Here is a 70892-nt window from a genome sequence, read left to right as displayed (position 1 = left end):
ATGTGTGTGTGTGTGTATTTGATTGTGTACTTTTGTTATGTCCTTGAGTTTGGCCAGATCGGGATTGTGGATGACATCCAGTTTGAGACTAAACCGATTGGCCAACTGGACCAGACCAAAGCAAGCGATCTCAGCTCCCTCGCAGGGACTTTGGGAGAGGCCAAACAGATGTTGCCGCAGCCTTCTGGACGCCCCTTGCTAATGGTTGCCATGGTGACCAGCCTTGGCCAATAAGTGGATGGCATTCCGTCCGACTGGTGTTAATCAGCACTAACAGTCTTCACTCTTGACCAATCCAAAATGAGATTATCTGCAGAGGAAGCGCGATAGTGACTAGCCCATTCTCCATGTGGCGGATCCAACACTGCCAGCACTGGAGTGGATGTGTTTTTAGCTGAATGCAATTTGTACTGTGCGTGCGTGCGTACATACCATACGCGTTCGTGTACGCTTATAGAGGAATGTATGCTTAAATACCTCTTTGTGTGAGCCAACTACGAGTGAATAACGCCCCAGGCATATGCTTTCAAATGCATTCCAAGCCCCCAGCCAGGTATAATGTGGTGTCAATTAGCACTTGCTAACAAGAGGCGTGCATGCGTGTGTAATAAAGGTGTGCGTGGGATGATGGTTCAGGATGGTAGCGCGGTCCCTAAGGTGGGTGCAGTGCACTCACTTGTACCTGTCTTCTCTCCTCCTTCTCCTCTCCTCCTTCTCCTCTTCTCCTCTTTTCCTCTTATCCTCATTCTCTTCCTATATCCTTTGCCCTTACTCCAACATCCCACCACACACTCACCGGAACTTCCTAGGCTTTAACACTGGGTACAAGTCACTTCCTCGCTCTTTTACTTCATCACTCCATCATCTTCTTGCTCTCTCTCACTCTTGCACTCTCACTCTTGCTCTCTCTCACTCTTGTACTCTCTCACTCTTGCTCTCTCTCACTTTTGCTCTCTCTTTCACTCTTGCACTCTCTCACTCTTGCTCTCTCTCTCATTTTTTCACTCTCTCACTCTTGCTCTCTCTCTCACTGTTTGTCTGGGCCTCTGGTGGCTCCGTTTTCATTCTCTCTTGTTCTTCTCTGGCAAGACACACTCTCATCTTCTCCCTCCCTACGTTCTCCATTCTCCAGCTATTCCCACGTATGCCAACTCCTCCGTCACCTCACCCTCTCCCCTCCTCTGGATTTTCTCTTTCACCCCTTTTTTCTTACCCCCCCCCTCTGTGAGAGAGAGTAAGTACTGGGCTCCTTATCACCCTAGGCAGGTATGATAGCACGCTCTCAGCTTCACAGCCACACCATCAACCACAGGTATCAACTTACCATCATGTTATTACCCCAATGATGCATGTTATGGTATATATCATATAAAAAATATTTTAAAAAAATAAACAACAGTATCCAGACTCTCACTAAACAGTGCATTTCATTTACACATTTTCATGTAACTAGGGGTATCAGAGGAGATAGAAATGATTACAGTGCATTTCCTGGAAATTGTACACTTTTAGTGAAGTAGTCTCTCCATGTGTGTAATGACAATAATACTCATGAAAAGGAGATCCACTGTGCAATGCAATAATGGCTTCATTATGGGCAAATTGTCAGGCACAGTTGTGAATATGGTTGAAGGCTTTTCAGCTTCTGTCCTTTATGAAATCTCATTTGGTAATTTCCACATCTTGAGTTACGCCTTTTTTTACGTTCTTTTTACCTCTGTCATCTTCTCTCTCATCCATTATTACTACAGCATATTATTTCTGTTGAGCATTAACATGAATGTGAATCTCCCCTACAGTGGATGGAGCGATTCATCGTGGAGCCGGGCCACTGCTGAAGAAGGAATGTGCCACGCTGGGAGGCTGTGAAACAGGGGAGGCCAAGATCACCGGAGCATATGGCCTGCCAGCTAAACGTGAGTCACCTGCCTTGTTTATACCTTGGTTGCTCCCCCAAATAACTAAGATGATCTGCAGTGGTACAAAATTCATCAATAATATTTATCCAAAGTACTTACAAGTCAGAGAATCTGTTTTGCTGGAGCAGAAGGCCTCTATCCAGTGAAGAACTCTTGAGATAACGTGTAACCACTCATGTCAAATACATTTGAAAGGACGTTGGCAACGTTGGCATGGTTACCATATAGGAAGGAACTAAATCCTTTGCGGCCCACGTGACAAACACGATGTGCACAGCAGGTCACTAGTGTTTCATGGGAAAGATCACGTATATAGGAACAGACAGCTGATAGGGGTGTGGCCTGTCAGTCATCCGATGATGGCGTTCTTCCACAAACTAAACTGTCTCCTGACATGAATGATATATTACAAGGGAATAGGGAGCAGAGTACATCATGTACAAGCAGGGTTATTGTTATGGTAACAGGAAATGCAGATGATTTCTGTATTATGAGAAGATGCGGTACGTATATTCTATAACAGTCTGCTACAGTGCTCAGTGTGAACTCAAAATGATATTTCATATTGGCCCAGTTGTCCACCTGTGTAGAAAAACTGAATCGAAAGTTCAGTCTTCCTATTATTTCCTTGTTTTTTTGCATCCCAATATATACCCCAGTGTCCCATATGAAATGGCAGAGATATTTTTGAGAAGTAAATGAATGAGAGAGTTTTTGGACGGCTCAGGCACCATGTATTAGTGGTGTTTGTGTCCACAGTCCTGGAGGTGTTTTGGCTGACGGAGGTGCTGAACACCCCTGGTGAGCTTTGGATGGTGGCTGTCATCAAAGGAGGAAGACATGAGAGTGCTCAGAGCAGGGAGCTGAGGGTGGACAGCCTCACACTTCCGTGTGTGTGTGTGTGTGTGTGTTTGTGTGTTTCTGTGTGTGTTTGTGTGTGTGTGTGTGTGTGTGTGTCTGTGTGTGTGTGTGTGTGTCTGTCTTTTCTATCTGTGTGTGCGTGCGTGTGTGTGTGTGTGTTCTCCATTGCCCTCTCTTGACCTTGCAGGTGAGGTGGGCCTGGCTAATCTCCTGACAGGGATGTTGTGTGTTTATTCACAGCAAACTGGACTCTAGGCCACCCTGCAGCACTGACCGCAGGCCAGAGCTGAGCCATCAGCTTAGGCTTTCTCTCTCTCTCCCTCCCTCCCTCCTTCCCTCCATCTCTCCTTTCCTCTTTCTCTCTCTCTCTCTCTCTTCCCCCCTCCTTCTCTGTCTTAGTGGGAGTGTGCAGTAATTATGTAGTCAGACAGTGTTTACAGATGCAAGTGCACTTTAATTTATTCCCACACTTAGCAGTAATTTCCCTACCTAATTTATGACCCCTCCTTACCTTGCCCTGTCAAGCGAAAGGGAATGGGGGGGGGGGGGGGGGGGGGTTGGATGCACAGTATCGACTCTGTATCGATAATGCAATGGGACCAGTTAGTTCAGTCATTTGGGTCTCTTGTCCGCTTGGCTACTTGGCTGTTTATCTACAGTTGCTAGGCCAGGCCAGGACATCAAGGGGAGTCCTCAAAGGAATGATGGGTGCCATGCGTTATTTGGCAGATTATCACCTCACCTCTCATAATATTATGTCTGAGTTCTGTATGGTTAGTGAGTGTGTGTGTTGCATTAAATCTGAAAATCTGTTTTTTTTGTGGGTTTGTGTGCTGTTCTTGTGTAATGTCTTGTGCAATTGGAGGCACTATGCTCAGAAAAGTAGCTATTACTCTGAGATGTTTTTTTTATCTAACTTACAGTGTATATATTTCTGACTGAGTGTGTGCTTCTGTGCTGTGCCAGTGTGTGTGTGCATGTGTGTGCGTGTGTGTGTGTGTCATTAAGCAGCCGGTTGTGAAGAGGTGCTATTAGCCTCCCCACATATGTTCACTCTAGCTGTATCACGAGTGAAGAAGAGGATGAAACGCTGAGGAGAGTGAGAACACAAATGTCTCTCAAGCAACATGAGTCTCTATTTATCTCCAAGGTTATGCTCAAGCAACATGAGTCTCCATTTATCTCCAAGGTTATGCTCAAGCAACACGAGTCTCCATTTATCTCCAAGGTTATGCTCAAGCAACATGAGTCTCCATTTATCTCCAAGGTTATGCTCAAGCAACATGAGTCTCAATTTATCTCCAAGGTTATGCTCAAGCAACATGAGTCTCCATTTATCTCCAAGGTTATGCTCAAGCAACATGAGTCTCCATTTATCTCCAAGGTTATGCTCAAGCAACATGAGTCTCTATTTATCTCCAAGGTTATGCTCAAGCAACATGAGTCTCAATTTATCTCCAAGGTTATGCTCCGTCCCTCCTCGCTTCATTATGCCCAGGAATTATTTGCACATAAAAACAAATTCCTCCTAAAATTAAGTAATTAGCTCAGGCTTAGATAAGAGCAAAAAAATAAAAAATAAAAAAAAAATTATTTCCACGTGCTGATTGAGTCAGGGCTTGTTGCAACTTGTTAGTGCCTAACAAGGTGGTATTTTTAGCCACGGCAAGTCAAGTCTATTATGGTGCAGATAACATTTTTCGAAACAGTCACAAGAAAGCGCAGAGGAAGAGGGGGTTGCAGGGAGAAAGAGAGATATACAGAGCGAGCTTTGTGTTCCGAGAGGGATTTAAGATCAGGTAGGTGGCTTATCGACCCAAAGGGAATTAGTAGAGTGTGGTGTGTGAGAAAAAAGGAACAGAGACACAGCCACACACACATACACACACACACACACATACACACAGGCACAGCACCAACCCACTGTGGCAAGTCCCAAAGCCAACCTGTGTACCAATACAGACCTAACCGGAGGGGAAACAAGCAGACAAACAGCAACAATCGTTATGGAGGAGAGAGGGAGGGGGAGAAAACGAGGCAAGGAGAAAGCTTGTCAGCTTGGTGCTGTACACACACACACACACACACACACACACACACACACACACACACACACACACACACACAGACACAAACACACACATACACAAATGCTCCGAATGGTCTCATTTCCCTCAGTGACCAATTAACACTAATTAAAATCCGCCCAGGCCAAATGAACACCCACTCTCCTCCTTTCGTCAAAGACATAACTTATCCCTCTTTTGCTGTCTTTCTCCTGCCCTCTCTTTTACCGTCTCATCCCCTCTCAGCTAAGACAGCGTCTCGCTTAATACCCACCTCCAACTGCTTATGTACGACCTCTCAATAATTACCACTGTAGCATCATGGATATGGATATAGTGTTCATGAAAACGGAAAATATGTATTAAGTATGCCATCCTTGCTGAAAGAAATCATAACCCTCTGCTTTAGTTAGTCTGCAGTCGTGTGTGTGTGTGTGTGTGTGTGTGTGTGTGTGTGCACTTTGTAAAGGTCCGAGCCAAGACAAAGACAGACAGGAGGGGTCAAAACAGCCCTATCTTTGGGAGCTTTCAGATGGTAAGCGCTTGGGCCCCTTCTTCAGGACTCATTGTGATTCCCCGGGGGCCCCCTTTTAGTCTTTGTGCTTTGCCCGTCACATACTTTAAAAGTCATTTCACCTGCTCCTGCGCTCGGGTGGGGTGGGAGGGGAGGGGTGAGGCGAGGCGTGGTGTGGTGTGACTCCTCTAGGAGGCCCCTGTGTGTGTGTGTGCATGGATAGGGGCCCAGCACTGTATTTTGTGACATGTCCCGCTCCATTGAGCACGAAATGAAGGCTGGCACCAGAGGACCGGTCCAGCTTTTGGAACACCCCTCCCCTCCTCCCTTTTCTCTTTCTCTCTCTCTCTCTCTCCCTCTCTACTCTATGCCACTGAGAAAAAGACAGATAGGGGGAAGAGACGAACAGAGAGAGAAAGGGGAGAGAAAAAAGGCAGGCAGGCCCGGAAGTGTCAAGAGACAGACAATAGATGGAAAAAGAGCACAGAATGTATACATGAGTTATAAAACACAAAAAAGGGAAAAAAAGAAAAAAAAAAAACTTTCTTAGGTTAGGGGTATTGTTTGGAGGCAGGCAGAGGGAACGGGGAGGGTGGAAGAAGCCAGAAGGAATGTGTCAGAGAACGCGCCGCACAATAGGGAGCGAAGGAGAGAGGGAGAGAGAGAAACGGAGGTAGGAATAGTCAAAGAGTGAAAGAGGAAAATGCATCGGAAGAAAAGCAGCTCTTCAAAAAGTTTTCTGAGGTCAAGCTGTCATGGTAAATTGTAATGCTCTGGTTTGTGAAGAGAGAACCAGAATAGGCAAGTTTGCGTGGTGTGTGTGCTTATGTGTGGGCACATGAGATTTTCCTCCAAATGTTTAGTGGAAATGAGAAGCCCTCTGTTTCCATCATAAAAGAACTCTTCCAGCTGCTTGTTTTTAATGTGCTGATAATTTTTGTGGGATATATGTCAGGGTTTAATCTTTATTTATTTTATCTTCAATTATTTTACATGCCCAGCCATCCTATCAGCATACTAGAGGTTTATAATTTCAATTGCTTTCACAAGTTCTTAATATAAAAGCTGAGGAGACTATTTTGAAGTGGGAGAGACTGGATGGACTATGATAATATTTCTGTGGGGGATCTGATTTGCTGTCCTACAAGGTATTGCAACATACACTCTTGCAGTACTGACCATATAACTGTGTTGTGGCTCAAGGGGCTGCAGTCATTCTCTAATCCTTACCCAAACCTACACAAATGTACAAAAAAAACTGATGTGCAGACACACACGCAGACACACAAACACTCACACACTCACTCACACACTCTGGCCTACACGTGCACACAGATTTAAATGGAGCAGAGTAATGTCAGCATGAGTTCATTTGTACAGGCTTTATGGCCTCTGGCCCCTAGCCTTTAGCCAGCCGCAACCTTTAGCTGCACCTGTGTCAAAAGCCATTATGTCATTCGCCGTTTCTCTCTCTCTCTCCCTTTCCCACTCCGTCTCTGATTGGGACTCTTTCGTCAGGACTGTCCGTCTCACTAAATCTCTCTCTGCCTCTGCCCGAACCCTTTTTTTTATTTCCTTTGAGATATCCCCTCCTTTATATATGTTCTCCACAAAAAGCTTTATGAAGCATTTTTTTGCTTTATGAGCATAAAAAAAATCTTTATAAAAAGCTCCAAATAATAGGCTTTTAAGGATTTTAGTATTTCTGTGACTTTTCTCTCTCTGACTTCCTTTTCTCTCCGTCTCTCTCTCTCTCCCCTATGTAGTCTTTTATTTCCCAGCGCTTGTCTTCCACACTTTCAAGGGTTTTATCCCCTTTTATTCCTCATCATTTCACTCGCGTTCGTCTTTTCAAATCGGCCTTTCTTTTCTGTGCCGGGTGTTGTCCTCTGCTGGCTGCCCAGTGTGCATTGTTCCCTCGGCTTTTCTGTGCCGCCGAGTGTCATCACTCCCCATCGGAGGGCCGATCACACATCCTTACAGACTCCCTACCCTTTTGTCACTCTCGCTCCTTCCCTTTCTCTCTCTCTCTCTCTCTCTTTTTCTCTCTTGCTTGTTGTGACCTTTCTGGTTCCTCCTTTCACACCCCTCCTTCCTTGCCTTTTCCTGTCTTACTCCCTTAATCTCTTTTGAACTGTCTCTTCCCCTTTGCCTCACTCCTTATTCCATTCTTCCACTGTGTCACTGTCTCTCTCTCCCCTTCTCCCTCTCTCTGTCCCTCTCTCCCTCTTTCAGTCTCTCTCTCTCCATCTCTCTCACCTTCTATCTGTCTCTCTCTCCCTCTTTCAGCCTTTATCCATCTCTCTCTCTCTACCTCTATATCTCTCTCTCCCCCTCTATATCTCTCTCTCCCCCACACTCTCTTTTTCCCTCTCTCAGTCTTTCTCTTTTCCTCTCTCAGTCTTTCTCTCTCTCCCTCTTTCAGTCTCTCCCTCCCTCCGTCTGAGTAATGTGTGTGTGTGACTGGGCTGATGTATGGCCCCGGCGCCGGACTAAACAAACAGGGAGGCGATCGATGCTGTAAACACAGAGGAGAGGGGCAGTAAATAACCCGCCGACCGACAGGACGCGCCAGCTGAGGTGGCGAAGGAGAGGTTCTCCGAGGCGGAGAGGGAGAGAAAGGAGAAAGGGAGGAGGAGGAGGACAAGATGGGAGACAGGGGAACGAAGGAAAAGGCCAAAGAGCATCAGGCAGGCGCGAACAGGGAGGTCAGGGAGCGAATGAGCCGGACGCTGGGCGAGGAGAAGGAGGAGGGGGAGCAGGGAAGGGTCACACAGCCACGGGAAGAGGAGGAGGGCGCGAGGATCACGCTGGACATGAAGAGTGATGGACCAGGGGACTGCAGAGGACTGAGGTGTGGGAGGAAGGTGGACCGAGGGAGAGGAAAAAACGAGTGGTGAATAAGATGAATGGACAGAGCAGCACAGGGTTGTCCAGAGGTTACACAGAGTTTGTATAGACGTTGTAAGAGTGACAGGATTCAGGAACAGCGAAGGTGGCAGAATTGCCAGCGGAGGAGGATCAGAAGTCATTACAGGACTGACCAGATATGCGTGGAGGATAAATAGCCTATTGCTGACCTTGAGTTGTGATGTGACTGACAGGAAGAAGACAGCCTTTTTCCCCTTCTGAAATAATAGTGTCACTGTCACCCAGCAAGTCAACTTTAATATGTCGTTCTGCAAGGCCAGTCGAGCCGTTTAATAATTCCTGCTCCTCAGTGGCAACACTGAAGGAAACTTCAGAGACTAATTACACTTGCTCGATTTACATTTTCCTTCTCTTTTTTCATCACCTCTGAGACTCGAGATGATATATTTATCAAGCTCAGCAAAGTCATTCATTTCGCAGTTAATTTTCAAAAGTGAAATTTACATGGCCCCCCGAAACGCTCGCGCTAGCTCTTTTACATGGCAAGCAGCAAGCAGATAATTTAGCTGACTTTCTCCTGACAAGCATGAGCTTCTCCACATCAAATCGACACTTTCCTTGACAGATAGACACGCTTTCACATCAGATAATGTGACTGCTGAATCAGTTTCGATAACATGGATGTCGACCATGTTTTTTTGTGCTCCTTGCAGGCATCATGTTATAAGTTAATGGTGTTGCTTTCCTCAGCTAAAACCCCTGTGTTATTTTTAGGGGGAGGTTAGTGTTGCTCTCACCCTCCTCCCTTATCCACACAGATGTGATTCACACAGTGGGCCCCATAGCCTATGGTGGAGTGGGTGACAAGGAGAGAAACGCCCTGCGAGACTGCTACCTCAACAGCCTCGAGACAGCTGTGCAGAACCAGCTGAGGACAGTGGTGAGACCAAGGGAGCTGACACACACAAATACACACACACACACAAATACACACACACACACACACACAAATACACACACACATATACGCACACACATACACACGCACACACAAATGCACATGCGCACACACACACACACACACATATACACATACACACACACACACACACACAAATGCACATGCGCACACACACACACACACATATACACATACACACACACACACACACACAAATGCACATGCACACACACACACAAATGCACACACACACACATACACACGCACACACAAATACACACGCATACACACACACACACACACACAAATACACACACACACCCAAATACAGGTGGAGAAGTGTCTAGCAATGCTCTTCTCTGGGTGCATTCACTGGTATGTTAAATATACTCTGATACACTTGAGAAGTGAAGATAATCAATGAAGACTTTTTGGGCCATCCTATTGTTTTGAGTTGAACTACTTTACCTACGTGAGGCTTTATATGAGATGAATATACACTTGGGCACATAACTATTTCTTTGGAGGTTTTAATATATACATAGATGTATATATTACATGTACTGTATATGCCACACTGTTTCAGAACAGAGACCACAACATATGATCCAAGATGCTATTTGTGCACTTATTGCAAAATTCACTTAAAAAAAACAAGAAAGATAAGATAAAAGTTGCATTTATGTTTTCATGGCTACAGTCACTCTAGCCCAATAACCCGTCTCAGTTGACCTGTTAAGTGTCTTCAGAAATACGCCTTCATTGAAATGAAAAGGCTATCCTATTGTGTTAGTCACAAGGCTGCCTTTTAGAAAAACACTCAACCTTTCAGTCATATCTGATGCTTTGAAGTGCATCCTCTGATGATGTCCTCTTGTCCTCTATTGCTTTTCTTACACAGGCTTTCCCTTGCATCTCCACTGGAGTCTATGGTGAGTATGCAGACATAATCCCTGTGTTCTTTCACATAGTTGTTTTTAGCTCAGTTGCATCATTACACATAGCAACCATACATTGCTTACTATAAGAGGCGTAATGTGAGTGAACATTGCCGTGAGAGGGAGAGTGAGGAAGCGATAGAGGGAAGGTGATTGGCAGCCATTAACGGCACACGGGGGAATCTGAGGAATGGTGGAAGCGTCTGACACAGATCGTAGAGGCTGAAACAGAAGAACAAAAGGAGAGAGAGAGAGAGAGAGAGAGAGAGAGAGAGAGGGATTGAGATGGACCGTGGAAGTGAGAGAAGGAGTGAAACATGTTTGCTCCTCCACTGGTGCCTTTCACATGCTCAAGCCTCACTTATGCTTGAGTGTTTGCGCAGCCAGGGACGCGGGCAGATATCAGTCGCCACGGCGGCAGGGGTTTTTGTTAGATTAAGGGTGAGATTAGACAGCGCGATTAAAAGAGATTACAAGTGAGACCATGTCCCTCTGATTTCGTAATCCCCCTTTCTTAGCGCTTCGTGCGGTGATTAGAGTTGAGAAGGACTCCTGGAGCTGACAGTTTTTTTCGTCTTTGAAAAATTCTTTTCTAGAGATGGAGTCCGGACAGTAAGGCCCTGCCCTGGTACCACATAACTATAAAAGTCACTGTACAGCTCCTCGTAATGTGATTTATTTGCCATAATACCTTTTGGGATGACATCATATGGCATGCTCTCTGTACTGTGTGCAAAGCCACATGCCCATAAGCCAGATGATATCTTAAGTGGAAGAAACAGGTAAACCTGTAAAAGTCAGTGAAATAAATATGGAGGACTAATGTTACAGAAATAAAATAACCTTTATCCTTCATTCTTGAGCCCCATATGAGCTGCCCTTAGTGTGAATTCAGCACCACGGCCTGTTCTGTGTGCTTTATATCTGGTGGATTTGCTGTGGAGAGGTGAGTGGCCGTGTGTGGGGAGACCTTATTATTTCCTCGCTGGTGACTGAGATCCGGGCTGAGTGTCTAAATAAAACACTCTTCTAAACCGGTACGCGCCAAGCCTTTGTACAGCCTCCGTGCAGCCTGCCTTTATAATGTGCCGTCTGCAGCTCTCTCGCTCTCCTTTGTGTGGGACCGCAGCGCGTTCGGAACCCACCTCCGCTGGGCTCTGTTTACCCTGATGTGTGGCCGCCTCCATGACTCACTCCCCCTGTTGCATCATGGAGCTCTAGCGAGCACCTCTGTTGTATGAGCCACTGATTACAGGGACAAGTTGCAGCATTGCACATGTGTCGTACTGAGTTTTTATGCTTGAATGGAGGATCTGTCCTTTCAGAAATTCGTCCCTCTTGGATGTTGTGCTTGTATGAATTTTTTATGGGAAATGGTGTGTGTGTGTGTGTGTGTGTGTGTGTGTGTGTGTGTGTGTGTGTGTGTGTGTGTGTGTGTGTGTGTGTGTGTGACAAACATAATTTTGTGGCGCTGTGTGTTATGCGTGTATCTGCATGTGCATGTTTCCGTGTAGGGTATCCACCCGAGGATGCAGTGGAGGTGGCGTTGGCTACAGTGAGAGAATACCTGGATGAGCATCATGAACAGGTGTGTTCTTTCTCTCTCTTTCTTTCGCTCCCTCCCTCACTCTCACTCTTTTCTTCCTTCCCTCCCTCCCTTCTTCCTCTCTCTCACTCTTACCCCCCTCTCTCACTCTCTGTGTGTGTGTGTGTGTGAGAGAGAGAGAGAGAGAGAGAGAGAGAGAGAGAGAGAGAGAGAGAGAGTGAGTGAGTGAGTGAGTTTCATCATATTTTTTCTCTCTTTCTCTCATCCCTCTGTTCCGTCTAGGTGTGTGTTTTGTCACTGCTGCTGCTGGCATGGTTTTCCCATGAACACAAGGGAAGAGAGTAATCACTGTGGGACTGTGTTTTTCAAACAGCACAGTGTACAACACACACACACTCACACTCACACACACACACACACACACACACACACACACACACACACACACACACACACACAGTTTTACTGTACTTTTCATATGCCCATATAGGCCTACTGTAAACACGCAGAGCTTAGCTATATAATTGGATCATAACTGAGCTGCTGTCATAGTAGTAGAACTACACAAACACACATGTACAAGGAGAAGAACGCATGTGCACGCACACACACACACGTGCACGCACACACACACACACACACACCCACACACACACACACACACACACACACACACACACACACACACACACACACACACACACACACTAATCCCTTAGATGGGAATGGAAAGAATACCAGTGACCAGAAAAACTAAACTCCTTCCACATACTGGGTCTGATTCCTCTCTTTCCCTCTCTCTCTCTCTCTCTCTCTCTCTCTCTCTCTCTCTCTCTCTCTCTCTCTCACACTCTCTCTCTCTCTCTCCACCTTTCTCACTTGTCCCCCACAGCCCTTCTCCAACACCATTCCCATTCCTTTTTCTCTCATCACTTTCCCTCTCTTTCTTCCTTCAACAACACTCCTCCCTCCTCACCACTCTCTTCTCTCTCTCTCTCCTCCCTCTCTCTCTCTCCTCCACCCGTCCTCTACTCATCAGTGGCTTTTTTCGCTGAGCTGTTCGCGCCTCCTGAGCGCCACTGATGTGTGGTGTGACAAAGACAGCCTCATTAAGGCATCCTAATTAAACCCCTAGCTTCTCTCCTCCACCAGCCAGGCCTAATCCCCTCCCATCCGCACCCCATCCGCACCCCACAGGCCCCTTGAAGGAGACGAGGAAGGGTGGAGTTGGGTGGAGGGGGGGTTGGTGGGGTAGTGAGAGGCAGAGACAAGGAAAAGGGGGATAGTTGCAGCAGGGGAGGGGGGTGGAGGAGAGGAGAGGAGAGGGGGAGAGAGCCGTTTGATGGGGAATCAGCACGGGCACGTCCAGACAGCAAAGAGACAAACAAACAAATTGAAAATTCTAAACTTGGCAACAGGCTCTGTCACACGTTGTCAATTCAAGTCGTGCCAGTTTTGCTCCTTCATGCCCGCAGTCGGGGGGGCGGGGGGGGGGGGTTTGGAATGGACTTGGTGGAGACTGGCGAGTTTTGAGGGAGTGTGACACGCCAGTCAGGTGAAGGATGTAGAACGCATCCAAAATATACAAGGCCGTTGTTTTCAGCGAAGGTGAGCAGGCAGCTGCTGCTGTTTACTGGTAATGCCTTTAGTGCAGTCTATGCCTTGACCTCAAGCAGCGTGGCAAATCATTAGTGAATACCACTCATTACCTCTTCCATCATTGCTTTATATTAAGTGACCTGAATGGACCCTCAATGCAGCTACAGTGTAGTATAAAAAAACAGTATCCAACAAGCTATAGCAGCTCTTTGTTTGATCTGCAACACTGCCTTTATAGAACATTTGGTACAGACACAATGGAGTGTAATTGGGGTGGGGTGAGCTTAAGTGGAGGATACTTAACTGTGTTGGTAGTAGGATATTTCAGAAGATGGTTATTTAACCATTATACGCCAGAAACACAGGAAATGACAGCAATGACATAAAAGTGTGACCCTTGTAGAAAATGAATTTCATTGCTCCTCAGTCTTGCATCTATTGTATCTAAATGATTGTGCTCAAATGGACAAATCTGGACAGTTTGTGAGTCATCATCTCAATGTTGTTGTTTGCATTCAAAGCTGGACCGGGTCATCTTCTGCGTCTTTCTGAAGACAGATGAGGATCTCTACCAGCGCAATCTCCCTCTGTATTTCCCTCAGGGTGAGTATCACCAGAGCGAGCCACTCACACACTTAGCAATATCTGCAAACTCATACTGTAGCCCCTGGGAGAATCTCACAAAGCATTCACTGACAGCCAAGTTATGTCTGGCCGGTTAAGGATTTAGCAGCTGCAAAGCACAGTGTTGCACCCTTGTTAATTTATTCAGAGAGGTACTTGCGGAACAGTATGGGGTGACTCACGAGAGGTTTTCTCACCGCATGTCGGAGTACCTGATGCCTGTTAGGGTCACAGAGAGTAGGGCACTTCTTTTAATGTATGTCCAATGCACAACCATCTTACCACCAAGACAAACAGGGCTCCATAGAGATACACTGTAATTATCTTAGGCTCTTTTTGGTTTTGTCTTGCTGTCATTGTTGCCAACATCTGTCACAGTCAGCATCAACGTAATGCACAACCTGTAGCATCATTTACAGCCATTTCTAATAACAAATCACCCGCGGAAGTCATTTTTATTTCCTGAATGGCCTTTTCCAGAATAGCCGTCACGCTGAGTAATGTCATATAAAACCATGCATATCACATCACTACATGTGCTGGATTCTTTTGGACAATCTTTGCTTGTTTTCCCCCCAAAACCCCTCATGTCCATCCCTCCCCTTATCAGCTGAGTCTGCTGGCCAATCAGAGAGCCCCCCTGGTGGACAGGTAAAAGGCATGGCGTGCGCTAGTGCTTTGTGTTGTTTGTCCTTGTGTGTTTGAAAAGCGTAGTGCTCGTAGCTGGCTGTAGCTAACATGTGTTAGAACGACAGCACGTCGGCTGTCCATAACTATCTCTTATCTCCCTTCCTCTCCGTCTAACAAACTACCCCCTGTGTCAGTATATTAGCGCTGCAATACACTTTCTGTCTAATTACACTGAAAAACTGATTTGTGCACCTGCGAATGACAGACTAATCTTAGCAGTAAATGTAGACTAATAATTGTCATAATAGCACAGTCATTTTTATAATTTTTGCTGGAGTAATAGACATGTCCATTAAACAGTCCTCAGATGGCGTAGTAATCCTGATTCTCAAGGGGGGGAATGTCTAGGGAGGGTGGGGCACCTGCGCTTCTCACCTGAGCTGATGGTCGTAACGATAATGGTACTGACAGGGATGATAATTAGATGAAAAGAGTTTAATCTGCACGCTTTAAAATCCCTGTTCATCTTCTCTCGGCAGGATCCTCTGTGAAAAGCAAGCTATGATTGCCTGTCACCGTTGCCGTGGATACGCTACGCCACCCATCATGGTTTTGCCTGACCTCCTCCTCCTGCTCCTCGTCACCCACCCCCCCACCCCCATCACCCCATCTCTGCTCGCTTTTTTAAAATGTTGTTTTCTTCTCCCTCTGTAGAAAAATCTGACGAACATGTGTAATTACTGTGGTACTGCTGGGAAATGCTTAGAGATGGAGGGGCTTGGCTGGGGCACAACACCGCCCGACACCTTCCTAAACAAGACGTGCTCGCAAAATACCACATAGGGTCAATAACAGCAATTACGCTCACAGTGTCGAGTGTAGCACTTCAGGCTGTGGTTTTAAAGGAAAATTGGCAAAGTGAAGACCCATTGATTTAGTTTATACAATGTTAAGATGAACATTGTGCCTGGATGTTAGGTAGGAATGTTAGTATAGCCCTCACAGTATTAATGCAACTTGCGATTGTCACCTCAACGTTGGTGTTAATGAAGTGGGTATGAACCATTAAAATAGGTGGAATCTTTATGTTGACTTTCACACGCTTTTAACAAGTGTTACCTGATGTGGTTCGCACTACAAGGAGTCATCACTGACATTTCCATTACCGTAATTTCCCTATTAGCTGAGGTTTATACATTGATTTTGCAAAATTTCTTCAGCCATTGGGTTAATGCACGGGGGTAGTTAATATGGTATTAATATGATTTTGTTTTTTTAACTTGCATAAAACACTGTCCTGCAGCTAATACACAGGACATTACTGTAGATCTGTTTTCTACTGACCACCCTGTGTAAGTGCACAGTTTGTTTAATTCATGAGATTAATAATCTATCATATCCTTTAAGAGGGGTGATGTATTTGAGTGGATTTGAAGTGATGTTTGTAATATTAATAGCCAAAGATGTAATTTGTATTCTCTCATATGTGTCTACTTCAGCTAAATAAACACTTGGCAACATGTAGAGAGGGGATGCCTTATGGGCACATGTAAGTTATTGAACCTATTAGACCGGAGGAAATGGAGACATAGCTTAGCCTCTGTCCATGATCTCAACACTCACAAGCCTACAATTAAATAACTTTTCCCTCTCTGCTATTTCACTGTATGTCTGCGGGCTTGATGAAGGAGTCTCATTAAAGTCAATTCTTTTGGAAACGTAATGGCTCTGCTCTGCTCTTTTCTTACTGTACTAATTGCACTATGGGGGTAAAGGGGCTCTGGTCCTTAAGTGAGCCGCTTACAACGCCGCCGAAGATAAACTGTTTCGAGACCATACTGGATGTTGTTTCAAATTAAGTTATTACTGTCTTTATTCTTGGGTCGGTTTTTATTTCTGTCTGAAGGAATAGCACACACAATCACACACACACCCATATGCAGAGAAATCTCCAGTAAGTCTGTTAGTCTTTCCTCCCTGTTCTCTCCTGATGGGAGAAGAGAGAAGAGAGGGAGCTCTTGATGAACTCATTTGAAGTCATTTTCATTTTTTAATAAGCGGCGGACAGCCCAGATACTGCCATCACAGGAACCTCTACAAATAATGAGGAGGGAGAGACAGAGCAGAGAGGAGTGGGAGAACAGGAGGAAGAGAGGAGAGAAAGAAAGAGAGGGAAGACCGACGTGCTGCAATTGTACAAGGCAAGAGATTGAGAAGGGTGTGGGGGGGGGGGTAATAGAAGAAAGTGGTGGGGTAGGGGTGGGGGGGGGGGGGCAGTTGGGCCCATTTGAGAGGGATTTAACATGGAGGTATGAGAGATGTACATGCATAACGCAGACAAGAGGGAGGGAGGGAGAGAGTGAAGTACGTGAAGCTAGAATGAAAAGGACAGTGGGGCTGGCGCAGTAATTATCCCACAGGCACTCTTCATCCCCATCCCATCAGCACTCTTTCTCTCCTCTTCTCCCTTCATTTATTCCTCCGCCTAACTGCTGCCCTCTCTTCTTCTCTAGTACCCCTCTCTCTCTCGGTCTCTCTTCACTGCCTCTCCTCTCTGAATCCCCCTCTCTCCTCTCAAGCTCCACCAGTCCTCTCAGTTTAATTCAATTCCCACTATTTGCATCACAAACACGCATCATTTATCCTCCCTGATTTGGTAACTCTCGAGTGAAGATTACAGAGATGTGTCTCCTAAAAGGCCCTAACTCTCCTATTGAGACAGATTAGCCGCACTTGTTTTTATCACCCTCACTTTCTCTCTCGACTGGCTCACTCACACGCTCTCGCACGCTTTCTCTCCTCTTCACCTCGTCTCGAAATCATCCAGGGGAAGTGTTTTTTTGTCTTTTCTCACCCTCTCACTCCTTCTCTCTTCTCTTTTTCTCCTCTGTCTTTCTTTCTCACACACACACACACACACATTTTCTCGCTCTTTATGAATGCCTTTCTATTTCGGAGGTATCAGTATGTCCCGCCGAGTGTCAACCCGGAGCATCTGTCTACTTTCTCTGTGTTAGCCAGTTGCGTCTCCTTGTGTGTCACCAGCTGCGTTGGCTGCGAGTCCTCCGTGCGATCAGATAAAAAGATGGCCTTTCTAACAGATTACCGAAGTGGCAGGGAGAGTGGACGAGATTGAGTGTTCCGGACAAGAGTGAGGGGTCAAGACTACAGAGTGTGTGTGTGTTGGGTCGAGGAGGGCAAACCTGATGTTTATGGATGCTGGGGAGAGAGGGAGTGAGGAGATGGTGGTAAACTGCTTGTGAAATGAAAATGGCTGCTTAGCAGAACCCAGGACACTCTGCTGCCCCATTGGATCAATTGGGTGATTTACAACCTGAAAGCCTGTCAGGGCTCGGAAACCCCATGCAGAAGGAGGGGTGCATAAACCTGGGTGGGGGGATGGGGTGGGGTGGCGGGGATGAGAGAGAGAGAGGGTGTGGGGGGTGAGCTCATGAGTAGGATACACAAAGAGGGGAGTGCAAAAAGCAGCGTGGAAAGATGAGACAATTCTGTGTAATTATGAAGTGGAACGGAACAGATGACACTGAGGGTTGCTGTGCTGAAATGACATGATTGGCCAACACACCTGCATCACAGAAGCATCACAGAAGCCAAATAAAACTCACCAATGACCTACTGGGGTGTTGCAACACTGGCAAAAACCCACTTCACTTAATCCCTCCCCATTGCACTTGAATAATCAGCGTATCAGCATCAAAGTTTGCACTTAGCAATTATACAAGTCGGACTCCATATGGTCGGTTCAATCCAGGATTTTTCTGTACATGTGTGCGGAGGTTTACTTTGCTAAGCGGCTGAAAATAAAATGCCTCTGGTTCGTAAAGAAGGTCAGGCAAGAATCGTGTGTGGTTTTGGAGGGTTGCTCTTACTCACAGTAAGTTTGCTGTGAGTCATTACCATTTCCCTGAGGCCATTCATTAATTTCTTGATATAGGCCTCACTAGCGTGCAAATTACAAAACAAGAATCCTCTCCTTCCCACTCCAAGAAACAAAAAAAAAAAGAATTAATAGAGACCCTCTCCAACAACGGCCCCTTTAATGTCCCTGTATAAGTCACTAAATGTATGCCGTCATGGTCAGGCCACAGGTATGATTTACAGATGTTCTGTGTGTGTATGTCTGCATGTTTTGTCATTGAGTTACAGTATAGTGTGTTTATGTGTGTGTGCCTTCTATTTTCATGTCAGTCTAGTTGGGTGTCTGGCTTTATGCTGCGGAGTATTGCTGAATATTTATGTGTGGCTATATTGCTGAAGGGTGTGTTTGTATGTGAGTGTTTGTGTTTGTGAGTCTAGAAGTGATTGAGATGAACAGGGAAGGTGTGTGTTTGCGTGTGTGTGTGTGTGTGTGTGTGTGTTTGTGCTTGCGTGAGCGAACGCCCCTGAGTGTTTTCCACTCGCACCCACCTCGATTTTGTTTTATTTTATTTTTATTTTGAGTGTTTAATGTATTAAAAGGGCCGGGGTAATGAATTATAATCTTTAATGCAGGGACCGATCGATATCTCCACAAAATAAATCAGCTTTTTACTGAGAGCGTCAAAGCCTTTAATACACTAGGGAGGAGAGGGAGGGGGAGAGCGAGGGATGGAGGGGGTCGAAGGAGGGAGGGGGTGGAAAAAGCAGGGAGAGGGAGGGAGGGAGGGAGAGAGAACGAGAGGATGAATGAGAGTGGGTCCTTGTAGGAAATATTTGCAGTCACCCCTTTACAGCTCATGCCCCTAACAACATTCACAATGCACTTATGTGAAAGGTCAAGAGGTCACATGCTGTCACAGGGGACAAGGGAGAGTGCGATCAACATCCATCACAATTCACAAATGGTGATTTTGTCGAGGACCTTGTATATCAGCCACTGTCGTCCAAGGCCACACTTAAATAATTGCCATCACAGATCATCTCCAATCCAAGATGCTATGTTTGGACAAGGCTACCGTACTGTACATCTGCTCAGCTGCAACGTTCAATAGCTCAGCATTTCTTTCAACTAGACGTACCGCAGAGCGGTACAAAATATGACCGGTGCCCAGTCCAGCACATTTTTTCCACAAAAATAAATCACGCTGAAAGGCCTATATGATTCTAACTGTCTCACTAAATTGCATTATCCACACTCAATTCTCACTGGTATCTGCTAGACAACAAGTACCAAAACATGATTAGTTCATAGATTTCACATGTAAAATTAATTTTATACAACCCCACCCCCATCTTGCCTGTTCATAATTGAGAAATTCTTGAATTGTGTGCATGTGTGCGTGTACACGTTTATGTTTATGTGTCTGGGTGTGTGTGTGTGTGTGTGTGTGTGTGTGTGTGTGTGTGTGTGCGTGCTTGTGTGTTTGCCTGCGTATGTGTGTTTGTGCATGTGCATGTGCATGTGCATGCATGCGTACATATGTCTACTGTGTGAGTATGTGTCATACGTATGATTACTGTGAATGTATGTGTGTGCGTGTGTATCTGTTTATGCACATGTGTGCACATGGAATGGGTTAACATGACCCCTGGAGGCAAACATACGGAAAAAATTGGTCATCCTAGGCCCTACGGTTTTCAAGATATTCACAGAAAACTTTGTCTGCCCTACCCTCCTTTCGGGGGGTCCAGTACAGCGGGGGGGCTACAGATCAAAACGAAAAACGATGGTTCCATGATATCCATGTGGGGTTACATGCCCACCAAGTTTCGTGTACCCCGGTCTTTCAGTGTCCCGGGAATCCTTGTTGGTGTACGGTCACTAAATGTACACATAAATTATTTTATTGTAAGGCCCCCATGAACGAAAGTTCACAAAACTTGGCATGCATTCGGAGGGTGTCATAATGATCCTACACTTTCAATTTTGTGCAGTTTTGACCATGTCAGCCAGAGATATTGTGATGAAAACACCTAATTTTTTGCTTTTTAATTTTTAACTAGGTGGCGCTATACATGAAATAAGTGGTAATGGGATGGGTTGACATGCCACCTTAAGACCAACATACAAAAAAAAGGTGGACCTCCTAGGCCCTACGGTTCTCGAGATATTCACAGAAAACTGTCTCCGGCCACTTACAGGCCAGTTGGTGTATAGTAACATAATTAATTTATTAGGTGGCGCTATACATGAAATGAGTGGTTATGGAATGGGTTGACATGGCCCCTTGAGATCAACATACAAAAAAAAAATGGTCCTCCTAAACCTTACGGTTCTCATGATATTCACAGAAAACTGTGTCTGCCCTACCCTCCTTTCGGGGGGTGCAGTCCAGCGGGGGGGCTACAGATCAAAACGAAAAACGATGGTTCCATGCTATCCATATGGGGTTACATGCCCACCTAGTCATATAAACCTATATGACTAGCTGCTTCGCTGCGCGGCGGTCATAATGACAGAATAATACCATTGTACTGCTGCCATGACTTGGTCCTTGCTACAGGTCATGGCAGCAGTTTACCACAGCTGTAAGAAACGGTTGAGGAGGACAGGAATGTTTTTGCTCTTCCTGCGGAGCCTCACTCCAGCAGCATTAGAGAGCCGCACAGCTCTTAATAATTCAGAAACGCTACAGGCGAGGGGATAGAGAGGGCAAGGGAATAGGGGATCTTTTCCATGTTCCATTGGTTTTATAAGCTAACATTATTGGCCTACTGAACACTATGCGCGCAAAGGGAACAATCCGATAAATTATTGAGTGTACTTTTAGTGGACTTCATGCTTTGTATTAAAGATTTAGAGGAATTGAAAGTTTTCAGTGTTCAGTGCAAAATATCAGGGGGTTTTTTGTCACTGTGCCTGTCCAATGATTGACATGTCCTGATGGTTTACCCTCCGTATATCACACTTTCATAAACAAATGGTTTAGCCGACTGACGTGTTTTGATTGAGGACACACCATGACGGCAGTGTAATTCATTAGATGTATTAGTGCTCCCATTTGTCGCGTCTGAGTTACGATTCACCTGAGGGAGGCTTGTCAAAGCTCCTCTCCCCAAATGTTTTAGCGGCTCCACTCTTCATGAGATTACCACAGTCAAGGCCAAAAAACGTCATTCCAGTTCTCAGAGTCCAGGCCCAAAGCCCCCTTCAGCGGTGCTGTTCAACATAAATACAGAGTGGACACCCTTTCTGCAAAGACACGGCCATTCTCTAAGTAGTTTGATGGAACAGCCTATTGTCACACTGCCCCACAATGGTCACATGTAGTAAGTACAGCCCAGAAATAAGGAGCCTAGCAACTATCTTAGCAACCATGACACTCAATCAAATCAAGCCAGTGTATTGCTTTCAAAACATACACGTCATTGTTTTGGGGCCGCAGTACAAAAATGTGTTTATTGATGTATATACTGAATGTAAGGCAAGTACCGGTAGTATAAAAAATATATTCAAGTCATTCATGTTAATCCTCCACCCTCCAGAACGCATTTCAATAAAGCGCATACAGTAGCTCTGATTTAAACTGACACAAAGGGTGTGTAGGTCAGTGGTGGTTTACTGCCTGCACATCCACTCTAGTCCGTGGATCTCTCATTGCTTGAAGGGCCATCTGTAAAAGACAGGAGCAGAAGCAGCTTGTTATGGGAGATCTCCTCAGAACTCAGGTTATAAATTTCTCCATTTATGTGCATAAAGAGTAGCACAAGAGTATTACCACACCAAGGCCAAGTTTAGAGATTTGAATCACCCAAAACAGAGTGTTTTTCATTCAAAACAGATTTGTTTTTCATTTAAGCACTGCATAAGCCATAATCCATTAAACAACAGTTATGTTTTGTTTCACCCACCTTCCGCTCCTGAAGACAGGCGCTGCCGGTCTGGTGTAAGGTCTCTACTGAGACTGTCCTCACTTTCAGCTAAGACACACACACACACACACACACATAGTACGAGTAAATAGCCACATCTACTTAAAATGTTAGGAATTATAAATGTTTTAAATATACCCAAATGGCCTTTAAATTAAACATTATGTACAAGCACAATCTCTTAGTGCCAGATGTACCACCATCATCAGCATAAAGATCATGCTTTGGATTGTATATGAAATTCAGTTTCACTTCCTACACTTCAGGGAGAATTCAACTCAGGCATGTCGAAACAAATTTGAACATAATGGGCTGTTATGGCTGGATGGTATGAATCCCCTATTATGCTTATGAGTCTATTATTATGCCCAAGCAGCTTCATCCAGTGCCTGCCTGGTGTGTCCTAGACCTGGTGCCCCCCTCCCCCTCCCTCCCTGCCTGCCTGTGTTGCTCTCCTCACTCAGGCTGTCCTGGCTGTGTTGCTCACCCTTGCCCTCCTCACTCAGGCTGTCCTGGCTGTGTTGCTCACCCTTGCCCTCCTCACTCAGGCTGTCCTGGCTGGGGCTGCTCTCCGCCTCCCACAGGGCCTTCGAGGCGCGCCAGTGGTCGCGGGGGTGGGCGCGCTGGTCCCCGGGGCTGAAGGACTGCGAGACGCTCCCTCCGCGGCCCCCCCTGCCCAGGGCCCAGCCGTGACGCGAGCCCAGCTTGCGGCGGCCCGAGCGCTGACCCGGTTTCGGGGGCTCGTCCGACTCTGCTGACGCGACTCTGCGCAGGGGGGTGGGGGAGGCCGGAGCACTGCGAAGGTCTGAGGTGGGAGAGGTGACTTGGTCAAAAAATCTATACATTTGTGTTACAGATATATTTATGAAGACAAGAATATTCCCCTTAATTATTGAAAGGCTCAGCTGAAAACAGGGCAAAATGCAGAGGTCCCCATGACATTTAGAAGGAAATGGTTGAAAAAAAAACACCTGTACACAACAGCACAAACATAAAAACCAGCAAAATTATTTCTTAGAAGAAGGGGAAGAAGGACAAACAGTTCCTGGAAATGGTGACAAACATTCCAAATTCTTGTTTAAGAATATTGAAATTCTTAACATAGCAACATACAGGGCCAGACTAAATGTAATCTAGCCATATACTGTATGTAGTGTATGTTAAGTCCTTCCATACTTAAAATACACCATGTAGTAATAAAATGCATTTTCATGATAAATATAAAATATAACGCTGAAGTCCATCAACAAATACAATAGAAAAGGTCACCATGACACAGCGCATTTCCACATACACACACTGTCGATGACCTCTTCAAGATATGTTTTCTCTTTCTCTTTCTCTATCAGTGTGAGTGTTTGTGTACATGTGTGAGTTGAAAAAACAAACAATAATGTGGTTATTTCCCTCATCTTTCACCACAATGGAAAAGTCTACAGGGGGTGGTAAAGACAGCAATGGGTGATAATGGGTGTGTGTGTGTGTGTGTGTGTGTGTGTGTGTGTGTGTCTCTCTGAATAGGAGATAGAAAAAGTGATGGAAAAGTGTGTGTGTGTAAGAGAGAGCAAGATAGGTGAAGAGAGAGAGAGATAAGTGACGAGAGATAGCACTACCTTGCAGCGGAGGTGACGGTGAGTGGTGTATGATGTCGCCCGTGTCGGCGAGGTTCTCCACACTCCCACAAGCGATAAACTGAGCGCGGCCCTCTCTGCCGACACGCGGCTTTATCAGCTTCTTCATCCGGTCGGCTATCCAGTTACTCTTCCTGCAGGGCGTGGGGAGGAGTGAGAGGAAGAGGAGGAAAAGGGAGCGAGAATGAGGAAAAGAATGAGTGTCAGAGTAAAGGAATGGACGACACAAAGAGAGAGGAGGGTAAAGGTGAAGATGGACAGAGTAAGAGAGTGGGGGAGATGGGGGAAAAAAGGTCACAGAGAACGAGAGAATGAAGACGAGTGACAAAAACAGAGGGCTAAAAGGACAAGAGATTTTTGAGAAGGAAAAAAAACCGATGTGACAATATGAAGGAAAAGGTGAAAGATAATAGGGGAGGTTGAGCCTTGGGAACGGATGACATTTATAACACACTGGCCATTGTTTATTGCCTTTTAGCAAGTGGCAGAGGACCATGAAGACATTGATCTTTGAAGTAGGAGAAAGTGCTGATTTTTCCTCTTTTCAATATTAAACAAGATTATGTCATTTTGAGATTGACAACCTGCACATCAGTCCTTGGAGTACTCACAGTTCTAGCTGATGAGATTTAAGACAGCGAGCCGATTACAGCAAACAGATGCAAACACAAGAGGACAGGGAGGCAAGAACCAAGAGAGGGAAAGGCGTCCGGCAAAGGATGGGGGTGAGGTAGGGGTGGAGCGGGAGGGGTGAGGTGTGGGTGGAGCGGGAGGGGTGAGGGGGTGGAAGACAGGGCTGATGTAAGCTTCACTGACTTGGCCTTGGTGGGGGTGGGCATAGCAGGCTCCAGGACCCGGTACTGGTCCATGATCTTCTCCACCAGCTTCTGTTTCTCACGGCGTAGCTCGTTCAGCTTGTCTCTAGACATGCCAGAGAGGAGGCAGCGCCAGTGAGCATCATGCTGGGATAATGGTTGGGAGAAGTTGTGCTGGTAGGGTGTGCAGAGTATGTGAATGCGTGTGTGACTAAAATAGCCTTTTTTTCTCTTAAGGGAATATGTATGCAGTCTGCATGTAAGTGTTCTCTGTGTTTCGAATGTGTGCATGTGAGTTGTGTGTGTGTGTGTGTGTGTATATAGAATATAGTGTACGTACAACTATATAGTATACAGCTGTAAAATGGATATTATCATGTGTTTCTGTACACCCACAGGGTCAACAGTAGGTCACATGTAGGTACAATCTCTCTATCTGTATGTCTCTATTCAAACATAAACACTTGAAATAAAAGCACTCTCTGCTGGCTGTCTATTTGTTCATCAGTGTGTGTGTGTGTATGTGTGTGTGTTCTAAGATCTCGCACAGGTACTCTCTCTGCTGGCTGTCTATGTGTTCGTCTGTGTGTGTGTGTGTTCTAAGATCTCGTACAGGTACTCTCTCTGCTGGCTGTCTGTGTTTGTCAGCGTGAGTGGCTGTGTGTGTGTGTGTGATATCTATATCTATAAATACATATATATATATATATATATATATATATATATATATATATATATATATATATATATATATATATATATATACTGTATGTGTGTGTGTGTGTGTGATATCTATATATATACTATACATATATATATATATATATATTTATATATACTGTATGTGCGTGTGTGTGTGTGATATCTATATATATAAATATATATATATATATATATATATATATATATATATATATATTTATATATACTGTATGTGTGTGTGTGTGTGTGTGTGTGATATCTATATATATACTATATATATATATATATATATATATATACTGTATGTGCGTGTGTGTGTGTGATATCTATTTATATACTGTATGTGTGTGTGTGTGTGCGCTCTGACATCACGTACTGGTACTCTCTCTGTTGCGTGTGGTGCTCCTCTCGGTTCTCGAGGCTCCGCTCCATTAGAGTCCTGTTCTCCCGAGACAGACTCTGGTTCTGGTCCACCAAGTGCCGGTTCTCTTCCTCCATGTTCCCTTTCAGCTGCGTTAGAAGCTGCATCAAACACACACACACACACGAAAGAAGGGTTCATAAGAAACAGATACCACATGCACACACATGCACACACTCTCTCTCTCTCACACACGCTCACCTGACTACTAAAAATGAAGTGTATTTATCAGAGACCACTTAATTGATCTCTGACTATGTGTTGCTCTTAATGGGGGTTTGGGAGACTGCACATGCACATGAGCTATCAAGATGTCATTTTTCATTGAAATGCACCAAAACGTTTCCAAAACGTTAATCACCAGAGGGGTACACTTAATTGGAATTGCAAAGCACCTGACCACACAGTCACAAAGGAGCAAGGCAATCAATATTCCACACGCTTCATCTTTTCCTCTCCTAATATGCCATTTCTAACTTCAACAGAGGGTTTATTAAGTTCAGACTGAGCCTATTATTTTCACACAAACTGATGTTTAATGAAGAATCTTCTGTGAAAATGCCCTTTGATTTCTGCGGCGGGCGAGCCAGCTCTCCTCCAGGAGACAGTTGCTTTGCATTTCGTGTTTGTTTCCATGCACCCAAAGCCACCCTGCGGTCACTAGGCAACAGCTGATAGGGAATCTCTTATGAAAAGGAGCCCATTTGGCAAGTGTGTGCATGAATGTGTGAGTGTGTGTGTGTGTGTGTGTGTGTGTGTGTGTGTGTGACTGAAATGTTCTCAGAATGCTGATGAGAACCCCTCACCTCCTGCCTCCCTATCTATCTCTCTCTACACACACAAACAGTCTCTCTCTCACACACACACACACACACGCCTACAGACCTGGTACTGGCTCTGCAGGCGGGCGTAGTTGAGGTCCAGGTTCTGGTTCTGCTCCTTGAGTGTGCTGAGCTCCCCTTCCAGGCGGGTGCGCTCCAACTGGGCCGAGTTCAGCTCTGCCCGCACAACCGAGCCCTGGGCCAGCAGCTCCGACTGCACCTGAACCCACTCCCTCTGCAGGGCCTGGAACCTGACAAAGGACAGGGACGGCGGGAAGGAGTGAATGGATGGATGGATGGATGGATGGATAGAGATTACTGGAGGGATGCACACATGTGAGAGATTAAACGCTTGATTGGCAGGCTAGATGAAGGGAGGGAAAGTAGGAGTGGATACAGGCGGGATGGAAAGATGATCATGGGATTGACATGGATGGATGGATGGATGGATGGATGGATGGATGGATGCTTTGATTCAGGTGAGGAAAGAGAAAGAAGAGGAGCATAAAGATGTGATGAAGCGGATAATGGGAAGAGGAGGATGAGGCAGATAATTGGATTGACAATATGTTTTTTCGCCCCTGTTCATCCTCTGCTGTGATGTGGCAGTGCCACTCTCGGTCCCAGCCGACTCGTGGCTGAGTCTGTCTCTTCTGACCTGTCAATGTCCGCTCGGAGTCTCTCCAGCTCCCTCTCTCTCTCCATCTGCTCCTGGGCGCTCCTCTCCATCCTCTCCCGCTCCGCCTGGACGGCCTCCTCTCCGCGCTCCAGCTGGCTCTTGCGCTCCAGCAGCTTCTGATATCTGGGGAATAAAAGCACGCAGGTGTCTCATCACGTTAGCGCCCCTTCTCCTTCTTCCGGAGACCAGCTTTTAACAGGATGTGATTATCCAGATGGGAACAGGCTATGCATGTTTACTGCTAATCATACAAGCTAGTTGTCAAACAGGGAAAAAACAGATGCTCGCCGCATGCTTAAAAAAGAGTAATCAGGGGCATTATGCACATTTTCATGAGTCTCTGAGTGCATCAGATATGACTCCCGACAAGTTTGTCCTTACCTTGCTTCCAGTTCTTTGAACTGGGCCTCCTGGGTGCGGCTGCTGCTTTTTAATTGGCTGTGCTTGGCCAGGAGCTCCTCCAGCTCCACCTCCTGACGCTGCTGCAGAGCTGTCAATCTCTCGTGGTCCCGCCTCAGAGACTCCAACTGCAGCATGCACTCCGCCTTCTCCTTCACCCACACCTTGGACTCCGCCTCCAGGGCGGCGCAGCGGGCCTCAGTCTCGCTGTAGCGGGCCATCACTGAGGCATGCTGGGTACTCAGCGTCGCCTGTTCCACCTAAACAGTTCAAACAACAGGGTCAACCACAGATGACCATCAGTTTTAGTTACTGCATCTTCGTATTTCAAGCAGCATCAAAGGCTGTTGGGTGAAAACTAGCACTATCTAACGACAGAAAAGAACCGCAAAAACTTTACAAGCACTACAAACAGAACAGATGGCACTGATAAAAGTCTTGGTAAAGTGCTAACTCATGCCTTTTGGCTATATAGTGAGCTTTTTTTTAACAAACCACAAGAAACTGCATAGCACATATTCTAGACAGCTAATTGGCTGCCCTCTTCACATAGGTATAGCAAGAAATGATTAAGATGATACCAGTTCTAGTTGCCTCTAAAATATGCCTAACAATACAGTTGGCAAATTGCTACATACTGTCTATTAAAGGCCTACAACATGGTTTTGCTGAAATCTTCTGCATCTGCAGTCAGATGTACAGTTTTGAATTTAAATGCCTGCGCTGCTAGTTTGCCATAAGTGCCTTCAGTAACTGTTCTGAGTGTATAAGGAATGTCATATGGTGTTGGAACTCTGTATAAAGCTTCACACCTGCAGTTTGGTGTTGAGGGCCTGTAGGTTGGCACAGTTCTCCTGCAGGGAGATGGAGTGGCGCTGCAAGGTGTCCAGCTGCTCCCTTAACCCAGTGCAGGTCACCTGACACTGGGACAGCTGGGCCTGCAGGGCCTCCCGCTCCTTCTGAAGAGAGGCATTCTGGGAAGGGTTAGAGACTGAAGGTCAGAAAGGACTACATATTGAGATGTCATTCTATTAATGGCACAAAAGAGGGAAAAAGTGAGTTTCCTTTTGGTGCTTTCTTTAGCTGTACACCAAAGTCATTGTTGCTGTCGTTATAACTACTGACGTTTCATGACGAAAGTGTGCACTTTGATGTAGCAGCTGATGTTTAGAGTTAACATGTATGCACAAGCACACCTCTCTCTCCACATCGATCAGCCTCTCGTTGTGCTCGGCGCTGGACGGGCTGTGGTCTCTGGACAGTCTGCCCCCGGTCAGCTCAGCCTCTCTGGAGATCTGAGGGCCCACCGCAGGGACCTCCAAACTGGGCTGCCCGCTCTGCAGTGAGACATGCTGGGCTGCCGCGGGTGGCGAGGTCTGGGCGTCTGGTTCGGTGGCTTGCGTCACCTTGGCACTTGGCTCTGGTTCCACCACAGGCTGCTGCTGCTCGGGCTGTTTCTGGGCTGAGGCGATGGCCAGTTTGAGATCGGCCTCCGACTGCTCCAGCTTCTGGGTCAGCTCCACCGCCTGATTGGTCATCTCAGCAGCCCGATTGGTCAGCTCTGCTACCTGACTGGTTAACTCTGCCACCTGATTGGTTAGCTCCACCACCTGATTAGTCAGCTCCGCCGCCTGATTGGTCAGCTCCTGAGAGCGAATCTTCTCATTGGCCAGCTCCTGTGTTGGGGAAATACAAGGACATTTTTCTCGGCAGCTTGCAAAACAACACACAGCACACAACCCTGCTTGAGCTCTTTATCCCACGGACCTGAGTGAGGGTGCCGATTTGGGTTCTCCCCTCTGTGTTCTGCACTGTAAGGCTCTGAATTTCCCGCTCAAGATCCTGCCGTTTGGAACTGAGCTCTTTTAGATGTGAAATCTCCTGGCAAGCCCGCCTTTACAGAGGAATAGAGAGAAAGAGGGAGGGAAAGAAAGAGTGTGAGAGACAGATGGGGAGTCAGGACATGACTTACAAATGGCCTCATGTCAAGGTCTAAAGAAACAAAGGCCCTGTTAAATAGCATTACAATGTGTAGGACTGCAAACTGGGCTATTTTCAAAATTGGTTGCGCCACCATTAAAAAGACAAACGATTCACGCCTCCCGTGGACCAACCAACAGCGCAATCAATGAAAGTTGAAAAAATACAGTTCTAATCCCCCAAAAGTGCTGTAACAGACAAATTTAAAATTCCACGTCCTAAAAAACCTATTCCCTTGTTATGCTGTTGTTTATTTTATTCGATTTGAATGTTTATTTGTCTCTGGTGTGCCACTGTGCAGCGCTGGCCCCAGACCTGTGCTCTGCCTCCAGGCTGCAGGCGCGCTGGTTGCTGTGCTCCAGGGCGGAGGTGGTGCTCTCCAGCTGCTGGCGGAGCCGAGCGGCCTCGCGCTCCCGCTGCCGCTGCTCGCGCCGCTGGCCGTCCAGCTGGCCCTGGAGGGTCTCCTTCTCCGCCTCCAGCCGCGACGCCTCCAGCAGCGCCTGGTCGCGCAAGCGCGCCGACGACTCGGCCTCCAGGCCGGACTCGCGCAGCTCGGCCTCCAGCTCCTCCTCGCGACGCCGCGCCGACTCCAGGCCACGGGCCAGCCGCTCCAGCTCCGCCCTCTGCGTCTGATTGGTCAGCTCCAGCTGGTCACTCTGTGAGGTTCGTGATCAGGTCACAAGCAGTTAAGCCATAAAAAAAAATTTAATCTGATACAACCTTCCTGACCAAACAGAGTGTAATTGAACCTCAAACTAAACACTGTAAAATAGAATATCAATAATTCATACATAGTCACAGCAGTGGCTTCACAAAGATGGCCTTCACAGAAATAGGTACAGAAACAAAAAATCACTTTTCATTCAGCTAGGTAATTGCCCTGGGAATCACATTTACTACACTAATATAACATAAAACTTTGATAAGTGTCTGTTTGTAAGTATTATCGGAGTGATTAGCTGTGATAAGTGAAGCGCTGTGGCGTGTTCCGGTCCCACCTTGCGCGCCGCAGCCCTGAGCGTTTCCAGCGTGGCCCTCAGGGCCTCCCTCTCCCTCTCCAGCGCCGCCCGCTCGCCCTCCAGCTGCGCGATCACCGCCGCCTCCATCTTGTGCACCTCCACCTGGCTGCGCAGCCGTGTCAGCTCTTCCTCCATCTGCAGCGACTCGCTCTGAAGGGCCTGTGGCAGAGGTCAAGAGGTCAAACGGGGAAAACCGGTAGCAGAGTCTGCCGTTGGCTGAGCCGCATCAAGGCTGCAAAACCACCCGCTCGACCTACTCTGTCTATTCTTCTCACAACCAGCAGTAACTGTTTGACTGACATGTAATGACATATCATGCTGTGTGGTTCTGTGATGGACTGGTGGATAGCAATTTGCCAATAAAAGGCGCTCTGACAGGTTTCACATAGAGAACAATCTTCCCTAAGACTCAGTTCAGAAGACCTCTATAACACTCAAGTCAGCTCTTTATTTGGTTAACACAGCAGCCCCAGTCTATCTGTGAATTTCTTATTTTGATTGACACGTAACTGGCATACTACCTCCATTTGTTTCCTGGTGTCAGTCAGCATCTCTGCCGACTTCCGCAGCCTCTGAGTCTGGGCTTCAAGGACCACCAGCCGCTGTTCAGCCTCCCAGGCCTTCTTGCTCTGCTCCCCCAGCTTGGTGCGCAGGTCTTGGGCTACGGCCGCCTGCCGATCAGCCTCTTCCTGGGCCTCCTGGAGCTGGGCAGTGAGTTGGCTGGTGTTGATACTTAGCACGGGATCCACTTCTTTCTTCTCTTCATCTGTCCTCTCTAGATTGGGTGCTTTGTCTTCCGTCTTGTTTTCTTCTTCCTCCCTCGTTTCTTTTGGGGAGACGGGCGCTTTCTCTTTTTCTCTTTCCATCTCCTTCTCCCCTTCAGCTTCGCCTCTGTCTTTAGTTTTGACTTCCATCACCCCTTTGTCATCCTTCCTTTCTTTCTGGTCAAAGACCTCTTCCCCCTCTCCATCCTCTCTCTTCACTCTGATTATGTCATCCCCTCTTTTCTCTTCATCCACCCTGAGTTTCTCCTCTTTTCTCGTATCCTTTCCCTCCCCCTCTCCTCTCGGAGTGCCTCTCTTCTCCCTCTTCGGAGACTCTCCCTTCTCGTCTTCGGCATCGATAAGCTCATGTTTTGTCTTCAGTTGTTCAAGAGACTTTTTCAGGCTGGCGTTTTCGTTCTTCATGTTCTGAAACTGGGAGATAAAACATTGGTTGCGTGAACTGCTGGGAATAACATGGCAGGCTCCTCTGGGGGATAGTTCTGTCTTTCTTCCGCTTGTTTGAACTCGTGTTGTTGTTTTGTCAGCCCGCTCCATCTCACCTCTCTCAGGGTGCTCTGATGTTCCTCTTCCAGGCAACGCAGTCGATCCATCTGCCTCTGAAGCTCCTCCCTCATATCCTCGCCAGTGTCCTACAGCATTCAAAAGCAATAATCTCATCACGTTGATAAGCCCAAAATGCAATATGTTTGTAGACATAACCAGTTTAAGGCGCTGGCTTGTAGGAACTGTCACAATATCATTTGAGTTTGTCCTCAGGATATGAATTATAGCTCTCTTCAGAGAAATCAACATAGGAAGGAAGACACAGGAGACCTAAAGAAAGGACTGATTTTTTTGTTAATAAGGGCAATAAATACTTTCAAATTCTATTAACTCATAATGTGCTGTCAACCATTAATTTAGGCGATTATTAAATTAAGTTTTTAACAACCTTTTTAAATTGCAGTAATAACTTTGCCCTGGAGCATGGGGAAAATGAAATTGCCAATGGTTTAAGGTAAGACAAAGATGCATAATAAAGAGCCTGAGGTGAACTGAGGAGACGAAACTGTGATGTTGACTATAAATCAGGTTCTTACGCAATACGCTGAAGATACTATTCATTTTTGCATTGACAATGACAATGATCAGCGATCCCTGACAAAAGCATCCAGAAGAGTATTTAACTTACCCCACTCATACAGCATATTGAAAGTGTTGCCATGACAAACAATATTATATTTTGCTTTTCTAATCGCACATCAGATTTTTAGGTTTTGATATACAGTATGGTTCGATGCAAAAGCCACAAAAAGCTGCTGAGCTAAAATATCTCAACATGCTTTCTGACACAGTGTAACCAGAGTACCTGCTCTATTCTTCCTCCTTCAATTTCTTTGAGGTAAAACATTCCAATTTACATTTGATAATATAACAACAAATGACTTCTTATAGACCCTTTCAAGAGAGTTCCATTATCAGCATCATAGTTGGCCCCACAAGACTTCCGTTTTAACATTCCATATGTTATCTTAATGCAGAGGAAGTAGATTGGGGCCCAAATAGAACGTTCAAGCATTGTTTTTGTTTTTATTGTTGAAAGGGTCCATATGAAATGTTGACACAGTGATATCTACACACCAATACAATGACAATACTCTATACAGTCATCCACATTACTCTGCCCACTGTCTATTGCAACCTGTGTTGATTATGTGAGGAGTCCAAACAGTAACCTTTGGGGTCACGTCCACGTCTTTCAGTAAAGGCACAGTGAAGACATGCTTTTCACAAGACGAGGATTACAGCAAACATTTCCCCACAGCCAGCCTTGATGAAATGCATTCAGTTCTGACCGCACTGGCAATCACTTCAGCCAGTGCTCACGGAAACCTGCGGTTTGAGTGACCACGCCTTCTCTCTCTCCAGAGGTGTTAAGTACCCACTACAATAGTGCTCTAAATTATAACAATTTTGTTTGTGAGGGAGCAGTATTCCATTCAGAGGAAAGTATCCCCTTCCTCACTCAATATGTCTGGATGTAGACACTACATCAGTTATGTACTATAACTGACTAGCATTTCGATAATTTCTTGGAAATAACCTCTTATTGATTGAAAAAAGATCTTCACAGAGTAGACAGTATGTTTTACATTGTGACAGCATATTGAAGCTATATCACCAGAAGAGTTATACAATAGCCTTCGTAACCTTGGTAATTTGCCGCCAAGTCTTCAGATAGTCTTCAGATATTTTGATCATCTCTGATGAATATTTAAACATGTCCCCACATGCTCTAAGCATCATCCACTTTGATCTCTCCACAACAAAAGCCTCTGGGAGCACAACATTCTCTCTTCCTCAGTCTACAAATCTACGCTGTCCGTCCGCACTGCAGGGCCAGGAAGCCCTTCCTATGTTCCCTCTCTGACCTCTCCCTTTGCTTGCTCTACAGTAGCAGTGACCTCTGGTCCCCTGACCTCTCGCTCGGCCTGCAGCAGCTCCAGCCGCCTCCGCAGCTCGGCGTTCTCGTTCTCGGCTCCCAGGAGTCGCAGGCTGGAGGCCTCGTCCACCTCCACACTCAACGGCTTCAGATCTGGAAGAGAGAGAGAGAGACACAGAGATGGCGCAGGGGGCAAAGAGACAAGAGACGGGGGCTGCAGGGCAGACTGTGAGAGACAGCTGTTGATTAAGAGTTAAGACGGATCACAAAATAACATGTCTCTTTCCATTTTGAATGGAATGCGTACCCCATCTGTTCAGATTTTCAATGGAAATTGCTGGGCACACTTCTGCATCTGGCTACAGTGACAGCTTTAACACTCGGTCAAAAACAGCTTGTGGAAGAGAAAAAGCTGTGTGATGCTGACCTTGCTCTGGAGCCTGATCTTCATCAGACTCCACCTCTGATTGGTGGAAATGATGAGTGACAACATGACTATGTTTTAGCTCCGACTTCAGTTCCGACTGCAGGCTCATGTTTATTTCTAAGAGCTCGTCAACCCTCTGTCTCTCTGTGTCTCGCTCCTAGGATTATAAACAGACACCACACACATTGACAAACACACACACACACACACACACACACACACACACACACACACACACACACACACACACACACATAAAAACACAAACACACACAGACACACGCAAATAAACATGTGTTGGTGTTGGAGTTGGCAGGCTCTGAATGCGTTTTAACACTGTCCCTCATTTCTTTTTTGGACTGGAAAAAAATATTTATGTCATATACTTTTACACATCTGCATCCATTCATTTCCATTAATTAATTCATTATGTTCACTCAATTAGTTGCAGCTGGGTTGTACTGAGAGACAAACCTCCTATAATATAGAAATCCCACAGGCCCAGAGGACACTTTGCATAAATGAGGCTGGGTATCACTAATATATTGTAATGAATCTTGTTTCACTTGGTTTGATATGTAACTGATAACTATCTATGCATGTGGGCAATAAGTCCCTAGTTTCGCTCTTATATCCTTTGTCTAAATTGTAAGCGAAACTTGTGGAGGATTAAGGCTGTATTTTAAATCCACTGTGACAGAAACTGAAAGTTGACTCCCCCATACTAAGATGACTTCCTCTGTGACATCACCTATGTTTCCTGTGTTCTTCAAATACCTCCGAGGAACAGAGCAAACGCCAGAGCCACTGAGCCACAGGGCTCTAGGTATAAAGCAATAAAATGATACACTGCTGTATCTGTGCACGGTGCTACTGTATGCTATATCTGTGCACAGTACTTACGCCTTCAAGATCCATCAGCTTCTGCCGGAGCAAAAAATTGTCCCTCTCAAGCTCCCGTAGAGCAGAGCATCGTGCCCGGGCATCAGCCAGCTGCTCCTCCAGCAAAGCCTTGTTCTCCTGCAGGGTGGTGCAATACTGCTGCTGCTCCTGCAATGGCACAGACACACTGAATCAAGTCCCACTGAGGAGAGGAGGTGGTCCAGAACACATGTCCGACCACCAATGTCAATCTTCGGTAGTCTTTTTATGTAATACATTCTGTGTATTCCATCCTATAGTAAATTAAAACACACCCATTGTTCTGTTGGTGAAGAATCTTCATATTGCACAACTAATGGCACTTATACATATATTATCACACAGATCAAGCAAAACATCGAGCAAAACATTTCTTGCATTGTGTTTTACTTGAAATGCAACTCCTCATATTGATTCACAACATGTTTATTCACTATTCAGAAAATCATTACAGTTTACGTAACCCTCCCTGTAAAGTCATGGGTGAGCTGCATTAATCTGGTGACCCCCTGCCCTCTGACCTTCAGCTGTGTGCGGCAGAGGTCGAGGCTGCGCAGTCGGTGTGTGCAGGACTTCAGCTCCGCCTGTAGCTGCTCGGCCTTGGCGGCCCGGTCTCGTAGACAGTCCAGCTCATCACGGAGGCCTCGGCTCACGCGCGACTCCCCCTGCAAGGTCCGGTTCTGAACACATACACGCACACAGACAAGATGTATTACATGAATCACACACTAAGTTAGAGGACACACAAAAACGATAGAGGCACTCTGCAATGCTTCATTCTCTGGTCTATCATTAAAGCGCATAACTCAATTATAGCCGTTGACAATGTTCATTATTTCTTTTTTCCAAAACAGCTTATGAAAAGGTTATTGTAAGACAACTAAACAAATGGAGCCCTGAGTCTAATTAAATTACCTCTTGCTGTAGTTTCTTCAGTTCCCCCTCCAGAGTTTGAATCTCCAGCTTATAGTCCAGTAATTGATCGCCTTTGTCTTCCCTGCAAGGTACATCGACACTTGAATAATTACATTCTATAGTCTTTAATTATGATTAAGTATTATAATAATCTCTGACAAAATAATACTATTCATCACTACATTATACAGCTTCACACACACACACACACACACACACACACACACACACACACACACACACACACACACACATTCACACTCACAGCTCCTGTTTAAGGCGCCGCAGCTTGGCCTTGCAGTCAGCCAGCTGCACATTGAGCCCTTCTGGTGGGCTGTCTCCAAAGCCAGTAGGGGGCGCCGAATGTGACTGAGAGGATTCACGCTCCTGACACAACTCTGCAATCCTCTGAGAGAGAGAGAGAGAAAGAGAGAGAGAGAGAGAGAGAGAGAGAGAGAAAGAGAGAGAACACAATTAGAGTGGGTATATGTGTATTACCATAAATACCAGTGCATACTACAGAGTGCTGACCTGTATCTGTAGTACCAGACCACACAGAACTGATCTCTATATTAAGCCTATGTGCAAAGCTCTATTGATACAAGATATAGACTACAAGTAACATGTAAAATCCTGTTAGAGGCTTTGATGGAAAAAAAAACAGTACCACACCATCATATTGTTCTACATTATCTTGTTACTATTGAACTTTGAGCTGTGAAGCTCCCCAGTGCTTGTTTACCTCCAGTTGGGTGTCCCTCTGAGAGAGCAGGCCCTGAATCTGTTTGGCCATGATGCTGAAGAGGCTCTGGATCTCCTCTATCTGCAGCCCACACAGCTCAGCATACTGCAGTGGCAGCACCGCACGCGGGTCCTGGGTCACCTGCAAACCAAACCAAACTGGCGTTAAAATCACATTGCATCAGGCCTTTTCATGTCAAATGTAGTAGTGGCATCATCAACATACATACATATGGTGGCAGCATCTGTTTCAATGACTAGTCAAATAGACATTTTGCTATTCAACAGACTAACATATAATTTAAATTCAACAGAAAACACAAACCACTTGTTATGTCGTGTATTCATGTCCTGTCATGTTATTGCTTTGGAGCTATCTAACATACAATTACGCTGATATATAAGCTGGGTTTGAGTTGCAGTAGGATGCCATTTTTTGTATCAGCATAAGAAAAATCTACTTTCATGATTAAATAACTAGAAAACCGACAGGCAGTATATTTCTCAATGTAAATCCATAAACTGTAGTCCTGACCTCCTGAATGCACATAGCGATAGCTGTCTGAGTTTCAATGTCCAATTCCTGAATTTGCTGGATGAAGGTTTCTTTCCTCTCACACTGAAGGGCAGATAATACATTGATGTCATACGTAGAGAGAAAACAAATAACGGACAAAAGTGATTTGAGTTCCTTAAATGTACATATGGTGCATGAGTGAGGAATACATCAGATCTGAACCTGCACAGCGCAGCCAAGTAACAGCAGAAGCAATCTCCTCAGTTCCTCCACAGCCCCCTCTAACAGTAGGAAAACACAAACATCATTAACATTGAGTTAGGGTATAGGTTCTGTTGTGTTCTATATTGCTTTTTACATCTAGTCTGTGCTATTACACAGGTCTTACATACAGTGGCAGTAAGTGTTACAGCTGAAACTGACCAGATGGGTAGAAGCATAGGCTACCTGTGAGAGGATCTCGTCCTAAAATGGCAATATTTGGAAGGGGCATCAGAATCAATTGTTGTAGATTCTCCTGAGGAGAGGCAGACAGATTTTCCAATTGTAACCTGCTGGTACTGACACACTATACATACACAAATCCAGGTTTGGAGTAATATTACAGGTGACACACTGGTGGTGTGACTGTAATTCCACCATGAACAAAGTAGGCCTAATGTAGAAATGGAAGTGTACATGGAATACACATACAGGTGTATGTTCATGTAACTTGAGCATACAAGGCATTGAATGACCGTGTGTTGTTTTCAGCCTAATAAACATCACTTTTTTAAAACTGTGATAAATGCAACCAAACGCCTGCCAACGCGGAAGTTCAAAAGAAGAAGTGAAACCACAAAAACGACCAGTTAGCAACCATGAATAACAATAGTTCTGTGTACTCAGCAGGCGACACAAACATTCCTATTTACAAGTGCTAACTACGAATGCTGCTATACACACCTTTTATATATTTAAATACACAAATGTGAGCTATATAGGGGACTCACAACTTATGATTTGTGGGAATCATTGTTACAATGCAACCTTTTTGTTTACATTAGGCTAATCATCACATTAGACAAGCTTAATATACCCTATAAGCCCCCTAATCTGACAGCCACGCCATTCCTCCCTGTGCCTCACCTGGTAGTAGGAGCGCAAGTGCCGGTTCAGGACAGAGAAATTCTGCACTCTCAGAATCTTGTCCTCATTCACGTTGCGGTAGATCTGTTCGACTTTTGGATTTGGGTCACTATAACAGGATATTTGCCATGAGTAAATGTTTGGTTTTGGGGTGCAGATGTCCCACAAATATATAAAGCCATATTGCTCATTTCAAAGAGGTCATTGTTTTATTACAATTGCTGTATAAAATATAGGCCTACATAAAGCCTTTTTAAAAAGAGAAAAGTTATGCTAATGGCCTGTGTTTTAAACTTTTCATATTTTCAAATAGGGCCTATTTTCTAACTTACATGATCCTCATGATTTCATTGAGATAGATTCCATTTGTGAGTCTTTTATATATTTTCAGTACATTCTGGGAGATAGAGTTCACTTCCATGTACTGGTGGGCTGAGGGGTTAGTCATTTCCCCACCCACCACATCTTCAAAGAGACGCACCTGGGAGAAACAGTGTTTTATAACATTTTAATAATATAATGAAATATATAACTCCACATTTAGGCAATAATGCCACTTTGACAATTCCATACCCAATATTAAAACACAAGACACAGGTGAAAGAAGGCATCTGCCTAAATATATCAAAAGACTGGCTGTTTGTTAGTCTCTTTTAAAAACACCTATCAGTTGCCATGGCTTAGTGGGGAAGCAAAAGGAAGCAAAAAATATTTGAAGCCGGGAAAAGCAGAAGTTCTGTCAGAGGGTCTGGTATGGTTAACCCGTTTCTATAACTAATAACATGCCAACTCATGCATAAACCCCATCCTTTTCCGCGGTATGGAAAGTACTACACATCCTTTCACCGATCAATACTAATTCCACTCAAGAAGACATCTGAAAGTAGGTAACTCTGGATGTTACATCTCTGAGGAATGATAAAACAGTAGCGAACTACATTATTGGTGGAGGTTAACTTATCTTAACCTGTAGGCTACTGGTTGTAAATTAGGTCAAATGCCGTATGGCCTATATAACAGAAATGTTTTTTAGTTTTTTTTTCACTACATACCCACGTTACCAATGCACTTTCCATAAAGTCGTCTAACGTTTCCGTGAAATTTGCGTCCATCTTCGCGCCGCGTGTTTCTTTTAGTAAAAATAGTCTTAAATAAATTAGGCCTACCCGAACTCTGTTATCGACATACTGTCATCAATGACAGTGAACGATCTATTTGTTCATTGTTAAAATAAATACAAAACATTTTATATCGTTAAACATATCTACATTACTCGCTGTCGCTCTTCCTCTGTCATACTGAGTCACCGAGAACTTTGATGGCCACACCGGAATTTCAAAGTGTATTGCATCAATTCTGTTCCTGCAGAGCTGACTTAGGTCAGCATCACACCCGCAGGCATGTGTTTCCTCACACACAACACCACATGCATTGGCTGACCCACGAGATAGAAGGGAAACAAAGCATTTTTTCAAAAAGGGTAATTATTGTGCAAAAGTCACCTATCTATCATAAATAAAGACTGTGTTAAAGCAAAGCAAAGCAGAGACTTTTCCATTGACAAGACTATTCTCAGCAATGTACCGCCATCTGGAGGCGATGGCACAACAGCTCAACATGGATTTTGAAGAATTTGTCTGTTTTCTAGAATGGGCTAAAACTCACGTTTCTCATCTCAGTTTTGTATGTATATATTTTTTTAAATATTCTAGTTCACTTTGAGAGGGTCTCTCATGTCAACTGCTGAATGACAAAAAATAAATACAGACTAAATACCCCAAACCCCATTGCCTATTGCAGCCAAATTTCATTTGGCCTATAGGCCTCTGTGAGGCCCCAATGTATTCTCCTATAGCTATTTATAAGCCATTTGTGTATTAGTGCTCTATCAGCAGTTTGGGCATTAGCTCCATCAACAGGATAATGAGATTTCATAAGGTGTTAGCATAGAGGACGTAGATCTGTCCGACTAAGCCCTCAGCATTGTGACCTCAATGATAACCCTCCCATCGGCTATTGTTTTCATCCCTGTGTCCGCCATCTGATAATTAGGTGTGTTGTATGTGTACTCACCTGATCTTAAAACTGCACCTGAGTCTGAGGTGAAATGTTACGGGAAAATGACACCAGACTACAAAACTGTTAAAAACTCTAAAGTATTTATTCACTCCATGCACTTCTCTCAATTTCTTTCCAATTCTTTTAGTTTTTGTACAATCTTTTTTTTTACTGTTGGTTACACAGCAATGCAAAGAGAGCAGAGGCCAACTACAAGAATTTTGCCATAAACTGTACACATATAATACAAAGGGGGCATTTTTCATGTCTTAATGAGTAACAGTGCATGTTTTCCATAAAGATTTTCATTATTTTAAGTCTGTGTGTGTGTGTGTGGGGGGGGGGGGGGGGGGGGTGAATGTGTGTGGTGTCTGTGTATAATCCTGGGACAGAGACACAGAGAGTGTATGAATGTGTGTGGGGGGTTTTTTGTCCATACTTTTGTGTACTTTTTGTTTTTTTGTCCATAATTTTGTGTGCAGTCGTTTGCACTTGACTGGATCAGAGCCTTCTTTTTCTATGTATAACAACACTGCCATATGAAAACACATGAGAAAAAACTGCTTGAAAAACTCAGATGGAACCCTTGTGGACCAGTTCCCCGGAGGAGTCAGAGCTCGCCCCATCCATCCGTCCGTCCATCCATCCACCCAGGTCAGCTCTGCTGGGTCACCTCTCCCCTGGCTCTGTTTAGCTGCTCGGTGAAGTGGCCTACTCGGAGGCCCCTGCCTCTGCGTCTCCTTCCGTGGTCTCGTCCACCACCTGGCCTCCTTTCAGGCGCAGGAGCGCCTTCAGGGTCTCCTTGGCCTCCTCCAGCGTCTCCTTCAGCCCTTTCTCCAGGATGTAGCCCTCGGTCTCCACCTCCATGTCCTCCACCTCCACCCCAATCATGGCCGTCTGCAAGTACCGCAGACTCGCCAGCATGGACATCTGAAAAAGATGACAATAATTCACATGACAATATGTCCCACTACAGCATAAACATGTATCTTCATATGGTATATTAGTCTAGCATACAAAGAGGCACCATTCATCTTTTCATATAATATCAATAAGGCAATAGACAGCAGAAGTCATTATCCTGACTCATTGCATGAGCAAGAGAATAATTTGGATACACTGGTGGTCATCCTCATCTGAGTCACTCCCCTTATGATATGTTTGCTAGGGGTTTTATAAAGAGCTATGAGAGCTTGTAATGTATCCTCTCATTTGTGCAGGACCACCCTCTGGTCAATAGTCATGTTTCATTTATGAACAGGCCGATCGATACTTTCTTGCAATTGAGTTTTCCCCTCACATGCCAGCACGGGTTCCCAAAGAGCAGTGTCTAATATGTTCGATTTATATTCATCCCCTGTTTACTAAATAAAATGTTTTGCCCTTTTTCTGTCAAATCCCACCAATTTGACCTCTCACTGATTGTTTTTGTGTTGAGAAAAACAAATAATGAGAGGCCATTAAACTGTCCTATCTAAGTGTTTGACTTTCACAAAGAAAAGAAAAAATTCTGTAAAGGTCAACCATGTTTTTGGCTTGCCAAGAGTCTCCCCATGGACAACAACACTGACTGAATAATGTTATGCTAGTGAAATTGGGGAACGGATGTCCACTGTACCTGAACCATGAATACGGAGAGGACACCAGGGCCAATGGTGTTCATGAGACCCATGTAGTAACTGACGAGGGCCTGGCGGCAGCCACGGCTATATAGGTTCAGCTCCTCCGTCTGGTAGTCGTAGTTGTGGTGCGCCGTATTGTCCAGGATGTGCTCCTGGATGCAGGGACGCGGGGACGCCGGGTTGCAACAGCTGAACGGAACGCCGTCCATCAGGTAGCGGCCGTCAACATTGCTCCGCACACGACTACCAGCCAGAAAACAGAGAAATCAATGCTCAGGGTTAGGATTTGCATTGCACGTCAATGATACCCTTCAGCATGAAATCAGTCACAAGGTCACAGTCCAGATACGCAGCCGTCATGCGTGTTCATGCTCTTTGGCATGTGTTGGTTTGTGTGATCTATGGCACGTACAATCTACACAGCATGACTGTTGACTCGAATCAATCCAAAAAGTTCACACATGTGTGTTCCATAGGAGGTGATGCACATGTGGGTAATTGTGTGGATCAATGTGAATCAATGAGACCATGTGATTTCCTTTTGATTCCATACAGGAAGAGCTGTCACAGAAAGTGCCCTCTTGGCCTTGCCATGTCGTCAATACTTCCAGAACCTTTCATTAAGTCCTGCTGTTCTTTGTTGAACTTGTCCTCATAAGACCAAAGCTCTCATCTAAATGGTTTTGTGAAAAGCTCTACACTGTCCTGTTCATGTTAAATTTGTGACAAACTGCTCTAAAACTGATAGTATTGTACCCTAAGGCATTGCCTGGAATATCACTTACCTACACATACTCTGAACAAAGTTTGGATGTAGTATCATTCCAGTTATTTACTTTGTTTACACTTGGACATGGAACTTTTTTAACATAATCTAGATATACATCCATAACCCACAACCTCACACATTTCGTTGATCTCCACTTTTCTCAGCTCAGAGCCATTCACTCACTCTTTCACGTCCTTGCAGGTGAAGTCTAGGTAGCGGTTGTTGATCCACTGCACTTCAAACCAGTCCCTGAAGTTGTTGTTCCCACAGCATTGGAACTCTATCTGCAGGTGGTCAATGGTCTGCTTCTGGAAGCAACGGCCTGGGGTGTCTGTGTCCTACAGTTTCACACACACACACACACACACACATGCATGTCATTCATGTCAGTATTTCAAACAAGTTATGTTCTAAATTGCAATAAAATAAGCAATTGCAAGGCATCGCAATAAAAGAGCTTATTGCTCAGTTCATTTTATTCCCTGAACAATAAAATGGATGATGATCACATATAAATTACATTAAAAGAACACAGCCCTCTACCTTGTAGAAGCGAATGCCATTCTTCAGCCCAATCTTTAGGGACTCTTCCAAACTGGCCTGTAAGGCATAGCTCAATGCCATGGCCACCAGAAACATGAAGGTGAACAGCAGAGACCCGATAAAGAAAGGAGTGAGGAAGGTCTTCCAGCGGGCAAAGCGGGCCACGTCCATGGAGTCCTGACAGATTCGGCCAGCGCACAAGTTAATGCCCACAGATGCCAGTCCCACTACCATGAGCAAGTTGGGCACCACATGGATGTCATCATTGTGCATTACCTAGACCGCAGGTGACACAAGAATACTGATGTTACTTGAAATAGATGCCGGCCTTTTACAATCCTAACACAACATGATGTAACTACACTCTTTGAAGTACTGGCAATGGGGACTGATCTTGGACTTAAATTAATATATTGCAATACATTTACTGGCAAACGTTTTAGACTAAAGCAACTTACAAGTGAGTTACAATAACCAAGGTATGTACCGGTGAGTTAGGAGGCCTGCTGTGAGTGTTCACATCACTCAGTCCAATCTCAAAAACTACAGTAGGCAGAGCTTTCTGCTACCGCGCACCACTCCTCTGGAATAATCTCCCTCCCTCTATTCGATTAGCAGACACCCTCCCTATTTTTAAATCTAGACTTAAAACATACCTCTTTAGTGCCTCCCATAGTTAGGTTTGGTGCTGTGTGGAACTTCAACCACCTCAGGGTTTTTTGGAATAGACCATCCTGCTGTGCCCTTGTGTGACTGGCACCCCAGTCATGCATGCGACGATGGTCACTGACCATACCTGCACTGGTGTCGACTACCCTTCACCATGCCTTAGTTATGCTGCTATAGCCTAGTGGACTTTCCATGTGTCACGCCGTACAACCCCTCCTCTCCCCTTTCCGCTCTGTCTCTCTCAACTCTCACTCTGGCTATTCTCACTATGGTATAACACTATATAGTACCAATGATATACTTATTGATATTACGGTAACCATTTTGATTCATAGTAATACTAACCCACTCTATCTCTTCCACCTTACCTCACTTGTGAGGTATACCATTACCAGTCATCAGCCATCCTTGTGTTTGGCCCTCATCTCACCTCAAGTCCCATCCCTACGGCTGCCCTATCATCGCCTATTGCTGTCCCCCTGCCCGGATTCCCTATGCCCTATGACAACTCCTAATCCCCTTGGACAATTCATTCCTACACTGGACTATTTGAACTTTCTGACACTAAATAAGATTCATACATTATTATACTGGATATGTAACCATCCCACCTCTTTGTAACACACACCTCAGGTGGCTTTAAACACCATGTTCTTTTCTCTACACCTAACTAACTTATTCATTTAACATGAAAACAGACTTTACTTTACTGGGGTAAACAGACTTTACTGTTCTGTACTGACCCTAGCCAGATGGGTCAGGCCCTTGAGTCGTGGATCTGCTCAAGGATTTTTCCTACATGTATCTCCAATTCTAGGGAGTTTTTCCTCGCCCCTGTTACTCATGGGCCTTCTCTTATTGTTTAGATAGATAGATAGATAGATAGATAGATAGATAGATACTTTATTGATCCCCAAGGGGAAATTCAAAACTACCTCTATAAAGCGCCATGACACATGTGCAATGTTTTGGCGCTCTATAAATGATATTAAATAGAAAATTGAATTGAAAATTGAAAATTCCAAGCTGACATAGGTGTTATAGAAGGTGAAGAGATAATGAGTTTTTTTAGAAGGGTATCCCGTATTTTGTGCATTTTAGACTGAATGTAAATTAGAAGAGGATCCTTAAACCATCACATGTGAAAATATTTTTTTTCTTGTTGTAAAAATACCACAAAGACAATGCACATCTCTAGTCTTGTGCATGATAAATCCTTATAAACATATTTTGTGTAGTGCGTCAAGATGTAATAATATTCACCTTGGTGCTTATCCCTGACTACACCTGACTCATATAGGACATGAGTCACCTTTATAATCCACCAAACTCTACTACACTATCATACAAACATTCTATTGACACAGTAACTTTTGCAGCAAAAATAACAGTGAAATCATGATTTCATATTTAAAATGAAAATGTAAAAATGATATTTAAGCAAAGAAATTATATTTAGTTTTGAAATAAGAGTGCAGTCACAAGTACTCTTACTCTGATAAATTCAGATTAATCTTAATTCATTCACATTAACAAATGTAACAAAGTTCCATAAGGTGAGACTGACATTTCCCTAATGTTATATGAAGTACTGAATACACTTTTTAAGTCATTGAGTATTTGAGCTGTACCTCAGATCTGCGGAGGAGCTCTGTCTTCAGGAACACCCCCATGAAGAAGACGACCATCCCAGAGAACATGGCCGCCCAGGAGAGCAGCCACAGACCCTGGGCCAAACGCACCCTCTTCTGGAAGGTAAACTTGATCTTCATCATACTCATGATGCCTACAACAGCGCAGAGCCACAGACGGAGAGAGGAAGGCACCCGGTGAAGGACAGTAGATGACAGAGAGGAGACTGAGTGAGACAAGGGACTAAGAAGGACAAGATGGATTGTAGAGATCTAGGTCAAAATGGAGGAATTCCAAAGAATGAATGCTGCTTGCCATTCAGGTCAAACAAAAATGAAATATTAAATTACTGTAAGCTTATATCAATTAAGTAATTAAATAAAATTGTTAGTAAGACAGCACTCAGTTATTTTAGGATTTCTCAGATAAATAGTAAAAATAACTACTTCAATCTAATCCTAATCAACAGCAGAGATTAGAATGGGGGTCTCTCACCCTGTGACGTATCAAGAGTTGTATTTATTTGTTTAGGCTCCTGTGGGTGGGCTCGCGCTCACGGGCACCGTCCTCATATTTCTGAGGCCATTTTGGAGAAGACAAGTATACACATAAAAAATTATATCTAGGATATCATCCAGGTAATCCCATTCCCTCCTCCCCTGGTTTGAATCCTATTACATTAACCCCTCCAATGGAAATTCAGGCCACTGTCTATTCAGCAGACCTGCCCTTAGCGGCAGCTTCAAAAGGAGGATTTGAGATGAGGTGACGGGGAAGAGGGAGCTGGTCAGAGAAAGAGAGAGAGAGAAACAAGCAATGAAAAAATGTTGTTTGTCAAAATGGTATATGTACCAAGTAATTTAGGGTTAAACCGCAAAAGGTCACATAAAAGTCAAATGGGTGCTGTACCTTGTCCAGAAAACTGTGAGTGGGAAATGAAAACTGACCTTGCATCCACTCAAAAATAAATTAATAATAATACCAATAATTTTTGCCTAGTCCTTACAGAAATTATAGGACTTTGCATCGTTGGTGCAGGTCACAGCTCGTTCTCTAATAATAATAATAATAATAATAATAATAATAAAAAGACTGGCTCACTTGTTGGATGTAGATCCATTTATTAGGCTTTGTTAGGTTTGGTGGAGCATACAATTTGAAAGCAGTTTTAAACATGTAAGGGATATATCTCAAGGCACAGGATATTTACATATGTTGTACAAATCAACAAGTTTCATGGGGGGGAACATAACATAGTCTATGTCTGAATTCACCTTTGATTTCTTAAGATAAAAAAAGTTGTACAGTCTCACCAGATTTGGGTCTGATGGAATGTTGTAGCAGATGTTATAACCTGCAAGGATATTCTACCATGACATTTTTGAAACGTAACTAAGCATGAAAGAAATACGACAATACACTTATTACAGATGGTTCTTTGGAAGGGTAGATAAATTCAGACATACACATGGTATTGTTTGACTCTCTTGAGATATGTACAGTCTATCCAGAAACTAGGAAACATAATCTATATTATAACTGCATAATTATTATATACACAGCTTCAGCACTCTTCAAAGGCAGCCTCAGAATAGCTAAAGCACAGTACACTTTACCACCACAGATTCACAAATAATCACAAGTCATGAGAAACAAATGTGGCATAATTATAACAATCATAGACAATAAAATGTAAATACAATATTTTTGGATAGTGTCTGTAGCAGCGTCAAACATACAGCAGTCAGCATGTCTTTGAGGCTGCTACAGTACCCATAATGCAGCTGGCATCTTGGCATGTATAAAGCCCTTTATGATACACACTTAATCCTTGGATGCTATGGGACAGTAATCTGCAACAATGTGTAGATCACGGTTTAGTGAAACCACTGTATAATTTCAGTATCCAAGTAGAACCAGACACACATTCACTTAGCGACTATAATCCCAGCAGCAGACTAAGCTAGAAGCAGTGGGTGGGTAGAGCAGACTATTATTTTAATCACACATATCATGATTTTTTTAACAAAGCTACTACACTGTAAAAGAAAATGTAACTGGAAAATTTACTGGTATGTTTCTGCCAACACAATTACTGTACATTTTTCTTTTCATATCTTTATGATATCCCTCACTTGCCAGTGAATGGCAATATTTGAATATTTCAAAGAATTGTCAATAAAAAAAGATACAAGATGTACGGAAATTGTACTGCCAGATTTACCAGTACATTTTCCTGCTCTTATTTCAGATTTATTTTTACTCTGTATGCTTAGTGAGTTACACTGACCAGACAGACTTGGTAATGGATTTAAATAATAATTAATTTCAACTTAATTACAAATAGGGCTATCACTTGTTCTGAACATCTATCATTGAGCAATTACATGTCATCAGCATATTATTGAGTCTTTACAACTGTATCTTAAACCAGCACTTATACACAGAAGGCATACATGTACAGTATTTTTTTTTTTTCACAAGTATTTGGGCTCTTTGGGTACTGACCCATAGCCTTGGCATAATAGCTCTTTCAGAGGAGCTACTGGTCAGGTTAATGTCCTGGTGGTGGTCCTGCCCAGTCCAGGGCACCACCGCCTCTCTCCTCTTGGCCTTCATTGGAGGGAGGAGACATCTGACTCATAAAATTGTCCAAAATCCTTTGTGCTGTAAGGGAGGTGAAATCATCCCCGGGCTCCCCTCCGCCCGCTCCCCTGCCTGTGCCACCCATCTCGTAAGGGTTTGGGGGCACCTCTGGGTGCTGGTGCTCGTGGCTTTTGGCCTGAGCATCACTCATGTTTTTAAACAGTGCCATGCTAATTTCAGCAACAGTGAAAGGGAGCTGTGGAGACCTGGAGCTTCCAGCAGCCTCCATGTCCTGTCTGGTTCCGCACCCCCTGTCCTCTCCTGACCCAGGCCACTCTGCCTGGTCTTGTTTCCATGGGATAAAGGCCGTCGTCCTAACTGGCCCGGACTCAGGCCAATCAGTCGATGCCACCTCCACTGTCGCCAAAGCTGACTGGTTGTCTTTGCTGTCCTTCATAGTGGTAGAGCGCAGAAAATTCTTAACACTGTCCTCAGATTTGAAGTGCTTTTGCAAGAGCTCCTTGATCAAAGCGGGAACCTAGGTAACAGAACACTAAAGCAATTATTTGCCAAGCAAGCAATCATTTGCTAATAAATTAGTCCTGAACCAACAATGCTTGCAGCTACTACTCTCCACTTACATTGATGTTCTCCAGTGAGCTGATGGTATTTTGGGCTGTGTCCAGCTGCTTGGTCAGTTCCAGAATCCTCTGTAAGAGGTACTTCCTCTCTGAGTTCATACTCTCCATCTATCAAACCACACAATAACACAACATTGTAGAAAAGTATTTCATAGGTTTGACCATTGAACATGTGCATTTCTACATCATTCTACCATCATAAAAAAATGTAATAATTTCTGACGTGGATGACTGTGAATCTTACAGCTGACTGTAACTTCTGCTCCAGAGTGCTGCTAGAGTGTTGGGAGTTGGTATAGCTCTCCTGCAGTCTATAGATAACAGACAAGGACATTATTTAGGACAAGCATCATGATATTAATAATTGTAGCCTATGACCATGTACATGGTTATCTGTGATGAAATGTTCAAGAGTTGTTAATGGTGAATTGGTATATGGTAAATTGATAGCCTTCAAAGCATGTTTTATGTGCACGCCTAACCTCTTGTACTTGTCCTTGAGGACTCCGAGCTCCGACCTGGTGCACTGGAGCTCGGTCTCCATGTTCTCTATACACGCCACAGTCTGCAGCAGGTTCTCATGTAGCTCCTTGTTGTATTGCTCAAGCAGCCTGCAGAAGATGAATTTGCATTTATTTCTCACAATATGTCGCCAGTGTGGTTTCAACCGGATGCTAATCCCCATATGCGTGGAAAACAAAGACACCATTCCACTGTGCTAAGTTAGATTCATTCTGCTGTTCTAACAGCACCATACAAATCATGTAACTAATTGCAATGCATTACAAAGCAGAGCCTACAGTTCAGAAAGGCCGGATGGATATTAAACATGCCATTATTATGAGATAGCAGGCAAATAGAGAATTGATTGGCTTCAGGCTGGCTGATAGATTGTAGAGCACCAGCCAGCTTAAAGCACAGGAAAACTCTAGGCTAAAAGGTCATAATCAATAAAGAATGACACAACACAGATGAGAAAATAACACTCACTGAACTCTGTCGACAGAGCTCACTGAATCCTGCAGCGAGAGAGAACAGATAAAGGACAAAGAGAAGGGAGAGAGAGAACAGATAAAGGACAAAGAGAAGGGAGAGAGAGAGATCATTACAGGTATTATGCCAAAGGAGGCAAAGAGTAGAAGAGTGAGAATGGCAGACAGAGAGACAGCTTTTTCTATTTCCATGCTTCATTACAAGCTTTCTTTAATGTCCAGTTAACATATAAGTAAATCTACATGTGTTTGGGTAAGGGTGCCTATAGGCACATACCTATGTTCTTATGTGCATATTCACGTAAACATGTGATACACTCACCCGAGATTTGGAGTGTCTCCTGTGGCCTGGATGCTTCTGCCTGTCGCCATGTCCAGAGCTGTGACTGGCACTGGACGACTTGCTGGAAGGAGACTCGTAGTCGGGTCCCGCGGTGTGCCCGGGTGGAGGTGGGGAACCCCTGTGGTCTCCATGGTGACGCAGTGATGGGTTGTGACTGCCATGGTGTCCATCACCGTGCTGCTTGAAGTGATGGTGTTTGGACTCGTGTGAAATGGTCTCAGAGCTTGTGCTGGTGCCATCAGTGAGCCTCTGGTTATACTTCCCCTGGTGCTGTTTGTCCTCTGTGACACCCTGTACTTCCCCGACAGAATAGCGTTTTTTATTGTTACCATACTGCTGGTGACCGGCAGACCTTGTGGGGCTCCCAAGATTAGGCTGGTGCTTCCCTGAATGGGAGTCACGTCGTGCATGCGACTGTGGATCAGGATTACCAGACTTTGCTGGACTCTGATTTACAGTCTTTGCCATGCGCTGCTTGGATTGCTGCATTCTTGAACCCTCCTCTTCCTTCTTCCCACCACCAGGGGGCTCCTTACGCTCCTGATGAGGAGATCTCGGCGACGTTGGACTGGAGCCAGGGGTGACCCCCAGTGTATTGAGCCTGGAGGGACTTATAACTTGACGCGTTATCTCATCCAAAAATGCAGAAAACTGCAGCTTTGTTTTGACAAAATTCTCCCTTATAACCTCTACATCGTTTTGCTTTGGGGTGCCCAAAGGCCCCCCACCACTTTGTTTTGCTGCTTGCTCCCGGTTAGACAGCACCTCCATCGATTTGGCCTTGCGGAAGTTCGCCCGTTGGCTTGCTGCCGACCCGCCGTCCTTGTTTTTAAGGATGCCTTTGCTCGGGAGCTGCATGTGGGACACTGCCTTCTTGGGTGTAGCTCTGGCCCCAGCACCCACCTCAGCATCATCGCTGAAAGCCAGGCTCCGGCCCAGGCTTGCGGTCTTGTAGAGATTCCCGTGCTCCATATGGGGGTGTCTGTCCCACCCGCCATGCCCGTCATCACTGTCGTTGCCCTGAAGGAGCCCCTCCTCACTCTTGCTTTGTCCACGATGGAGCTTGGACAGCTTGGGGCCGTGCTCTGAGCCATGAGGGTGGTAGTGCGAGTGCTGACTCTTGGGATGTGGGTGGCTGTGCTGGTAGTGCGGCTTGTGGTGTGGCGAACACTGCTGGAATGGTGTTGGGGATCTCAAGTCATACTCCACGCCCTCCGAGTCCCAGTCACGAGACTTGCGTCTAGGCTCAGCTATGTTGGAGCAAGAGAGAGAGTGCTGGGGCTTGTGCATTAAGTATGTCTCGTCTTCCAAACTTGGCTCTGAGGACCAGGATGATGATGATGAGGAGGAGGAGGTGGATAGACTGGATGAGGAAGATGACCTGTGTTGATCCTCAGCTTTGTGGTTGTTAATCTGATGGTATCCATGGAAACTGTGGTCATGGTGATGTGCTCGGTGATGAGCATGGCTGTCACTGTGAGATCCTGGAACACTGCACAAAGGCACATCGCAAAATAAACATGGTGATTGAAGAATAGGGAAAATAGGGGAGTGATTTTTAAAATTCAGAAGTGACACAGATGTGTTAATATATGGCAATTTCCTAGGGTAGAGCAATAAGAAATAAGCAATAACCAATCAATACCTAAATCAATGCCTATAAATCACATTTCCTGTGTGGTAAGACCTCATGCTTAAACTGATAATATAGGCCTATAGTGAACTTCTTAAAAAGCTTACCTGTGAGGTGTCTTGTCATGTGACCTGCGGTCATGGTGATGATGCTGATGGTGAGGATGGGGACCGTGTTGATGGTGTTTTCTGAGTTTTACGTCCTCCTGCGAGGGTTTGTGAACTGGCGTGAAGTACTTCTCCATCACTAGGCAACTTCTTTTTCAGCCAGCGCAATCAAAACATGAAGAAGGCTACCTTTCTTGGCACTAGGACAGCTACTTCTTAAACGAATCCCTTAACGTTAAAATTAGGCTACTTTTTGCTGAGGCTATAACTCTGAATTTTTGCATCCAAATGACGTGCCATGCATTCGATCGTTTTTTGTTTCCAAAACAAACAGAGAAAAGTTAATCACTTACGTACACATGCTAAGTGTCTGAATCTCGCAAATTAACTGAACTAATACCGAAAAGAAAAAATGTTACCTTGACATATGTGTATAATTAAACTACCTCAATTAGATTTCATAGACAAAAAGGATTTTGCGCAAATCATCCAACCGCTTGGCACATCCGCATCCAGATCATCTGTATGCAACTCTTTTAACTCAACTATCTCTGCCTTAACCTAGACTACCGTCTAGCTCTGACTAACTTTTTCTCTGTGTCCAAACAATCACTGTGAGAGTGCCCTGTGTGCGTGAGAGTTATGGTACTCCCCTTCACCTCATCTCTCCTAGCATCCAATAAAAATCTAATTGTGATGTAATGATGTCACATCGAAGCCACTGACAGTGTGGGACAACTGTGCCCATGGGTTGATGATGCTGGAACAAATCGAACTTAACACCGGAACAGAACAGGACCTTTGGGTTCAAGCCATGCTTCATGTCTCATTGATCTTGCTTTTAACTGTAGTGAGTTATCCTTCCGTAGCCTACTCTGAACATGTTTAATCACGCAGCTTGTAGTCTACAACTAGTCTAGTTTAAATCCACAGGCGACTCGGGTACAAAACCATGCAGTGGTATTGATGTCAAATTAATGTAATGTAATTAATGTGTGTTAAGTGTATACAGTGTATGTATACACTTAAGCTTTGCTGAAGGATATTATGTGATTTAGGTTAACATACAGACCTGATGTTAACATCAATCAACGAATAGATTACATTAGGCTATATTTTAATGTATGATAGGCTTTCCTTATTATCTTCATCTAATTTGTGTATATCTAATTCTATTATTTACAGGTATTTCATAATCATATTATGAACTGTTGATAATACCTCCTTCCAATGTGGACCTGTGGGCACTTTATGTTCTTATTCTAAACACACTCACATTTTCCTCCATAGGCCTACAGTCGTTTGCAAGAGGCCAGTATGCAGGGCAGTTTAAAGAAGAAGCTGTTGTTTGTTTTGTAGCCTACCACACCCATAGCTTCTCAACATTGCCACCCTCTTTCGGTGTGAGGGCCATCACTAGCAATCTCCCCTGAGGCTTCTCCCATCCCCCTAGTCCCACTCCTGTATGATCAATGCGCTGTTGCATAAACAGAGTATACACTAACACAATCAATTTTGGAGCCTACAATACAGAACTCTCCCTCTGCTGGTGTCTACATACACATAGGTCCATATGGCAGCTTAAGAATATGTTCCAGTGGAAAAATAATAATCAAAGTTCAGTATCATTGACTGTAGGCTATTTATTTTGTCAAGAATTTAGCTATATTTCAATGTAGTTTACAAGCTTATACAAGTCAATTCCAAGAACCTAGTCAAGTTTCAGTTTGAAATGTGAACCACTGTCCAGAAAAAAGTAATTGTGGCAACCCAACATTTCTGAGGGCAGTCTTGTAATGCATAATTTTCTGCAAGCACATAGGTATCCTAATCTCCATTCACATTTTCATAATCATAGCCTATGCCCTTTGTACTCTCCCTAGATGTTACATGAGAAGTATTGGCTGGGCTTGGCCTGTGTCTCCTTACAGTCTCTTCTCCCATCCCCCATCAGGCCATTTTTGCACCTCCATCTTAGGTGTTTTATTTTGAGAGCTTCCCTTACAAAAACACATTATAGAGGCTGAGAGCACTAAACACTGCCATCAGTCATGACTCAAAACACATGTGACAAATTCGATATTTGTTTCATCCCCAAAATATGTATTACATTGTGGCATTGTCGTGGTGGTAAAATAAACAAGTAACCTAAACATGTAGGCCTACTCGAATGGAAAATGACTACAGGACACTCTGCAAAAGCCATTCTGTGAAGCAATGTGCACATGTGCCCATGGTGGAAGCTGTTACTTTTAGTAGGAAATGGCATGGGATTTTAGGCATTGGCTTTTACAAAATACTATACCATTTGTCAACACCCTCCCCCTTTGAAGTGCCATAGGTGCAAGGATTGTGCTCCTATTGTAATCTAGAGACCACTTTAGGAATGGCCCTCATATTAGAGAAAGACGCTCAACAGTCCAGTGACAGGATTACATAAAAACTCCCTAGAATGTCCATAGAACATACCAATCTGCACATCAAGGCTCATGTCCCCAGCACTTTTCAGTACAGCCTGATACCCATAGCCTCAGTTCTCAACTTATTTGGCATTGTTTGATTGATCATCTGATTATTAGGGTAATTCTACCCTCACCCCAACACATGCAGTTAATCACGTAAGCTACACTGTAGGCCTGGAGTGTCTGAGTCTCGATGATTAGGCTTTGATTTCATTCTTTGCAGCTACATAGGCTAGACGGATTACATTGTTTTTTGTCTTTTGATGAATGAACTCTGTATGCTGAGCTCTTTTAGAAATAATAGACCATCATAAACCGCGATTACGTGGCCTGCAAATGATGCATCCACCCCAAGATCTACCCTTGGGCCAGCACCTTTTTGCTTTGTTGTTCTTTTGGGACTGCTAAATACATACAGCAAAAGGGCTAAATACGATGGTTTACCGCCACCTACTGGTTCAAAAGTAGAAAATTCGAAAAAGAAAGAGTCACGTAGACCAAAAGCCCAGACACAGACGTTGCGTAACAAAATGCCAACCTAACCAAAATCTGCATATAATAAAGTAGACATTCTTGCCTAAAGTAGTTCCTTTCTCTCTGTAGATTACACTTGTCGATCAACGACTTAAATAACCCTACCAATTCCAATAAAAATGGTCATAGAGTAGCCAAATGGCATAAACGACCAAGTCACACCCTACGGAGTCATCAGATGATTACTAAAATCAAGTACGTTGAGAATTTACCAACAATACAAAGCTTTGTATTCACTGTTTCTGGCGTTGGGAAGCCCAGTGATTTTCTAATTTATTTTATCTGAAACTATCCGTCACAGCCAACTCCCATGTGGGGGTGAGGGAAGTAGTTCCAGCGTTGAATTCTTGTTCAAACCGGTTTAAGCAAGGATTTTTCACCTCTGTTACCATATACATGCGCTCAGCAAAGGGCTGCCACTGACGTCAGCTGTTATTTTTCAAAAGGTCTTAAGACAATGAGTAAACAGACTCATCACAAAGATATGTGCTGTTGAATTTTTGATAATAGTATTGTTTCAATGTATATTTCCCTAATTTGAATAGTTGTACAATAACTGTTGGCGAGAGATTAAATTATGACCCCCTACAAATCACAGTCACTGATTTATTCAATGCTTTAGCAGTGAGATCAGTTACAGAAGAGAACATTACTAGGCCTCGTATTTAAAGCCGGTAAAACTGATGAAAAGTCAGAGGTCTGAGGTTATAACGTCAGAACATTCTAGAATTAACTGTAAGGTTCACACATCTACCAGAGCGACTCTGACTCAGTCCATGTTATCTCTGTATAGTTGTTCAGTCACTATCTTCACCCACAAAGATATAGGAACATTAACAAAACGGTAATATAGCCATGATGTCGTTTTCCATCGACCCATGCCAGAACAAGCTGATCTTTTTTAACAAGGCACTGCAGTATTTCGTTTGCAAAACAACCGGACTATTTCTTGAAGCGTAGGCATACAGGGCGGACGTAAGGTTCTTGAGTCGTTTCCTATATAAACCGTTCGCGTTCACTGCGTATTTTAACTTGGGTGCAGCTTTCGTCGCGGCTATCGGTATCGTTCTTGTTCACTGTCGTAGTCTTTTTCTTTAATATTGACGAGAGAAACTAATTTTCTAAACTGTTGAGTTATCTTATGCAATATTAGCTGTTTTAAGGAAGTGATTGTTTGATTTGGAAGCAAGTCCTGTCAGGTTAAACTGTTAACGTTAGCTAATCAGCTAATATATTATAGGATAGCTAACGTTAACATCAAGTAAATTAATGGCATAGTTTGCCTCTAACGTTAGATAACAATGGTTGGACGTAGTTCTGTTTAAATGCAAGAATAATGTTACATTTTAACAGATTTTTGAGCAACTGAGTTCATGTCAGCCACGTTAACGTTAGCAACTAACGTTAACTTACAAGCCAAGATTGCTTACGGTAGCTCTATGGTAGTTAACGTTAATCAGTGAACGTTAACGTTAGCCGTATTGGGCGTCAGAAAGGCCTAACAAAAACAAGTCTTAAGTCATAGGTTTTCTTTATTTGCTCTAATTTTACTTCAGTAATAACTTCAGATATGTCAGATATTGAAGATTTACCCGTTAAAAAATATATATTAACTTTAATACAGATTGATTTTATCGCTAACGTTATGTTAACCGAAGGCAATAGCGTCACGTGACCATTGTCGGTTTTTTTTATCTGATTCATGTGTTGACAAATGTCAAGACTAAAAGCTAGTGAGACATCTAACGTTAGGTATGACTACTCTTTACGTCGAATGTCACCTAACATTTAACGTTAATAGGTAACATTAACGCTAATTGCCATATTTGGTATGGGTATGTTGCCTGTAGTGAAGGAAGTGTAGTCCAGAAATGTTCTGAGACAGCTGCATCAGTCAAAATGGCGCCGCGTCTTTGTGAGGAAAAGGTGACGCAGTCATAAATGTGAATGAAATGTGTGTGAGGTAATGGAACGTTGCGGAAGAAATGGTCGTTGAAGTGTGAATCGGTTGAAGTTTTAGCGCAATGCAATCAAGGCGCTTGTTATTTTAAAACCAATACTCCCGTATTTGGCAGTCTACCAAGACCTAAATGTAGTGTTGAACGGCACCATCTGGTGACCGGCTATGGAACTTTTTTTTCGAGATGGCGATTAAGCAGAAAGCGTTGCTTGTGGTTCTTTCAAGAGTTTGATTTGTTTTCATTCATTTTATTTTTGGCGGTAGCTGAAGATTACCCTGCAAATGTTATTTGCTCTTCTGTGGAGAGAAAAGACTGAGTTTATTAGAGTAACATTACTCTCCAAATGGACTTAGTTAGTGGTGAGCGTTGATCTAGAAGAATTTCAGGAGCAGATGGCAGGACCTGGGAGGACCGAAGGGAGCCAGAGGACCACCGGGCGGGATCAGAGGGAGAGCGGGGCAGAGCCAGAGGGGAACCAGGGAGGATCAGAGGGAGGAAACCAGGCAGGCCCAGAGATGCAAGCAAGGAGGAAGTGTCCACAACCAGAGGGAATCGAGCATCGCAAGGCAGAGTAGTCATCCTTGTGCAGATGGTCCCCTGAGGCAGCAGTCCATTCCAGTGCAGGCCAGAGTGAACCAAAGATGGGTCCCTGGGTGACATCAGAGGCAGGGAGAGGGCGTACAGAAGTAAAGGGGGTCACCAGCTAGCTTCAAAGTCATAGGAGGAAGGTGTTTGGTTTGTATGTTGGGTATAGGTATCGCTCCTAAATTAAAACGTAATACGCCATTTGCAATTGTACAACATTTTACTCGCAAAGCCCTGTCTTTTCTTCTTTCAGGCGTGGCGTTTCACGCGTTGATATTCCCCCCCGTCACCTGTTCCCCTTGTTGGCTGAGTGGTTTCGACTGAGATGAGTGCTGTGGTGTGTGTGCTGGGGAGACGACTATCCCTCAACCTCCACAACTTGGGCATCGTTTCGATGTAGTCCTTCGACTGGAAAAGGCGTCTCTGTTCCCTTTGAAATTCAATAGGTTGTGTTAGAAGGCATCATCTTTGGAGATCGTGAGAAGTGGGAGTTCGTCTAATCGTCTTTGCGACCTCTGTCTCCCACTCCGTCTGTCCATCTACATATTCACGCTGATGCAGCTTCCTATACTGGTAACAAGCTCTGAGTTTGCATGAGTTTTAAATAAAGGGAGTAACTATTCCCTCTATTGCTAGTAAATAACATTTTGGATCCTCTGAAATATTTATATTCCTGAGGTAAACCTGGAATTGAGGTCATACTGTAGCTTTTTTCTTTTTTTTTTTTAAATACTGTTTAAAGTGTTGTACATGTTGAGTCAAGTTGGTCTGTAGGGGATTGGGAGGGGAAAACCGCGTTTTCGAGTTCTTTTTTCTACAGGCTCAACTGGCTTGGGCGACTACACCCAGCGCAAGTTCCACAATAGCGTGTCCACACACTAGATTGCACAGCAGTATTGTTTGATCCAAAGGATAAGGATGTGCCTGAAACGGCAGCCCTTTTGGAATGTAGGAAGGTATTTGTAATGGTCTTCTAGTGATTTGGATCTTACTCTATGTACATCTCATACATTTTACATGTTTATTGGGGAACCATGTCAACTTGCTGTGGGAGGGTGGGGTGTGGGGATTTTAACCTAAATGTCTTCCCTAGACTTCACAGCTCTATTGTAAAAGCGGGGTTTCTAAAGAAAAGGTGCGAGTAATCGTGTTTGGGAGTGGAGCCACCATTGTACCTTTCTGCCGCGCTTCGTTCTGTAACAAGTCCGCCATCACACCAGCTCCTCATCAATGCCGGGTAACATGAGGCACAAGAATCTGAATGTTGAGCAGTTTGATATTTCAACTTGTAAGGTGGCTTTATTCAATTTCTGTTATCTGTCTTATTGATGGTATTTCGAGGAATACGAAATTGGGATATGGGGGCCGGGGAACTACTTGATTTTGACTTTTTCAGATTTATTTAAAACTACCCGCCCCCACAAAGATCTGGTGGTCCCTCCAAAGATCCCTCCTAAGGTGGAGCACAACTGATGCGTACAGGCTCAAGGCGTTGTTACCTTGTTCGTATGGCAAGTAATCTGTTAGTGCTTTATACAAATTGTGTGCTTGATTCATCTTGTATGTACTTAAGTGCCATTGAAGCTTTCTTGACTTGTAGTAAAGAATAAATGGTGTTGTGGGGTTATACTGCATAATCTAGGGTGGGGTGGTGCAAGGTGTGTTTCTCCCCTTTGCATTTTCCAGTGTACAAGCGCTTTCTGCCAGCTGAACGGGAGGTCTAGCTCTTAGAATGTAATGGTTTGCTTTTCCCACCTGACTTCAGTCTTGGATCACGTAAGCTTGTAAAATGCTGCTTATCTTGTTCACAATTTACTTAATTACTTGCGTTTAAAAAAAAAAAAAAAAAACTGTATGGGCTTTGCCATTTGGCATTTCATGCATTGTAAGAATGTATAAAAAGCGATCTGTAAAGCATATTTGGTAAATAAATACATAGTACGTTGTGATGGAATACATTTTGGTATGCATTTGTTTCTTGGGGTGTTGGGACTGGGGGAACCTCTTGTACTTTTTCAGGTATTGTAAACTTGGAGCATTTTAAGCACGAGACCAGGGCTTGGTGGCGTTCTTTCCGAGTGGAAGTGAAGGCAGATAAGTGAAAGGTTCATGCATCATGGGATTCATCTAACAAATTAGTCTTTGTTAAGCAAAGTTGAAGAAACTTTTTCATGATTGCAATTTCTTTGAAAAGAGATTTGAGACACTTGTATAAGTATGTAGTAGTTGAATTTAATCCATATTGTGTAGAATTTGGTGATCTCTTGAACGTCCCTTAAAGCATAATGGGACTCAAATCTTAAAGATTTGAGAGCAGGAAACCCATTGAAGACCCTCTTGAGGGTTGTATTGTTGGTATCTTGGTCAAGGTGTTTGGGTGGGCCTAGGGGGTGTCTCTTTTTGATCTTGCAGAGTTGTACAGTGCCCCAGTGAAGATTGCCATCACTCGGATGTGTTGACGACAGGAACAACCAGTCCTTTGAACTCCTTGCCAGGACTGCGCACAGTTTGTGCTCTTTTGATAGATCGTGTTAAGTACAGCAATCTATTTAAACTAATTCAGGCATAGGCTCCGTCACAAGCTCCTGCGCAACTGTGCAGGAGCATAGTTGAAAAGACAAATGCTTTGCAAATGCATAGCATGTATGTAGTGTGTATATAGTCATGCAACTGTGTGACAACCCAAAGTTAATGTGACTGAGAAGCTGTGCAACTGTGCAGCTTTAATTGGTTTGGACATTTTGAAAACCTCAGTGTTTACTACATGGCTTTTAGTCAAATGTTGGGTAGGGGAGAGGGTCTTTTGCACTCTTTTTTTTTCTTTCACTTGCAGATTGCGCAAAACCATGCTGCTGTGTATGAATGGTGTGAAGTCCCCTTGTGGAGTGCATTGAAACCAGGTGTTTGTCATTTCATTAGAAATGTTCCTGCAATGTCAGTCTGGTTCAATGGAAACCCTACAAACTGCTACCTTTACTCTACATTTCATAACATGCGTCTTTGAATAGTGCCTATAAGCATCCATTACTCATAACCTTGAGCACATGTTAACTCCGATGAGTTAGTTCCTGCAAATGTTCGTGTTCTTCTATGTGTTTGTGGTGGGAATGTTTGTAGTAGCTTCTTATTTCAGATCACTCATCTGTCCACTCCATTTGCAACTGCACCTGAATGAAAGGCTGCCTGGGAGCTGTCGGCAAATGAATGAGTCATCACTGACTGACGACCAATCCCTCTGCGCTTGAGCTTAGTCCAAACCTCTGAAGTCCTTCACCCGAAGTCCTTCTCTGCGTGCTGTGTGTTTGTCTATCCTGTTTTCCCCCCTTCGTTTCTTAGGCTAAATTTCCAATAGGAGCCCCACATTTCTCGTGTGTCTGGGAACGCCCTAACCGTGTGAAGCACTGGGAATCATTTCCTGTCCAATCAAGAGCTACAAGCTTGTCTTGCTGCTAAATGAGCCTCAGGTTGCTGTTTCTTGGTGTCAAGTGAGGTCCTCTTAATTTTAATTTTCCCTGGTACGTGTTGCAAATTTAACTTCATTTATTGCATGAACCTCGGCTTTGCTTAACACTGATGGAAAAAAAAACATGCAACAGCTTAATGTAAAGTCATTTCATTCTAAATACTACATGCTAGAGGGTGGTTTTCTTGGGTGTGTATCTGGGGAGGGGTGGGGCGCAACCAAACTCTCTTCTTTGCAGATAGTTTCAATCCCTCAAAAAAGCACAACTGACCCCGCTTGCAACTGATCAGACTGGATGAGTGAGTGGATGTTCGTCTTTTTCTAAGCAGCACTCCAAATACTTGTCTTCTGTGAGCGTCAGCAACTTGAAGATTATTGCGCCGTTGCTTGGTTTGTACTATACAACCATAGCTTGCTACTATACATTTCTTTATAACGGGGGATTTTCGATCAGATTGGGGAAGGGGGGGGGGGGGGGGGCTGTAAACTATCCTTTCTCTTGTCTTTTCAGCTTTCCATGTTAGAAGGCAACGCACGTCTCACTTGAGTGTTGAACGAAGCGTCACTGAGCAGGCAATGCAATCCATTTCTGATTTGAAAGGTCTTATGTAAAGTAATTCGGCAAAAGAAATTAAGAAGCAAAAACAAATCTACCACATGGCTGAGTTCTTGGGAGTCGCTGGGGATGGGGGAAACCTGCTGTGTTTTGTGTAGTTCTAGGCTCAACGGAAAGTCAATTCACCAGCATTGAACACCGGTATGGCGCTTTGGTGTGGTTTGTATTTTCACATAATTGGTTCCATATAAGTTATTTTTGACTTTGTATGGTTTGGGGGGGGGGGCGGGCATGTAAACTTGTTCTGTCTTTGCCGTTCACAGCTTTAGGAACGTACCTCAAACCAAGGGAGCAATTCAAATCTCGCTGATGAAACAAACGTGATAAGTGGCAATTTGATAGCTGACTCCAGAGTTACTAATTTCACATGGAAAAAATCTGATTTCCTTAAGCAGTACTGGAGAAGTAGATGTATGGGTTGTGCAAGGGATGGGGAAACCTGCCTTGTTTCTTCTTATAGTTTCAGGCCACTCGGGGAGCCGAGGCGAGTAGAGCAGCAGGTGCCAGGTTTTTCTTTTCCTGGAGGAACAATCTTGTTTGTTCCTCCAGGTTTTGCTTTTTACCCTGGTTAACAAAAAAAGCAAAAGGCTCCGGTGGTGGCACTCCTGTTCTTCAGGATGGGGTTCGATTCCCTGCGGCGTCTTTGCTTTCCACCTGCTGCTTAGTGTAGGGACTTTAACTGACAACAATTGGGTTCATACCATTTTAATGCAGAGTACACAAATGTAATAACTGCTTTGTGCATGTTGCTCAAGATGTCCATTACTAGTGTGGGTACCTGATCTGCACGGGTTACCAGATCTGCATGATTACGTCACAAAATAAATAAAATACATTCTGATTGGTCTATTAGCCGTGGCACTTTCAGAATTTCATTGGTCAGAATGTTTGCTGTTCGATAATTCGCCTGAGTTTATTGTTTTCCGCTGGCAAGCCGCCCAATCACCCAAACACCGATAGGCTATACCTACCGTTTTTGTAATATAAACAAATAAAACATTAGTTGCAGTATTACATTGCAAACTTCTAGCCTGTCAAACCTTGAAATAATGAACTACCAGCTAGCCACCAAACATCAATGTACTGTCTTACTTATAGGAACGTATTTCCAACCTTAGTGTAGTGTCACTTAATAGCTAGCCATCAAACATCGATGTTATGTATGTATTTCCAACCTTACGTGTCACTTAATATTAATTTCTATACAAACCAAGACAGCAGATTCCTAAAGAAACACAAGCACCCACACGTGTATCTAAATTGGCTATGTACCAAAAAATACATGTTACCGTGACTCAAAGAGCTGTAAATAGTGTTGAAGGCTGCGTGTAGAAATCCGCTTGGAGCTCCAGTGGAAATTTGAATTGTGAACTTTTAGCCTGTCAAACCTTGAAATACAGAACTACCCAGCTAGCCACCAAAACATGCAGTCTTACCTACTGTTTGTAATTTAAAGAAAACATTTGTTGCAGTAGGCTCCTAAATTGCAAACTTCTAGCCTGTATATACGGCTCTTCTATTTCTTACCACTGCCACCTAATTATATATTATCGCTTACAGCCCGACAACATTCGTCAGTGAATCTTTATGGGCACTGCGGTGACATGAGGTTAAAACGAGACCCTCGATATATCGGACATTACAATTTCTGTAATATGATTTACATGCAAACTACCGGAAACATTGACATCGTTAACCCAACCCTTGACAAAACCAAATCAGACTAAAGAAATTGACGAGCTATACATGTGTGAATAAAATGGGCAGCAAATTAAATTAATTTCTGTGAATCTTACTTTAAGTACCTTTAGTTTAAACCAATGTTTTCTTAAGTTTAAACACGCCACTGTTGTAATATGATGTCTAGGCTACCTTTGCTTCTAATTATACATTTCTAAAATACATAATTTCCATTACCACAAATGACCGCAAAAAACAAAATTCCAGAGTGGACATGTTTATTAGTGTCTAAAGTGTTCCACAATGCGTGTTGCATCTTGTAAAGATATTCATGAGAAATCAAGCTTCAGTGTCCATGTCTGGTTGGTGCCAGTCCAAATGTAGATCACTGTCCATTGAGGCCTGTCAACCTGTGAAAATAAAACCAACAATCAGTGTTTTAAACCGGTTTTAAAAACTGGAAGAACTTTAGCTTAAAGGTCTATAAATACTGAGTCTGAAATAAGGTTTTTGTAGTTTATTAATCTCTGTGCAGAGATCTCATAACAGTGTTTCCTCTACGTTTATTTCAGCATGGCGGCCCACCACGGTTTAATTAATACCGCCATGGTATCAGAATCAGGGCAGACGCACAATGTAGCTGCAGTTGCTTTTTAAACTAGATGTACCGCATAGCGGTACAAAATATGACCGCCGCTCAATCCTGTACATCTGTTCTGCGAAAATAAATCACACTAATCAATTTGTATCCATCTTTTACTCCACCCCCCACTCTTGAAACTTTTGTGTATGCTTGTTTGGCATGCCTGTGTGTGCGGCTGCACAGAAAGTAGCCTACTGGCACTGCAAAGGTGAATAGATTGTAGAAAAGCCAAAAAAGTTGTAGTATTGTTATAAAACCTTTAAAATCTCTACACAATCACAAGTAGGGCAGTTCATCACAGTTCATCCATTGCAACTGGATTGATGAAAGGTCACTTACACCTGTAGGCTACATTGTATTTGGGAAAAGCAGAAGGTATCAGCATAATGTTATATTTTTATTTATTTATTTATTAATAAACAAAAACATCTGTCAGTTCCATGCAGTTTTCAACAGCTATCAAAAACAAAGGTCATTTTTGGATGGATGGATTTTTTGTGAATGTTTCTTCTTCTACATAAGATTGTAGTCATCTTTAGTTCATGTGATACTTTATTGTCAATGCACAAATTAAGTAAGCTTACCAGTAGTCTGAAACGAAATGCAGTTTTACATCTAACCAGTGGTGCAAATAACTGACATGTCCAAATTGGCCTTCGTGAAATGCGTCGCTAGACTGTTCACTCATTTTAACGGGCCAGGTGGAAGAGCTGATGTCCGTTATTGTTCGTGCAAATATAGGCTGATTCATGTTCCCTTGCATTGTGTAACTACGGCCCATGGTTAGTCTGGCTTTCACCATACCAAGCTCAATCTTTTAAGAAATCAAAAAATAAATCGCCGGCAGATCAGGCTGGATTCACCCAGCCTAGTCCATGGTAGGCGCCCGATATTGTTTAATTTTCCAATTGAGATATCCACGCTCTGGTTATTCTAAATGCAAAAATGCATCAGGGAGTTATGACAAAACCGTAACTTAACAAACTAGATCCTAATAGAAAGCTATTAGCTTCCCTAAGCTACAGGTAGGCCTATTTACAACATAAATTGTCAATAGGCTATGCTGGCGACATATAAAATCTCCTTTGGAAACCAATGGCTTACGCCTTACAGTATCAAGCGGACTTAAGCTGCCACATCGTGGCGAAAAGTTTTAATAAAATTCACGCAGCTCCGTGAATCACGGAAAGCGCGAATGAAGTAGTCACTTCTAAATGGGACCCACTACACAGTAGCTTAAGGTTTGTTGCTAAAGCAGCCATAATGAAGGTGTCATTGTTTGGATACTTAAAGGAGAATTCCGGTGTGATATTGACCTAAAGTGTATCGAAACATGATACCGAGTGTGAACGTATGTCTCATAGCCCATCTCGGCTTGTCCCCTGCACTCCAAAATCTGGCGCTAGTTAGCCGATGCTACCAACATCTTTTTCAGTAGTGGTGCTTCGGCATCGGGCTAGCCATGCAAATAAATCACTGTTTTACACCCATTTACGAGGCTCAATGTATCTCCACACTTCATTGGTAGACTTCCGAGGGCCCTGACATTTAAAACGAGACATTGAGAACTTTGAAAAAGCACTGGTAGTTTACTTACAAGACGATTTATACAGACAGTATCTTCACGAAGTTTAGCGTTTGCAGCCATCTTGAATTTAGTCACGATAAGTCGAGCAACGAGTAATAATGAACAGCTATGATGAGGGATCAGATTCCAAAAATAATTCAGTGGAAATGCATGGATTCCAGTTGCTGCTACTGGAAGAAACTGGAATCCATGCATTTCCACTGAATTATTTTTGGAATCTGATCCCTTATCATACCTGTTCATTCTTACTCGTTGCTCGACTTATCGTGACTAAATTCAAGATGGCTGCAAACGTTAAACTTCGTGAAGATACTGTCTGTATAAATCGTCTTGTAAGTAAACTACCAGTGCTTTTTCAAAGTTCTCAATGTCTCGTTTTAAATGTCAGGGCCCTAGGAAGTCTACCAATGAAGTGTGGAGATACATTGAGCCTCGTAAATGGGTGTAAAACAGTGATTTATTTGCATGGCTAGCCCGATGCCGAAGCACCACTACTGAAAAAGTTGTTGGTAGCATCGGCTAACTAGCGCCAGATTTTGGAGTGCAGGGTACAAGTCGAGATGGGCTATGACACATACGTTCACACTCGGTATCATGTTTCAATACACTTTAGGTCAATATCACACCGGAATTCTCCTTTAACACACACATGCGTTTTAATCTCACAGACTACTACAACTACCAAGTTGGTGTCAAAGCACATCGATTCCCCTCTCACACCCTGCACGCACTTAAAACAAATAAACAGGCGTCTCAGTCTCACGCATGTATAGCCATAGGCAAAACTGTATCAGACCGGTGTAACGTTGGTAAATCTTCCATTGCACAGAATGATTTTTGTAGCACGTGCAACAAATAATATTACGATTATGTGTACAGCCCTGCCTTGGATACATCTCTCAAAGTGCGCTCTAAAATATTTGGTTTAGATGTAGATCACGGGTGCGTTAATTTTGAAAATGAGTATTGAAGTAGCCTAGTGGGTGTTTGGGAATGAACGTTAACTCAAGATGCTTTTTGAGACTTTTTGTGGTCCTAATGCAACACTTTACAAAGCACTGACAGGGCCACCAAGTGAGGCTATGTTCAATTCAACTTGGTAGCTTATCCGTCTGGTCAATAGCCTCGCATTCACGCCACTTTAATCGGAGCATCACTACTTTTTACATCAATTATGGTGCCAGTTAACCTCCATACTCCATGGGAACATGAAAGTAAGACTTGTATAGTTGAAAGCCCACTCACCACATCAAGGTGCAGGCCACGAGTGGGGTGTTAGTAGGACAAGACACCTGTCTCTGCCGGGAGTAATGTGGAGTAAATGCTGAAGGTGGTCTTTTCCGTTGAGGCTTGACGGACAACAAAGAACAACAAAAGACAAACAAAGTTAGGACAATCATTGACAAGGACATACAAACTTCACAAGGACATACATAGAAAAGCATGACCACTGCTGTGTATAACATACATCGAACTAGAACAGGAAGTTTTCATGTGTTATCATGTTTATGATTAAAATGTATTCGCTGACGCTTTTAGTCCTTGGTTAAAACATAATTCTCATAAATCTCTGTTTCAGTTGGTTTCACCTAGCTCGAGTTACCAGGTAGCCACAGCGCTACAGTCTTGGGGCATGAACATGGGCAGTAAGTGTAACGGCTTCTATCAAATCCAAGAGCGCGCAGAAAAAGCGGAAAGTTAGACTAGCCAGCCAAGATGCAAAGATTGAAGAAATTAGTTCTTCTATCCACCGAATTCATTGGATATAGGAGGAACAGGATGAGATTCTGAGAATGCAGTGAGAGAAGGAAAGGTAACCTAACATGCCTTTTAGCCCATGCAGTTGATGTATTGGCTGCAATATGCAAAATATAGCTGTAGCGAACCGGCACAAAAGTAGCCTCCCGTAATACTCCCATTTTATTCAAAGGTAGAACGCTACTGACAACTCCAGGCTTCCACACATGCTTGTTTGTTTACACCGAATACAAGCTGGAGTGCAAAACGAAAGTAGGCATAACGTTTGCCTACTGCCCCCATCAATGCAGATATTTCAAATAAACACTAAAAGTATAAAACATATATCCTTGATTAGCCTATGTTGGGTTTTGTGGAAGAGAAAATGGACTGTTTTAGTAGTAGTATTAGGCAGTATGCTGTCAGATAGGTCACCATGGGCATATTTGGATTGATTCACAAATAAATAAATTAGCCTACATTTGGCAGGATACTTGATATATATAGGGAAACTTGGCAGGATTTCCCCCTCTGCTGGAGAAATTGTGCATTATGCTATTTCAAACTGTGGGAAAAGGTAAAGATAAAGCACATGGATTTGTTTACAAGCTAGCGAACGGTTAGCATAAGTTTGGCAGAACTATGTGGATGTTACAAGGTAAGAAACACGATTTAAAACGAGTTTCTTGTTTCTCACTTCTCTTTCCGGGACGGTAAGTCTTAATGTTGCAAGGTTGGTTTTCCGCCTGGGGACGCTAGGCGCAGGGGGAAAGTCACCATTTTCACCGGAACAGGTCATTTAACCATCCGAATGATTTCTAAACGGGTTTATTACGTTGAAATAGTTGTCAAGTGTCCCTTTAATAAACAGGCTAAATGCAAATATGGCAATGTATTATATTTTACATTAACAAAATGTAGGAAAATAGAACAGACTGAAAATAAAGTAGGCATTGATCTTTGAAATTCTGTTTCCTGTAGCCTAAATGTTGTCAGTCATTCTTAATATTTGCAATTGGTGCACTGGCATGTTTAACTGTTAGCTGCAGTATAATGTTACATTAAGTTAAGTAGCCTACAGAACTGACTGTGCGCCCAAATTTTTGTCTGTGCTCCTAAATTTTTTAACTTGGGCGCACAAGTGCTCCTGAAAATAAATGTTAGTGTAGAGCCCTGATGCACCAGTTGTCGAAATCATAGAACCAACTGCATCACGGTAACTCTGTCTCACTGAGCCTGTGAAGACACTCCCTGATTCTTTACTGATTGCAATGAACGGGTTGATCTTAGCAGTTTCTAAAATGTTTCTTAATTCCTTTTTATTTAATCTCTTCATTGGGGCTGGAACCTTTCTGTGAACTGTAAATAACAGATGCTGTTGATGAACCCATTGACACTGTACAAGTGACAAGTCACCTTTTTGTCTTGAATTGATGAACTGTTACACTTACTATGCCAAACCAATGTCTGTTTTTTAAGGATCAGAAACAAACCTACAAACTTGCACTTTACAATATTTATGGAACTTGTCTAACAAATGCTGTTGATATTGAACCCAGTTACTCCATTTCCTTTATGCCACACCAATGTCTGTTCATCACTTTATTTTTGATGGCACTGAACTGAAAATGTTAATGGATTTTTTCTGTAAATTTAACTCATTAAAACTTGTATCAAACCAGTTTTTGTCTATGCTGTCAAACGTGGATTAGTTATGTTCCCAGTTTTTATATTGGGTGTCATCACTTTATAATATATCATATATCAGAATATTCTATTACTGTTAAGCCCACTATGAATATTAAAATACACACAACCATGTTTCCTGTATCATACAGCTTTTCTACTGGGAGGTTTACAACTTATTCTGAGTCAATTTACCCAAGTTTGTCACTAAACCACATAGGCCTACTTGGAATACCCCTCAGATGTCTGAATGGCACTGATCTCACTTAAATGTTTATGGAACCTTTCTGTGGACTGTGAATAATGCTGTTGATGGAACTTTTCTGTCAACTGTGAACTATATTTAACTCATTAAACTTGTATCAAACTAGTTTTGTCTATGCTGTCAAACATGGATTATGTTCCCAGTTTTGATATCGGACGTCAGGTCACTTTATATCATATATCAGAATATTCTATTACTGTTAACCCCACTATGAATATTAAAATACGCTAAATCATGTGTCCTGTATCATAGCTACATGTATGACCTTTGCAGCAAAAAAAACCGCGTGAGAATCTGTTCGGTATTCAGTGAGATATGATTAATTAAGTGCGCTGACAGCTCATCTCACCGGCCAAACAGATTACACTGAGTGGAGTGGATGACCGGTCCAAGATGGCGGCTCCAAATCTCGTCAGCGCTAGTAAGGAGTAGCGGTCGATGCGGCGTCTATGTATATTATGTCTATGCTCATGAGCATGCCCCCAAGAGTGTGGTGCTATGGCTGCCTGGTACAGAGGTCCATGCGAAAATCGAGTGGACAATGGAGAAAACGCTTAGCTTACTCCGTTTATGACAGAAATTAACTTTGGTGCCAACATGTTGTAGAAACACAACCCACAACACTGCCTTTATTTGGTGCAAATCTCCTTTACTTTCGTTGGTTAGGCTATAGTCCGCTATTCAATAGGCACAATGTTTTTGGCCAAGTTTTGCTTTAATCCAATTTACCTTCGTTTCTACTAGTCGTTGCTTTTTTCCCCTGCGTCGAATTGCGATTGAGTGCGCATCTAATGTAACAGTGGTGTCTCTGCGGAGACATCCACTCACCATGTTTCATTTTTGCTGTTGTTGCGAGCGAACTAGTAGGCTACGATATGGGAAATGCTTTCAATACGATCTGTATTTCCTTTCCCGATACACGTAAAAATAAAAAAAAACAACGATTTCATAGGTCTACAACTAAGATTGACTCGATCGAGTGATGGCCACATGAAAACCCATTCATAAGTCCTAATAGCTCGTCGCTTAACGCGCAAATGGTTGACCACAAACCAGAGGCTACTAATGAACCGTGGCGCTTAGCTATAAACTGAGGAAAAGGTTAATAAACACACATGTATTAACTCTACCGATACACGTAAAAAAAAAATAACGGTTCCATAGGTCTACAACTGTAAGATTGACTGACCGAGAGTTGGAAAACCCATTCACAAATTAGATTGTTAGCTAGCCACTGTTAGACTTACATTTCTTCTCACGAAATAACTATGCTAGGGTAACATTACTAATAAAATAGTACACAAAATGTTATGAATATGTTGTTATTGCTTATTCAAGCGTAACTCTCGCCAAAATGCATCCTAGGGTGTTTTTGTCCATGTACCCGAGTCAAACTTTCGTGAATGGGAGTCG

General features: G+C 43.8%; 4 protein-coding genes across 6 annotated transcripts in view; 1 reads left to right on the top strand and 3 right to left on the bottom strand.

Annotated features, from left to right (window-relative positions):
- The window catches only part of macrod1 (mono-ADP ribosylhydrolase 1), a 60056-nt gene extending 43804 nt beyond the window's left edge, over window positions 1–16252 (top strand). The window contains exons 5-11 of one of the 2 annotated variants that reach the window (XM_042074454.1): window positions 1800–1916; window positions 9050–9171; window positions 10094–10124; window positions 11645–11718; window positions 13797–13878; window positions 14510–14550; window positions 15069–16252. In XM_042074454.1, coding sequence (XP_041930388.1) covers window positions 1800–1916; window positions 9050–9171; window positions 10094–10124; window positions 11645–11718; window positions 13797–13878; window positions 14510–14550; window positions 15069–15080 — 479 coding nt within the window. In that variant the 3' untranslated portion in view covers window positions 15081–16252. The remainder of the gene's footprint in view (window positions 1–1799; window positions 1917–9049; window positions 9172–10093; window positions 10125–11644; window positions 11719–13796; window positions 13879–14509; window positions 14551–15068) is intronic. The other variant, XM_042074455.1, reaches the window with a different exon arrangement.
- Window positions 16253–21849: 5597 nt separating this feature from the next.
- Window positions 21850–40002, bottom strand: ccdc88b (coiled-coil domain containing 88B). Of its 2 annotated transcripts, none has more exons than XM_042074465.1 (29): window positions 39717–40002; window positions 38997–39145; window positions 38665–38773; window positions 37984–38053; window positions 37759–37817; window positions 37555–37638; window positions 37021–37161; window positions 36544–36686; window positions 36279–36360; window positions 35885–36043; window positions 35346–35492; window positions 34443–34599; window positions 34053–34168; window positions 32133–32222; window positions 31330–32004; window positions 30788–30967; window positions 30105–30445; window positions 29577–29703; window positions 29006–29485; window positions 28622–28783; window positions 27792–28069; window positions 27390–27533; window positions 26796–26982; window positions 25866–26011; window positions 24789–24893; window positions 23955–24106; window positions 22829–23146; window positions 22321–22389; window positions 21850–22082 (listed from the first exon to the last, which is right to left on the bottom strand). In XM_042074465.1, the coding sequence occupies exons 1-29, from the start codon at window positions 39774–39776 to the stop codon at window positions 22048–22050; spliced, it is 4965 nt and encodes a 1654-aa protein (XP_041930399.1). In that variant the 5' UTR covers window positions 39777–40002; the 3' UTR covers window positions 21850–22047. The 2 variants fall into 2 exon arrangements, with proteins under 2 accessions (XP_041930399.1, XP_041930400.1); XM_042074466.1 differs by having other exon boundaries at window positions 22871–23146; window positions 39717–40001.
- A 1431-nt stretch (window positions 40003–41433) lies between these two features.
- Window positions 41434–46532, bottom strand: rom1b (retinal outer segment membrane protein 1b). Its single transcript, XM_042075327.1, has 6 exons — window positions 46453–46532; window positions 45957–46151; window positions 43657–43932; window positions 43297–43451; window positions 42341–42587; window positions 41434–41652 (listed from the first exon to the last, which is right to left on the bottom strand). The coding sequence occupies exons 2-6, from the start codon at window positions 46104–46106 to the stop codon at window positions 41434–41436; spliced, it is 1047 nt and encodes a 348-aa protein (XP_041931261.1). The 5' UTR covers window positions 46107–46151; window positions 46453–46532.
- Window positions 46533–47086: 554 nt separating this feature from the next.
- LOC121694342 (filaggrin) lies at window positions 47087–55558 on the bottom strand. Its single transcript, XM_042074467.1, has 7 exons — window positions 52260–55558; window positions 50499–52011; window positions 50175–50203; window positions 49667–49795; window positions 49429–49495; window positions 49185–49292; window positions 47087–49081 (listed from the first exon to the last, which is right to left on the bottom strand). Exons 1-7 carry the CDS (start codon window positions 52394–52396, stop codon window positions 48512–48514), a joined length of 2553 nt encoding a protein of 850 aa, XP_041930401.1. The 5' UTR covers window positions 52397–55558; the 3' UTR covers window positions 47087–48511.
- Window positions 55559–70892: the final 15334 nt, after the last annotated feature.

This window comes from Alosa sapidissima, chromosome 20 (genome assembly GCF_018492685.1).
Source record: "Alosa sapidissima isolate fAloSap1 chromosome 20, fAloSap1.pri, whole genome shotgun sequence".
In the NCBI taxonomy this organism is placed as follows: domain Eukaryota; kingdom Metazoa; phylum Chordata; class Actinopteri; order Clupeiformes; family Clupeidae; genus Alosa; species Alosa sapidissima.
This window is presented reverse-complemented; position numbering and strand designations above follow the sequence as displayed.

Coding starts and splice junctions, on each gene's coding strand:
- rom1b (XM_042075327.1), bottom strand. CDS start 46,106: ATGAGTATGATGAAGATCAAGTTTACCTTCCAGAAGAGGGTGCGTTTG. Junction 43,933..45,956: donor AGCTCCTCCGCAGATCTGAG/GTACAGCTCAAA, acceptor CCTGCGGTCTAG/GTAATGCACAATGATGACAT. Junction 42,588..43,296: donor ACCTGCAAGGACGTGAAAGA/GTGAGTGAATGG, acceptor TCTGGCTGGTAG/TCGTGTGCGGAGCAATGTTG.
- LOC121694342 (XM_042074467.1), bottom strand. CDS start 52,396: ATGGAGAAGTACTTCACGCCAGTTCACAAACCCTCGCAGGAGGACGTA. Junction 50,204..50,498: donor GGAGACACTCCAAATCTCGG/GTGAGTGTATCA, acceptor CTCTCGCTGCAG/GATTCAGTGAGCTCTGTCGA. Junction 49,293..49,428: donor AGCAGAAGTTACAGTCAGCT/GTAAGATTCACA, acceptor GTGGTTTGATAG/ATGGAGAGTATGAACTCAGA.
- ccdc88b (XM_042074465.1), bottom strand. CDS start 39,776: ATGGACGCAAATTTCACGGAAACGTTAGACGACTTTATGGAAAGTGCA. Junction 36,361..36,543: donor CGGCGCCTTAAACAGGAGCT/GTGAGTGTGAAT, acceptor TGTACCTTGCAG/GGAAGACAAAGGCGATCAAT. Junction 22,390..22,828: donor CCTGAGTGAGGAGGGCAAGG/GTGAGCAACACA, acceptor TGTGTGTCTTAG/CTGAAAGTGAGGACAGTCTC.